Source organism: Thunnus maccoyii, chromosome 7 (assembly GCF_910596095.1).
Source record: "Thunnus maccoyii chromosome 7, fThuMac1.1, whole genome shotgun sequence".
In the NCBI taxonomy this organism is placed as follows: domain Eukaryota; kingdom Metazoa; phylum Chordata; class Actinopteri; order Scombriformes; family Scombridae; genus Thunnus; species Thunnus maccoyii.
Genome location: NC_056539.1, coordinates 22739830 through 22811116, shown reverse-complemented (window position 1 = coordinate 22811116; position 71287 = coordinate 22739830). Strand labels below are relative to the sequence as shown.

Below are 71287 nucleotides of genomic sequence, written 5' to 3'. Positions count from 1 at the left end.
ATCAGTGATAACCTGCATACCCTACAGAAATAAAATTCAATGGTTAAAATGGTTAAACTTGAAAAATACTGTATATACTTAATTACTTTACTCTTTGTTAAGTCATGATATATGTTTTCAAAACCCTAACGTGCTGTCAGATAAACATGTGTGCATGTATACTTTTAAAACATGTTTCACCATGATTTTATATCCATCAGCAAAACAATACAGTAAAATTAGGTGGTTAAAGCTGTTTGACAGTTCTGGTGATTTTATACACACACATTTTATAACTTTCCATCTTTGGTAGCTCAAATATGCAAATATTATATTAAATATAGTTAAATAGTAAATTAAATAGTACAAAAATAATTCCTCTTTTGACTTCAAACATTGATTCATAAACAAAAATTTCTCACCACCATCCACTTACTAGAATGGCTTATATGGTTGTGTATGACATGTTAATGACAAGTGAGAAGAGATGCCTGTCATATTCAATTTGTGCACCAAAAGTTGCACAAAATCAATGCGCATTAAGTCAATAGGCTTGTTTGTTGGGGAACTGTAATTTCCAATTTGTCCATGTCAAAAGATGTGACTACATCAGCGTGGCAACATTTAAGCCTTATAGGCCCAAAAAAGAAACCATTTGCAAATTTTTGACTTGTCAAAGCAGGAATTAATAGCAGCAGCCAGAATTAATGACATTAATGATGGCTGCATACAGTCTATGGTATTGCGCATGCTCTCCCACTGACATTGCTAACTGGGACAATAAGCAGAATGGAGGCGTGGCATTATTTATTTATCTGTGCTTTTCCTGCTTTGACAAATCAGCCAGAGGACTAGGGCATATATATTTATAGCCTTAATTGTGCAAACACAAGTTTTGACATAGGTTTTCTGCTTAATATCACTATCACTAATATCAATTCCACAATTTTCAGCTATTTGATAGAGTAGGTCCAACAGTGACACAATTCATTTTCTCCTAAAAACACACACAAAATGTTGATTTCACATGGGTTCTTTGTAAAAACCGACTGAAGCTAAATGAACAGGTGTTAAAAGAGAGCTAACTAGTGCTTCTATCACCTGGCTGCAAACATTAATTAACGTTTTCATAGTCAAAACAAGTCAAAAGTTCGAACAGTTCAGAAGTTCAACTTGTCCTCCTTTGTTAAAGTGAACTGAGGTTTACCTGCGTAACTTTATTTTACGTGAAATATTAGCCTACCTCATTTTTTCTCCAGTTTGTTTCTGCTGTTCTCTGACAGATGTATGTAGTTTGTTAGACGTGGCGAACAAAAGCAGAACAAGTGTGGAGTAGAGGGAGGCGGTGCCTTTACGAGGAAAGTGAAACTTACTGTTGGTTGAAGTCTATGGAAGATTTTTAATGCCTAAATGAAAAAAAATTGAACGAAGAAATAAAGTGAAATACAATACATGTTGTTATTTGTATTTCCTTTTTATGTATGCATTTGATGTATCATAATGTATAATTGAATATAGTGTTTTTCAGTTTGACATAAATTTCACACATTAAAATCAAATCACAACACAATAAACAAAGAGATGTCGGCCATGGAGAGCTGAAGTCAAACTGCAACTTCCGGATTCTGCTCCAGAAGTAGGAAAACCTCATTAAAAATCCCATTGATATTTGTAACTATGACAGGCTATAGTACTATTATGATAATAACTTAAAATCCAGTTGTGGAACAGAACCTTTCTTAACAGTTTGTCATCTGGCTTGCTTCATATGTTTGGATAAGGACAGCAGTTTTCTGAAAAAAGCAATCTAGTGTCGTTGTTTATTCTATATGTTTTTAGTGACCTTGCTCGCCAGATAATACAGCCAGGAAGTTGAAAAATGACTTAAGAAGAAAGCGTTGGGGTTCATTTAAAGAGAAGTTTGAAAGGGGAATACAGAATGTGGAGACACACAGGGGCCCCTCCCACTTCACAACTCTATTCCATGTCAGTGTTGTCCAGCAGCGAACAGCATAGAGCTGCAAATAACTACAAAGCTGTCTTTAGTTTTCATGAGGAGGTGAAGGTGAGCTTCTTCTTTTTAGAGATGGATTATTCATGCCAAAATGAACAAGAAAATCAACTGTTCAATCTATTTTGAATGGATTGAGGTGTTGATGTTATTCTATGCACAATATAAAAACTAGCTGAATGTTTGGTCTCACAGAATAAATGTGATTATTGTCTGACCAAAGTCTGATGTGACGAGTCTGACTCGTCAGACGACTGTTGACTGACGTCATAGCAGGAAAAGAACAGGTGTAACTAGTAATATCAATTATGGATGAATTAATTATTGTATTGTGCATGCTTACTCACTGATGTGGCTTACTGGCACACCTAAATGCAACTGAGCATTTATCATTAATGTTATTTGTTCCACCTGTGCTTTTTCTGTAATGACAAGTAAAATTCCTACTGTGAAAAAAGTCCATTACTTTACCTACATTGTGTAAATACAGACTTGAATTACATATGGACATTTATATAAACACACACAGGCACATACTGCATGCGAATTTCTTGTTTCTATTGTTTCTACTCATTATGTCCACTAGAGGGAGCTATATTCATATATTTGAGGCTGTAGAGACCTTACCTGCTGGCTGTCAGCAGAGGTCAACCTGTGGCCACACTTCCAAAACTTCCTCCTGCAGTGAAAGAAAATGTGCCCTGACACTCAATCACTGTCGTCACTCAGTAGCTTTTAATAATTAGATAATATTTTGATATGAATGCTGATCTGTAATTGATGGTGTTGATGGTGGTGATTGCTTTTCCTTGGATAAGAAACTCACTTTGTGTACAAGTGTATGTGTGTGTGTGTGTGTGTGTGTGTGTGTGTGTGTGTGTGTGTGTGTGTGTGTGTGTGTGTGTGTGTGAGTCTGCATGCATTTTTGTTACATCTTGGGGACCTTTTCTGGTATAAATACCAACCTTGTCGGGACCAGTAGTCCTCATGGGGACCAAAGCCCGGTCCTAATGAGGCAAAACGTCATTTCTGAGGTCCTGGTTAAGGTTAGGGGTAAGGTGTGAATTGAGGTTAGGTTAAGCTAAGGGTCAGGGCTTGGGTCAGGCTGTTCACAATGAATGGAAGTCAGTGCAATGTCCTAAAAAGCAGACCTCACAGATACATGGGTATGGGAGTGTATTGCATCCTTAACCAGTTCTCTAAAGGGCAGTTTGGTGGGAGAAGTGGAAATGTTGTATAATGTTTCATGACAAAGCTTCAAGCTTGTAAGTATCCAAAAAAATGAAACTGAGGTGATAATTTTTAACTGAGGTATCAAATGAGATAAATTAGTTATTTACAAAGAGGTCTTTACAGAACATTATACCGTTTCTGAACGGTATAATGTTCTGTAAAGACCTCTTTGTAAATAACCTATAATAACCTATAATAATCCTATTTTATGCATATGCGTATTTATGCAGATTTACCATGTTTTCAGCTCCATGAGCAGTTTGGGTGTTCCCATTTTTCACTACAGCCACTGTTAATTGATTATCTCCTCTCCCCTTTGTCTTGTGTTTATTTCTAATTGACATTAAAACTGTTCTTTTCAGCTGAGTGTGATTCACCTCCAGGTTCAGTGAGCTTTTCCGGAGCCCTGCAGCAGACTATATATCCCAGCTCTTCACTTGGTAAGACAATGGCATCATGGGAGACTTTTATTTTACTATCAATAACAAATAAACATATCAATAATAGTAAGAAAAGTCACTTTTTTTCAGTTGGTCTCTTGGGATTGGAGTTTATTAAAGTGAAGTTAGTGTAGCGTGTATACTCAGCAAAATCCCTCCAAGCTAAATGAACATTTAAAAAAAAAGTTTGCAAGTTCTTTCAGGTCAGTCATCTGTCATTCAGCTTGATTTTATCTGGGCTGTTGGCTAGCAGACTGATCAGGCATAATAAAGGCCCACAACAAGGCACAGTTATGTTTATGACCTTGTGGCCGTGAATGACCTTTTGCTGTGTCAGCAGAAATAATAGATCCTCAGTTCTTATTTCTGGAGCCCCATGTAGACTGGCTGGGAGACACTGAGTCACTGCTGGGATGGAGAAATGGGGGTTAGGTTGGAAGATCCAAAACCTGGTAGGAAAATCTGTCGTACTCAATGTTCCAAAACAAAAAAAATACAACATTCAAGGAGTCTGACACACCAGTTTGTGTTATGGTCATTAAATTATCTGAGGACAACACCAAAAGCAGAAATACAACATGCTGTGGCCTTGAGGCCATGACTGGGTGTCATTAAAAGTGAGTTGATGGTTTTACAGCAAACACTATTTATAGGCACTTATCTGTGTTTGGAGGATGTTTCCTGTCAAAAACTGCAGTCCCACAAATGAAAACACAGTGACCACATGACCAGCAGGCTGGCCAAGACTGATCTGCCCTGTAACCAGAAAACAGGTGTAATGTATTTATAAATAGGTGAAGTGAACACTTAAATAAAAGATTCATATGTACACTATAATTCATTTGTTTGTGTAAATGTATCAGGGATTTTGCAAGGATTTAAGAAATGCTGAGGCCATAAATCCTGTATGTGGCTTGTATAGCTAAAAAATGTTTTTGACTAGTTTGATTAAAAATGACTAATCAATAGCTGTTCAGCTATACTATTTGATCGTTTCCAGAAATGTACTATATGTACTATAAGTGACAAAATTTCTTATTTTTATGAGTCTCATTTTTCATGTAAATGTTACAAAAATGCATCGTATACACCTATACATCCTCACATCCCACAAAATATCAAGAACCCTGGAGTGTGTTAAAGGATATTATCTCCTTAATACTTCAATATTAAGTGCTGTTAAATGCTGCTACATTTAGAAAACAATGTGGTGAGACTTGTTTATACAGTAATGAACTCAATAATATGTCAGGTGCAAACAATACCAGATATACACTCAACACAAGGGTACTTTCCAAAAACGAAGACATGTTCCATAAACACTGTCACTTCCTGTCATTAAGAGGATCGCTGCCTCTCTCCCTGGCATCACTCCATTTGTTCTGAAGTGCCAGAACAGAGATGAAGACAGCTACTGATAGCATCAAATATGCATCTAATAGAAGTGCTAATGTCAAGTATGTAAAACAATCCAGGAGGTTTCCCGCCAAATGTAACCTGCCAGCCAACAGTCGTGTAAACTTCAGTGCAGAGGCGCCTAGAGGCTGACTGTCTCATCAGCTGTCTTACTGCCCTTTATGCCTACTGGTATGTAGGTCAGCAACAAAAGATCTCCACTCCTGTCTGTTTAGGGCGAACTTTTGGATTGTACCCCAGGTCTGCTTAAGGGGTTTTCAGTTCTCACTCCACTGTTTGACACCAGGTGTCTTTGGGTCTTCCTCTCTTAGGCCTTCCTTCTGGTGTCCATTGTAGGGTAATTCTTGTGATGTCAACCTGTTCCCTTCGCATGATGTGTCCATCTCCACCGTCTTCTCATGATGATGGTGTCAGTGCTCTCTTGATTGGTCTGAGCAAGCAGTTGTCAGTTGGAGATAGTGTTAGGCTTTTTCTGAGGCTCCTTGTTTCTAACGTTGGCAGAATGTCACTCTCTGTCTTTCTCCAGCATTCTGAGCTGTACAGAAAGATATAAAGAACACAGCTCTGGTACAGTTTTAGCTTGGTGTTGATGCCATAGTGGGGGGACTTCCACACATTGTTTAGCATTCTGAAGGTGTTACTGGCCTTGCTGAGTCAGCTTTTTATGTCACTGCCTGTTCCCCCATCATATCTAACAGTGCTTCAAAGATATATACTCTTCTGTTGTGTGTAGGTTTGTTCCATCTACTTGTATCTGTGGGGGATTTTGTGCATTCAAGGTCATCACCTTCATTCTCTTAAAGCTAATTTTCAGTCCTATTTGTTGAGACGGGATGTTTTTTCTTGCATATGGTGGGTGTGGGACACTAGTGACAAGTTGTCTGTGAATTCGTGGTCTTCAAGTGTTGAAAAGGGCGTCCGTCTGATTCCTCTAGGTTGGTCTTCAGTCGTTCTTTTCAACATCCAGTCTGCGATTATACTGAAAGGCAATGCTGACATCATGCATTCTTGCCTCACTCCTGTCTTGACTTAAAAGGTGTGGTTGCTCTTTCCTACTACTGCTGATTCCTATGTAGGGCAGTAATAAAATTATTGACGATAAACACCTTCACAGCAGTCCCTCCTCATCATCTGGGGCTTTGAATCCAGGAAGTTCAGACAGTTTCAGCTCTGACTCAGCAGCTCCAGCTCATATCTGGAGTGGAGTGCCGCAGGTGGGAGGATGAGGGTGAGCCGTCTAAACAGGGAGCTATGCTGACTATGTAGCCGTGTGACACAGCAGTCTGTTTCACAGGCAACACCCCCACCCCGACCCCGACCAACCTCCCCTAACGCCCTATCCATCCACACTTGGTGACACACATGCACTCTGTCTCTCTGCTGGTAAGTTTGCCAGTAGCCTTGTTAACCAAAAGTGCAGTAAGCACATGTTGAAATGAAAGCGCTGCATTGATCCAGAAGAGGCTGGCCGGAATAGAAAAGAGGGCAAATTAAAATAGCAACTTAATAACACATTGGCTGTGCTTTTGAAATGTGGTTTATTATCATAGTCAGTGTGAAAGTTAGACAAAATGGATAATTAAGCATTTGACAAATGTATCTGCGTCAAGATCAAGAGCACATTAGTAAAGGGATAATATATCATTTGAAATCTACAGAAATGTCTATTGAACGTTTGTTTAGTTTAGTTTTATTGCCCATGTTTTCATCTGATAAAAACAACTGAAACATGGCTTCCCCCTTCAAATGACGCAGGCATCCCTCAGGCCAATTAGGAGCAAGATGGACAGGTGGTGTAGGAGTTATGGCCTCTAAAAGTTTGAGTTATTGAATAATAGATGCCTCATGCCAAGTAGTATAATGTTTTAAATGGCAGAATGCAATGCAAAAACATTAAATGCATAGGCTCTTCACAAGTTGTGTCAAAATCAGAGCAGCGTTGCCTTTAATGCCATGCTTGAGTTTAAAATGTTGAATAGTACAGGATAGTAGTCCAGTAAAATGAGGACTGATTTTTTTTTAAAGGAATAGCTGGATATGGGTGACAAATTGTGTGCCAGTTTATATTTCTTTCGTATAAATTTTGTCTTATAATTATACAAGACAGACTAATCGATGTTTTTTTTATGCTAAAAACACACCAGAGCGCACATCTATATCCAAATTTGGTTAAAGTAACAAGTTATGACCTTTAATTACAGAGCCTCCATTTGAACAATTAGTGTATTTTTATTTATTTATTTTTTATTCTAACATTAAAGTTATATCTTCTCTCAGAGATCAAAATCCTCCTGGATTTCATTGTATGGACCACAATTAAGTCAGTCTTATTTTTTTGCATCAGGTATACATGAATCAGGCAGACAATATGAAAAACGTGGAATTGATTGTTTGTAAATAAGAGTTTTTTCACTCTAGCTGAACTCCTCTACTGTACTTCTATGGAGGTGATGAAGTGGCTTTTAGGTTTTGACAGATATAGGACGTGATGTTCTGGCACCGACAGCCTCTGATCATATTCACAGTGTCACGTGCAGACAGCAGTCGGGTATGGGTAATCACTATACCTTAGCTAAGTGTAAAGTGGGGCTTCTAATTTATTCATTTTTATGAAGACCTTACAGATGAATTACAAGGATTCATGTCGAAGTCAGTTTGAGGTTTTTGGTTTGAGGTTGTAAGGTTGGAAGTTATGGTGGCTATAAGAACAGTTTGATGTGAGTCAAGAAAGCAGAGCAAGCAGCTCATGTCTTCTTCCACCGCAAAAACTACCACAGCAGCCTTGTGCACAGCTTTCCATAGAATTTGAAATTACACTTTTTAAATTGTTGGTGATCCTCTCAGTAAGGTTACATGAGAGGATAAAAAGAGGCAGGAAATCCAGACATCATCTTAAAATTATTAGTCAAACTTTGTGAGATTAAAGTCTGAAAAATAAGCAGTACTTATCAGAGCATTTTTGACTCACAATTCTCACCAATGACCTCAAGGTAACTAGTTTATGTTATAACAAACTGCCATTCTGCAACATAATGCCTATTAAAAAGCTGCCTTCATTTCCTGTTAATATGAGGCACTTCTTGTGAATTGAGTTTGGTTTCTGTTTCTTCAAAGTCCTGTTTTCCTATGTCTAAGGATTAAAGACTGAAAGGAAAAGTCTCCTCTGAGTGCCGCTGCAGGTACCAGCATGACTGTGTGTTTTCCTTGCTGCATGTTTTACTGCAGCCTCTTGCTGCTGTGTGACTTTATGTCTGGAGGGAACTATTTGCAAAACTTATATTTTGGGGGATGGAAAATGCTGACACAGGAATCTTAATTGTGCATTTATAGAACTTTATTTGTTCTAGTACAACCTGTTCTGCTGAAGTGATAGTTGTACTTTCAGGGTGTTTTGATGACTTCTACTGTATGTATACTGCTGCAGATCATTACATGGCTCTGCCTGGATGATCAGTTTAAAACAAATGTGTGACAGTAATTGAATCCTTCTCAGTACGTGGCAGATTGCCATGCAACTGAAAGGTCTAAGGTTCAATTCTTCACAAAGTGTCCTTTAGCAAAACATTGAAACTTCTCCCTGTGTATTTACTGTATATAGCTCTGAGTAAAAGCATCAGTTTAATGCACTCTGACCCTTCTTCCCTCCCAGTGTGGATTATGGCTAAACTTGACTCTGCTGTTTTCCCTGCAGGCTACAGGGAGTCTGTCTCCTCACACGGGAGAGTGTGACTTTCCATAGCCAGTCCCAAGATATACACAGCCAGGTAGGTTAAGATTTAGATGTTGCTTGTAGATTTAACATATTTAAAGGAAAAATCTCCCCTTAGATCATCTTCCACTGTTGTTTATTTTTCTTCAACTCACCTCATTTTCTTGGTCTTCTTCAGATTGCAATTTTCCAGATTACACTTCCACAACGAGCCAGAACAAATGCCTAATTTTGTAATCAGTTAAGGCCATTTACACACAGTAATCTGCTGAGCTCACTTTATTATAGGTAGTTGTTTGATGACATGTTGTTTACATGTTTTGTTTCTGTCTTATTTTACATGTTTCATCTGAAGAAATTGTTACACAAATATAACTATTATTATAAGTGACTGTTCTCAATCTGTTTATGGGTGGAGAATTTAAATTGTCAGGTGTGATGAGACAGTTAATTATGTTTATTTGTTTTGATAGCCAGCGCATGATGATGTCACTTGACTGTGGTCTCTGTCTCAGACAGGTGCCCATGACTCACCTTGAAAAACAGAAAATTGTTTCGCATTTTATCCTTCAGTGTGTCATCACAGTTGATATCTGGCGTTAGCTACAGAATATTTTTAACTCCTATCGTGGTTAGACAAATATTTAAAATTACAGATGGCCATGGCAAAGAACAAGGTCAGCGTCTGTCTAGTAAACATGTAGCTGCAGAGTGCTAGTTGTCCTGCACTGCCAAGATTTAGAGGTTCAGTTTCTACTAGTGCAACACATAGACTGTATGTGTAGTATTACAAAACAAGAGACGACTTCCATGTGTACTATAAAATGTCTGCAACTTTTGGAGTGTTCACTTAACTTTGTCACTTACCATATCTGTTCTGTTTATTTTTTGTAAAACAACAAGATAAGTAATTTTGCCTGTGATTTTGTCTGGTGGTGATCCAGACAATGTTCACCATCATTTTTGTTTTTTGGATGCATGCATTATGGTCCATTCAAATCATTAAAGTCCGACATAAGATACTGAACAACTTGGAAGTCTTGAAAAGATGCATTTACTGTGGCAGCTTACAATAGTTCAGGCAATGGTATATACCGTCCAATCATACATGAGTATGTCCTGTCTCAAATAAGTCCATATAAACACATTTTGCACATATTCTAATGCTTAGCACTGCTTTCTCGCTGCTACACTGATGCTTCCCAATAAATTGAACTCCCTCAACCTTCCAACCTGCCTCCTGAACTAGTGTGTACACTTTTTACATTTATCCAATCTTTATTTAAATGTTGTTTATCTCAGGCAGTCAGTCTGTTTCAAACTTACTCAGCTTTGTTTCTGGACCATCACAGGAGCACACCCTAAACTGCAAGGTTGCAATAAATAGTTAAAACCTTAAAGCATGTATATATTTTGTTGAAAGATCAAACCTGGAAAAGAAATGTAAATATTCAACTGCTGTTACAGGTGCTAAGCTTTGTAAAGCAGAAAACTATTGTTTGCATATTTTACATTTTTCAACATTTTACATTTTCCTAACACCCAGAGATACTAAGAATGACTGCAATGGCATGAAAAGGCACCATCTTCAACCAGTCTTGTAGAGGTTAATGCCAGAGTCCGTGCCAGAGTGCATGGGAATGTATTCCTGTGCCAGAAAGGAAAGGTTGCATGAAAAACATTAAAATACGGAAACAGAAAGAACTGACATGACATTATAAGAAGACCTGGTGCTTTAATGAGTGATAGACATCAATGGAATGATCAGACGCAGTGCTTACTGGTACCAACATGCTCAGCAAGTCTGCCCACTACCTCACACAGACTGTAAACAAGCCTTAATTAGAAAGTCAAGCTATCGAATGTCTCCCTGTTACCAGAGCTGCTTGTTTGTGCACAGGACTTGGGCACGGGATCCCACAAATAACTTTCATAAACATCTTTTGGATTGAACGTGTTTTCAGAGAGCTGTTAAGCACATGAGAAGAGCCAAAGATAACTGGGCAAGAAAGGTTTTGGGGTCAAATGGACAACCAACTGCTCCAATCTCTCTGGATCAAAACATGGCACAAAACCCTGACTGAACAATGTCTGTGCCAGAACATTTTAAGTAGTAATCTAAAAGTTTTTCTATCCTTTTTTGGTGCACGTTGCTACTGTATTTCTGCAACATCTATTAATAAATAGGAAAACTGGATAGAATATAGAATCAAACTTTATTCTTTTAGTGCAGTGTAACTACAGTGTTTGAACATACTGTACTTACAACAGAACATGCAGTTCATCTTTGGTTCAAGAATCTTCCATCAGTCTTTCATCTCAGCTCGCTGAGCTGTTGCTTTGTGTCACCGCTGACAGTCTCTAATCCGTCTGGCCGGCAGCTTGGAGGAGGAAACATTGTTCAGCATCACAGTGTTTACATCTCCAGCCTCCTCCGGGTGAACAAACCCTGCAGCTTGGTGAAGAAAGGAGGAGTCTGCAGTTTTGCTGAGGAATACCAAAGCTCATCCATCTCTGTTTAGAATATCAACAGCCAGCAGTACAAATCAGACCCACCTTCCAGTGTTTTAACCCTCAACACTGTTTCATTCCTGTTGCTCGTTCCTCTGATTTAAGTTACTTTTCTCAAACTACGAGTGAAAAACATACATTTTAGATGTTTAGACCTGGCTGTTATTTGGTAAATGTAAGCCTTAGATGATTTTATCAGGGTGTTATGCAACAAAGAATACATTGTGACATTTTTTAAAGAATATGTTGCATTCAGAACAGAGTATATACATACTTTGTGGGAGTAATATTTATCTTTCGGTCTTCCTATCTTTTTTCCTATCTCATGCATACACTTCACATCACTTTTATATTCTCTCTGGTTTTACTTCTCCCATTCAGCACACACAACCAAACATCTGTGAAGGGAAATAAGAGGAAATGAAGGAATAAAAGTGGTGAATAGAAGACATGAGAAAAGAGGAAAGAAGAGGAAGAAGTTAGGCAGAAAAATATAACTGGATCGAAATAGGAGAGGAAGAAAAAACAGGAGAGGCAATGAGATGAAGAGAGGAAACTAGAGGGAAGGAGGAGGAGAAGAGGCAAGATAGGAGAAGGGGAAGGGGGCAGGAACCGGTCTGAACCAGCGTAGGCTGACTCTTGGAGTTGTATACCCCTCCTCACTTCCCTCCTCCTCCTCCCCTCTTCTCTTTCCTCTGACTCAGACTGGCTGAACTTTTTCTTTTACCGCTCCGTCATGCGCTGCTTGTCACCAGGAACAATTTGGATACACATTCCGCAGAAGTGTAAGAGGATCCACGGCAGCGTGAGGGCAGGGGTGGTGATGTAGGGATGATCCAGGGCATTAAGTGGTGGGCAGGTGTTCCCCACACATTACATAAGGAATCAGGAGGTGTGCTGGAAGAGTCGAATTGGGTGTATTGATTATCAAGCAGACATGCTTGACATTAGTGAACATCCACGCATAACTCTGGTGGGACAGTTTGTTCCTGTACTACAGTGGCTGTAATCATCCAGGACCTATTTGTGGCTGTGCATTGTGGATCTATATGTAGATACTATAAAAATGGAATAGAGTGGTGATCTTCTTTCAGCCTTACTGCATATGAGGAGTGATTTATGCCTTGTTTATTTGGTTGGATTTTTTTATATAGAGATCTGTTTTACCCCAGTTGGGATATTCATTAATAGAATATACTTTTAGACAAAAAGAAACAAGCAAGTGTTACAGTTACATTATATACTAGTCATGGGAATAAGGAAAGTTATTAAGAGAAGGCAGAAAGTTTTTAAAGCATTATACAAACACAAATCTTTACAGATAATCTGGTTATAGCATAAAAATGAAATATGTCATTAATCCATATGATGAAATTTCTTACAGTAGAACTGAAAAAGACAATAAAATGAAATGTAAAATATGGAAAAACATCAATGGTAGAAACAATTATCCCCTCAAACCAGCTAAATTGTTTTATTTTGCAAGGTATTGTGTAGATACAGAGTTCATTTGGGTTGTTTGTATAAGGGGGACTTGATTTCAACCCTTTCTCGCCTTGTGGATCACAGGTTATCTAGATCACAGGTTATCAGTCTTATTCTATTCTGGGCTGCCTTCTCCATTTCTTTCCAGTGGTAACCAGCTCCTTCAGCTGATTCTGGCCTTCTCCAGAAAAGGTGGATTTAGTAGGAAATTTCAAACAGGGCTAAAAATTGAGTAGATCTGCAATAATTAACTTATTAATCAATTAGTTGTTTAACAGAAAAGTTTATTATATATTTTATTGATAATTGATTAATCACTTAAGTAACATTTCAAGCAAAAATCCTAAACATTTGATGGTTTCAGGTTCTCAAATGTGAGAATTAATTGCTTTTCTCAGTCTTAAGTTACAGTAAATTGAATATTTCAGGGGAGTTTTTTAACTCTTAGCTGGACAAAACAATAATTTGATGACATTACAGGCTCCAAGATATTGTGACGGGTATTTTTCACTGTTTCTGATGACTCAGCAATAATTTGATAAAAAAAAGAAAATAAGCTGCAGATTAATCAATAATGAAAATAAAAGTTCATTGCAGGACTTGCAGTAGAGACCAAAAAGGGTAGTTTTTTACATACCTTATTAATTTGTAACATGGTGTGATTCAGTGTTTCAGAGAGAAGTAGGCTAACTGATGATGATGATGTGTTGATAGATGATGTGATGAAGAAGGATAAAGGATGTGATAAAGGATGTATATATTAGGCAGCAATGTTATGACTGTCGTCTCAAACATGTTAGTTAAGTGATTCTGGAAGAACCACAGAGAAAGAAGGAAAAGTTTGGATTAGTTTGGACTGAATCATGGGAAGAATGTAGAGTAAACACTACTCTGTAAAAACACTACGAAGAAATAATAAATGTGTGTCTGAGGGGAGCTGCAGCCTCCTGACTGAACTGCCATTTGCTCTTGTTTTTTAGTAGGTGAAAGCTTGATAACAGAGGGGCAACGAGGTCAGAGGCAGCGGTGTCTCCGTCTCTGGGACAAGCTCAGCCTGATGTTACCTAGCTGTCTGTCACACAGCTCATGAGAACTGACACTATTCCTGGTCTCAGCCAGCTGGCAAGTCCTAGACTTACTTTCCTGGACCAGCGAATGCAGCCTGCTGTCTTCACTGTCGGATCAGACACAATCTATTAATATACATTACAGTCACAGTAATCTTCACTCATCAGAGCAAACATGGAATCACAGCATACTGCAGCTAAGTGGCAGTTTTACTTAGTTTCCATTTGAGGGGTTTGGTAAAATTTTACATAAATATTAGCCATATATTTTATATTAATATATCTTACATATAAACATATTGTTCATTACTTTTTCATGTCACTCTCTTCATTCATGTTGAAAAAAATCTGCTATGTAATGGAATTCCTCATTCAGTGGCAGAAAAAATAAGTTAGTGTCGCAGTGTTGCAGCACACAGGGACCAACTGCATTTCTTTTTGCAAGTTCCAGTGGGCAAGGGCACTGACAGGAGTATTAACCCTAACATACATGTCTTTGATGGTGGGAAGAAACCGGAGCACCCGGCGTACACTCATGTAAACATGTGGAGAACATGCAAACTCCAAACATTAAGGACCTGAGACGGCTGGGGTTCAAACCCAGGACGTTCTTGCTGTGAGGTAACAGTGCTAACCACCATCAGCCACTGAGCCACCGTGCCTCCGTAACAATATAATAATAATTAGTGCATATTGATAATACACGTTGACTATCTGCAAATAACAAACAAAAAAAACACTTAATTAGTTCAACTATGCTGGATGCCGTCACACTTACCTGATAGGAATTAAGAAAAGGAAATATGTATCACACACATCACACACCAGGTCAGAAACTTTTTTACATGCTATATCATGAATTATTATTGTGTCACAGCAATAGACAGTAAAGTGCAGCAATATTGATGGAAAAAAATGATTATTACTTGTATTAGTTGTTATTAGGCCTGGGTGACGGTCTGATTAGCAGAGGAATATACACTGCACATTATCTCCTATGTCTTGTTTGTGGATCTCCAGCACTGTGGGGTAAACTCACTCATTGGATGTCTGAAACAGGGGAGGAGGCCCTGCCAGAGGTCAGACTCCTGACCTCTGACCTCACCCCATAACTCTGCCAGGAGCCTTTCTGCATGCAGAGTGGTTATCAATCCGCCACAGTGTGAGATAGTAGCTGCTCTGTGCTGACTCACAGGTTTTATAATGCATGACCAAAGGCAGTTGAACACTGCTGGAGTAGCCCAGAGCTGCTGTCCTAAATGCAATAAGATCATCTTTGTTATTTTCACTAGCAGCACCACTTCTTCCTTTCTGCTTCTGGTAAACTAAGTCCAGTGTGTCCAGTATGCCTCCTTCACAGCACCAGGAGGAAATCATAAAGGTATTATATACAGAGTTTGAAACAATACACTAATCAAATTATTAGAGATACCTTTTTTAATTACCACAAAGAAATAAGACCATGATGCAATGAACCAGTTACCTCACACCATTAGTATTGCTAGCACTAGTGTTTTGCAAGATTAGGACTATTTTTCCATAAGGCCCGTTCATCCCTTAAGAGGATACTTTGGAAGTTATATTACCATCATCCTATTGCTCCTTCCACTCTTTGCAAAACACTTGAAATGATGTAAGCTTAAGCAGTATCTGCTCCAGAGATAGAGTGCCTTCTTTCCATGGATATATCAACAGAGCTGGATGTTTCATTTAAAGTTTCTCATGCTTCTTTCTCTACCTGAACTTGCTGACTTCCTACTAACTCTCTGCATACATGAATGATGATGATGGGAAGAAAGTAATTTACTGATTCAGGTCTTTGGGATTTTACATATTTATTTGACCTAATGAAGCAAATTGTAATATACAAAGAATAATTTCAGACTGTTACAGCACTTCCTCCAAATTCTACCTGGAGGCTGGAGAGTTTAGGCCACATGAGGCTGTTAAATTTCTCAGTGATGGCCTCGTTGGTTTATGGAAATGCTGCTGTTGTTTCAAAATGGATGTGGTTAAAATTAAAGTTAAAATATGTCACAAAGCACTTTTAATGTTTTTAATTAAAGCATTAAACTTAGCTGATAAGCTTGAGAAGCAAGTATGTAAAACTTGTTGGTTCAAAACCCCAGCGAGGCTTATGATGGTGAAAACTGAAATCAAAATTCTCTCACATCGCTCAACAATGACCTTCACGGTGCCCTTCATTAAGTAAGTTGTCGTGAAGCTCCTCAGTTTCCAACAGTCAAAAACTTCCAGATTTAAATGTATGAAAGCATATGGATATGCAGGGCGTTGTCAGAAAACAGCTCAGTGGATAAATAGTTGTTAAAAAAAGTATAAAAGCACAAATCCCGAATGACTGTCTCTTCTCCAAATCCAAATCCTCACCACCTCATTGATTGGAAAAACATGCGTTATAGTCCAAGTCAAGCATACTTGGGCAAAATCTCTCCATCAGCCACAACTGAAAATCAGTTCCACCTGGACCGAGGCGAGGCGGGACCACTTAGTTTTTCCATTGCATAACTCTCTAGCTGCATTTTATTTATTCCTCTGGAGGGTTAAAACCTTGCTGAAGGCATGGCCCTTCCCTTTACAATGAATGGTTATACAGATGTATCCATTAAAAGTGCATGCTGTATTTTGGCTCCCTCTGCAAGAGGAAATGTTTGGAAAAAATAGGTTCTCTCTATTTTCAGCTGCCAGACCTTAAAAGGAACCTTCTAGTAATAGTTGGTCAAAACACTGTGTTTCTTTAGATGGACTCTGTTTCTCCACATAGCGTTTAAGGAAAGCTACAGGAAGCGGTCCTGCAGAATATGTAAATACACTGTAGAGTCATTCACAGGTGACTTTTCCTCTCAGAGGTGCAGGCAAAACATTCAGTTTAAGTAAAAATCTTACCAACAGAAAGAGTCAAAGGTAAATAACATCTGCCTGAGAGGACCACTAACAATCAGATCAATTATTACAGATGCTCTATTTATATTTAAACAGAGCCTTAACGTGCGACACCACCTGCACTTGATTTTTGGCAGTCAGCAAAACAGTGCAAATCTCTGCTGCATTTATGTTTTTGGCTTGTTTAAGCTGCTATTACAAGTGAACCAGAGCTTGTAAACTAAAGCCTCAAGAACTCACAAGCAGCCTGTTAGTTGGACAGAAAACTAACTGTCCTGCCAAGACAGAGACAGAAATTTAGGCAGGAAAATTGAGTCAAAACAAGGTTCTGTAATTCCTGTTCCTGTAACTTTAACTAAGAACAATGGACAGTCTAAGGTTTTCCTTTCCGGTGATCAGATTTAGTGAAGGAAACTTATAGAAATAGGCTGATATGAGTGTGAGTCCCTAATGACATTTTCAGGCACCTCGGTGCAGTTATGGGGTTCAGATGTCCTTGTTCTCTCTTGCCCTGTGTTCTTAAAGCTCAGCTGCTTGTTTCCTTTAAAAGTGACTAGACACAGCAGTAACTCTGCTGCTGCTGCTGCTGCTGCTGCTGTCTGAGCTGAACAGCTGTGCAAGTGCCCCGCACAGTCGTTTCAGCTCACTGCAACAAGTGCACGTGCTCACATGAAACATAGAGATTGTTTATGTTGGTGGTGCAGATCTTCTAGGGGAACTTTCTGTAAATACTCACTTATTTCACCGATTATCGCTTGTTTACTGTACGTATATTACATGCAGTACATTGAAATGATCTATGACAGAGTAGGTTGGGTAATTCCAAAGTTCCAAAAACAAGGAAGATCATAGTGTCTTATCTTTGCTGCATCTGTTGATTGATTTGTTAAAAGATTTTTTTCAATTTCATCAGAGTTCTGATCTGATCATCAAAAGTCACAATCATTTAACTTTCTGTTCTGCTGCTTCTGTTTTGTGTAAATTTACGAAAAGGTGGAAATCCATTAAAAATTACTACATGGTGACAATAACCGTGCAGGGCATGTGCATGCACATGAGGACAGTCTTTATATGCCTCTGCTACATCTGTGTACACGTGTACATCTAAAGTGTGATGCATTAACCAGTTTCCATACGACACACTTGAATATCTTAGACTTGATTCTTCACAGGGGAGGGGTGATGGCTTCTGCTTGCATTCTCTACATGCAGATACCTATCATGTCACGAGTGCCCCTGCCAAGGCTCTCAGTGCTGCAAAGGGCAGTTGAGCCCACCCCCCCACCCCTCTCTAACCCACCCCAAATCCATTCGCCCCTCCGCTAACCTCGCAACCTCGCTGCAGGGATGGGCCAGTGAGAAGCAGCGCAAACCGGCGTGAGCCAGTGCTGGGAGCTACATCACCCCCGCCTCCTCCTTCCTCCTACTTCTTCCTCCCATATGTGCATACACAGACACACACACACACATTAGGATTAGTGTTCTTATGAGGGCTGCTATTGTCTGTATTTACTCTGCAGTTAAACATCCGTCTCTGATTTGAGATGGATTACTTGAGTGGTAAAAGAGCATTCAAGTTTTTGATTAGAAGTTTGATTTAATTTCATTGTAGTAGCTTTGACTGGTGATATTTTAATCCTTGTTGTAAATGAGTAAAACTGTCAACATGATATAAACAGCTTTTTAAAAAGGATACCAAGCCTTAATCAAACTCTAACCTCTAGCAATGTCTAGCCAAAAGTCCTGATCTGAATCAAATCCTAATTCTAATCCTTTAATCTATGTGTAATCTCTTTCAATCAGACTATGAGTCTCCCTTCTATGTATATGTAAGGTCTGTCAAAAACAACCTCAGAACATTTAAATTGTTCTTGCTCTGGAGGTCTAAAACTCAAACTGGCACTCACAAAGAGAGAAAAGCAAGAAGATGCACACACACACACTTCCTCCTCTGTCCTCCAGACATGCTCTGAACTCCGACTATCTTTAGCTGCATATATTCAGTGGCAGAACATAGGATAACTCTTTGTGACGAAGCTTTTGGAACCGGGCAAAATAAAATCTGATTCACATGGTTTCAGTGTGGTTGGAGTAAAATGAGATTCTCCTTGCAAACAGTTCAACACTTTCAATCTTCCACACATACAGGATTTTGTTTTCTTTCTCATTAATGAAGCATCTTCAGTGGGATTGGTTGTTGCCATGTCAGGGACAGACTTCAGACTATCTCTTAATTACAGTCGTAATAATTTTAACCACAGTGTTAGAATTTGTTTCTCTGGCAGCAAACATAAAGTTTAGCCAGAGCGGTCCAAGTTTACAAGGCCTTTTCCTGTTGTTGGGGAGCTGTTAGGGGTTTTGGTGTGCCAACTTCCCATTACTTTCCCACTCATTCAAGGACGCTTTTTTAGCTTGACTCTTTTTCTGGAGTTTGAAGGGGAAAATGTGACAGAGCGTCCTCGAATTAGCACAAATGATCTCTCACTATAAAAATACATGCAGTGTTTATTCCCTAGACTTTTTAGGTATTTCCACAAACTGCACTCCTTTCCTGAAAAGTGAATGTTTTTAATGTAGACTGTTTTGTTGACTTACAGCAAGCTTTTGACACTTGAGCATGCAGAAGGTGAAGTTCAACAACATTTTACAACTGTGGCATGATAAAAAAAAAATATTTCCAAATACCTTTTTACAAACTCCTCTGCCCCAAATTGGCCCCAAATTAATTAAAGATTGTTTTATGAATTATGATGGATCACTATAGATGTCATTTCAATTTATTTTGGCCTCACATTAACAAGGAAGTTACAAGAAGGTGCCGACTGTCACATCAGTATCTATTCAACTGTTCATATGCTGTATACATACTGTATGTCTACTAGTAAGAAAAGACCATTTTAAGACATTTTCCATCATTGTAGAGGTTTAAAGTTACACTATGCCAGTTATATGCCAGTGCAGCTAGATTATTTAACAAATAAAAGCTTGATATTGCCATTAACAATCAACATCACTCTCTAAGTTTGACGAGTCATATGTGCAGTGAGTGGAGAGACCCAGTGTTACTGTTCATGCAGAAGGCTAATATGGAGAGTTGCACATTTTGCTGCAGTCGTCAATCAACAATTACAAATAAGTTTCAGTGGAGTTTGTATAAATATCTGTTCTCTTCCTGCATGTGTAATATTAGCATCCATCAATCCATAGTAAAGCTGCATTTGCCTCACTGCTGTTTTAGTCTTACACGCACACACACACATCAAAACATTTACATCCGTATCACACAGAGAAGCAGTCTGTCTCATACAACACATACAGCGAGCAAATACTTTCTTCACAGGGATGAGTAATGCATAAAATAACAGAGAAAAAATAGTGTTTTATATACAGCAGCAGTCTATATAGTGTAGAAACAGCTGGGGAGGGGATATGGGGGGTGTCCAGTCACACACACTTGCTGATCAGTCACATGCTCAGAGCCGCAGAACATAGGAAACACTTTTCTCCTCTCACCATGCGCGACGTGAGTCACAGCACATCTCTCTGTTATGGAGTGTGTGTGTGTGCCTGCCAGCAGCATGGGGGCGTGTGCAGCTGATTTTATCTCCACCTGCACAAAACACAGGCAGCGAGTAGGTGTGTGTGTCAGAGAGTACAATCGTCTGACATGAAACTGTTATTGGCTGTTGTTATAGAACTTGCAATGCAAACTGTACACACCATCAAATCAGTGTTCAAACTGACAATGACCATTTATTTAAATGAACACTCACTCATCTGGGTTAATTAACACTTTCGGATGGTTTTAAACAGAGCCATGGAAACCTTCACATCTCTGCTGTCAACACTTTTCAACTCTGAATAACTGTCACTGAAAGATCAACACTTAATGACATTGAAAAATTTACTGTGTAGTGTTCGCCAGTCTTGAAAATCATCCAAAGTGTGACTGTAAGTAGAGAAAGATTCATGCTGTGAAAGACATTTAGATCCAGATTTCACCTAGTGGTGCTATGGAAAGGGCAGATACTACATTATATGATAACACACACATGACTGTCATGATTATAATGAGTTCAAAAGCTTAATTTGTTGGCACCACTCCAAATCAAAGACAATCGCCTCTTCTCAATTACATTTTTTTAAAAACATTTTTGGTATTTTCAATAGTGAATAGACAAACAGGAAAGAAGGGGAAAGAGGTATGACATGCAACAAAAGTCCCCTGTTGAATTGAACCAGGAACATTGTAATTATGTGGCATGCGTAGTAACCATTTGGCTACTGTTGAACTCCATTGAATGTTGATTTTAATCAGTTTAACTTTAAATTGAGATGTCCTGGAACTGTGCTGTAAGCAGGAAAAAACAATCATGAAATACACTATTGTTATGATGAATTCCAGGTATCTGCTCTTTTTCCAGAATGGATATATATAGCATTTCGGAACAGAAACCCTTCAGACAAATACAGGAGACAGAGTCAGTCCTGCTGGTCAGTCACCCACTTGGCTGTGACTTCTCACCCAGTGGTTGCAAGTCCCCAAAGAGTTTCCCCTCTGCAAGGCCATAAACAAACCATCTGCCCCTTCACCTGGATTCCCCTCTCACAAGCACGTTTTGTGTGAAACATTGTCTTGACGCAGACAAACACAAACATCTGTTTGATCTGTTTACAGTACCTCATCATAAGGGCTTTCATTATTGTCTGTTAGCGCTGTCACTGTGTAAATCAAATCCTGGCTCCACTCTTTTCAGTGCAAAGGTTACATGCTCTCCTCCTGTTTACTGGATGTTTCTACATGTTGGGTATTTGGGACCTTCCTGCTGTTGCCTTTGAAGTAACTGGCCTCAAAACTGAAGATGGTCCTTGGTGTTGTGCTGTGACTGCCTGTTAGGATTGTTCAAATGAAGAGGATAATTTCCAACCCGGGCATTAAAAGAGTAAATGTGTTTTTCTTATTTTGAATTAACAGAAAAGTAAGAAAACTCACAATACCAACTCATTGTTGTATGCCTCCGCCTACCAGTTAGGTTGTAGTTTATAGACTCATATAATATTTGTAATGAAGACTTTAAAGGAATTTAATAAAAGGTATTAAGTACATTTTCTGGCAAAATGGAAGTCATCACTATATTGACATGTATGATTCCAGTGAATAATTTCCAGTAAGAATCATGTCTTCACTTAGAGGCTATTTGGATATAAAATGTCATCACTTCATCATTTTATCCTATTAGACATTTTGTGAGGTCACAGTGACCTTTCACCTTTAACCACCAAATTCTAATCAGTTCATCCTTAAGTCCAAGTGGATGTTTGTGCCAAATTTGAAGAAATTCCCATGAGGTGTTCTTGAGATATCGCGTTCATGAGAATTAGACGGACGGACGGTCAGTTAACCTAAAAACATAATAATAAAAAGGTGCTGCTCCAAAGGTTCCAAACACTTTTGACATTTTTTATGAGCAAAAGGAGACAGCACAACTTCTTCATTGCACTCTTATTGTAAATCAAAACGAAACCACCTTTAAAATGGTTAAATAGAAGTTACAGCGAAATCACAGCCGCTACTCACCAGGTATAATAAACACACAAATTTGTCTAATTTGCCTCATGAATATATTAACAATTTAAAGGAATGTAAGCATAATGACATTCAGGGTGCAGAGATAACAACACTTAATATCTAGTGAAAAAGTGGGAATGCTACACCTGGGGCTCATGCATTATGCCAAAGAAGATAGCTATTTATTGTGTCAGAGCAGTTTCTGAACTGGGGGGATCAAAATCTGGTACACCAGGACGGTTTTGACCAAAACACAATAATCATCAAAGCCTTTACACAATAAGTACAGTACAAACAAACATGAAGAATCATTAATAAGTGTATTTAACAACTGGCAAACATACTATACATTGCAAGCTTCCTTAAGAAATACATAGATTTAAAAAGATATTCAGAATAAAACAATGCATTGTGGTCAGAAGTGCAACAAGTTGTAATTGTCATAATCCTTCCTGTAAGTAGGCCAACTGTCAGTCAGCCTGCAAACACATACACACATACAAGTCTGAAACTTTTGTGGTGTTTGTTTTTGAGGTGTGTTCTGTCTCATCAGGCCATTTAAAATGTGCTTTACTCTTTAAAGGCCCATGTGATGTCACCACAGATAAGGTGCTGTGGCATGTTAGGGGAAATTCTGAGGCTGTCCTTCCTGATTGGCTGAAGAGTTGTTTTCTTATTAAATGCGCTTGACGACAGCGGAGCCAATGAGAGCAGAGCAGTGGGCGGGGCCCGATGTTCCCAGCTGTCCGTGTCCTTAGACACACACACCCACACACACACATGCACAGAGTTTTTAGTTTCACTTCCCCTTTTGTTGTTGAGACTGATGTTGAGAGTAAGTTTGTCTGGTGCTTTGCAAAGTTCATCAGCTCTGTGCTTTGTGCTTCATAACAGTCTTGTGAACACATGTCAAAAACTTTGTCATATGTTTACATAACCAAAACGGAATTTCCACAAAGATCAGGAAAAGCATGATATAACTAATTATGATACATAATAAGATAAATAAAACAGGAAGACTAATTATTAAAAACAGAGCCATCATTTTACTAATTTATGCTGAATACAAACTGTAAAATAGATTTTGAATGTGCAAAAACAGCAGTAACAATACAAACATTTGCAAAAAACAATATGAGCTGCAGTGGTGAGTGAAAGTGAGAGCATATCTGAGAGCGGCACGCCTCATATGTGAAACTGTGGCTTTTTAAATGACGCAAATTGTGCATCCAATTCACATCTGTGCATCTGTGAGGCATTTAAACAGGAAGTTTTACAGTTTAAATGTCTTGATCGTAATTATTACAGGTACAGACAGCTGCTCTTTTGTTGCTGACTGATGCAGGCACGCGTGGCTATAAAGCAACTTTGGTTTGAGAATTTCTGCAGGGAAGGTTTGCAGAGCTCTGCACAATCAACACCTACACAGCCTGGAAAAACACCTTTGCTATACTTAACATGCTTCCATGTTTATGCTGTTTACAATTTGTGCTCTACTCATATTATAATAGTAAATCATTCTTAATTATTTTGTTTTCTTTTCTGTTGTATGCATTTGATAATGTTCATACAGCCACAGGATTCACACACACACACACACACACACACACACACACACACACCAGTCCAAACATGCAGAAAGGCCACCCACACAAAAGACACACACACATAGTAGCACACAGTTAGGCACGCACATCCTCCATATGTTATTACACTTAAATGTCTGGAACCTCAGCACAGCTGGTGCTGCACAGAGGAAGCCTGTGTGTGTATCTGTGTGTGTGTGTGTGTGTGTGTGTGTGTGTGTGTGTGTGTGTGTGTGTGTGTGTGTGTGTGTGTGTGTGTGTGCAGGCTTATACAGTACATGCCTAGTATTTGAAAAGCAGTTGACACTCTGTCTGCTGTGTGTTCTACTGTGCACGTGTTGGTGTATTATTTGTTAATTTGGTGCCTGTTCTGTTCATGCATACATGTTTGCATTGAACATTTTTGCACATGCATTCAAGTGTTTGTGTGTCAGTGTGTTTGCATGTTTGTAAATTAGTATGCTATATGTTCACATTTCTGTTTACATCTGCTTTGCTTTGCTAATATTTATTCATGCACAGATAGCATTTGAAGCTCAATGAAGTGACTTACAGGAGGGACTCGGTCCAGGAGGCTTCACCTGTTTCTATTTCATCTGATGTCTGTGCCTAATAGTATAATCATTGTCACACCACATTAGACTCGAACGTGTCATCTTTGTGTGCATGGTTGGTAGTAACAGTTTACATGTAATCAGGATTACGTAATCAGATTACAAAAAATAAATAACTATAATCAACCCAGATTACATTTGAGAAAATGTGTAATTAGATTATAGTCAAAGATTACTTGATTACATTTTTGATTACGTCTTCAAAATATGGCAGTTTTAAAATAACAAAACTTCTTTTCATGATAACCAATATTCTATTAATTCATGAAAAGCGCATCTGAAATATGGGGTTTCTCAGACAAGTTCTCCACTGTGGCGACCCCGGCGGGAGAAAAAAGAACAGTGTTGAGTCAAGAGGGAAGGTTCAAGCAGCAGCAGTCCCTCCAAAACAGCCTTCCATTCCTGGCAATATCACCATCACTTCAACTTTAAAAATGTGCAACACAAAAATGTCTATGGCCAGTGCAATTCATGCAAGCCAAAAGTAAAGTTGCTGTCATCCGCAGGGACCTCAACTTCAAATCTGAGGAAACACTTTATTTCCTTCTCAGTTAGTCTAGCATAGCTAATTTTAGCTAACATTGCAGAAAAATGTAGAGGATGAGTTTAGCTTGGGGGTATAGAATTTAGTTACAACCATTTTAGCCGCAGAGCTCATCAGGTCATTTGCGTCTGCCACAGTAGTATGGTTGTTTATGGCAGCAATGGCTTAGCTCATTAGCTAATGTACAATCCCGAGCAAATGATGGATATTGGATCTCAAAAATATGGATCTTGCTATGCATAATGTTACCCAATTGGATTTTATGGAGTCGGAGCACTCCTGTTGCTAGCTGTAGTCTGCTGTAATAAAATGTTGAAGGGGAGTTTATGATCACTCATTTCCACTGTAGTTTGCTAGCTAACTAGCTAGCTAAACTGACCATATGACAAGTTGATTTTAGAAAGTGATGACACTGGAGTTTATACAGTATGCTGTGAAGATCACCCACACCAACTTAGCAAGTCAGTCTGTCAGTGCAACGCTTTAGGGGGAAGAAACACACTCAATACTGGGAGTAGAAACACAATTCTTGTATCTATAGAAAGGAATTTTTTGTCCTTTATCAAACTCCTGCAACTAAAAATGCGTAGATAATCCATATTTCTCCTTGATTTTTGAGAAAATCAAATTTAGAGAAAGCTCATTTTCACTTGTTACTTTTGCTAGTCTAATTCCCCTTTTTAGCATGGTATACTTTTAGGTAAATCTGGCATTACATATTTGAATATATTCATATTCATATAATTTTTAGGAAGTTAGATAAGTTTGAACTCAGTTTTATACTACTGTTGACAGGCCTATGACATTATCAATATTATTATACATTTTTTCCATCCATGTATGTATTTCAGAGAAAACATGCTGGGAAATTTACGAAGAGCACACAGAGGGCTGACACAGGACCTAGCAATGCAGATCAGCAGACTCATGGAGAGCCACAAGCAAACCAAGCAAGGCTTGAACAATTTGTGGATAATATTTCCAAAACCAGACTAAATACCCTTGTCTTCAGTTTCATTATGAATGCTGACCAGTCATTCTCTTTATAGGAACAGCATGCATTCAGGAAACTAATTGAGGGCATAAGCAGGGGAAAGACTGTAATGACCCAAAAGACACTGATGTCTAGGCTTGATAAGGCATACACGCACATGAGAGAGGAACTTCAAGCAAAGCTAGGCAAAGTGCATTCAGTGTCCACAACAGCTGATATTTGAACAGCTTCCAATAGGAGCTTTTTTGGGATGACTTGCCATTGGATCAAGGGAGAGGAAATCAAGGATTCAAGCAAGGATTCAAAGCAGACACATATGACATTGTTGCTGCCAAGATACATGAGATTCACGTGGCTTACAACATTGAAAACAAAGTCTAAGCTGCTGTCACAGATAATGGTAGCAATTTTGTAAAAGCTTTCGAAGAGTTTTAAACAGCAAGTGATGACCACAATGAGGCAGATGACCAAGGTGAATTCCAGGATGTGGATGCTATTCTTTCTGAAGAGACAGATGAAGACCTGCATCTCTTTCTACCACCCCACCAGAGATGTGCATCACATGCAATGAATCTGATAGCCTCCAAGGATCTTGTGAAAACTTTGATGCAGGGGCCAACGCATTTACTTGCGTTGGAACTCAGGATATAATGCAGTGCAAAAAGTTGTGTCTTTCAGTGAGGCACAATTGGGAGAGGTTTGTGACCGCCTGGAGATTGCCAGGATGCTTTCTCATGTGATCGCCTTCTTGAAAGAATGTGCTGAAGCCACTCACCGTCACTCTTGACCTTCTGCAAGGAGAAAAGAATTGCTTCTTTGGACTGTTGAAACCCAAACTACTTACTCTGAAGGAGAAGCTATGCAAGAAGAGAGCTGCAACATGCTTTTTCTCTGATGTCATTGGCACCATCCTGGCAGCACAGTTTGCACAGTTGTTTAACAGTCAGGATGCAAAAATTGCAACAGCAACTATGTCACAGTTCTGTTTTTGGTGGCTCGCAGGAGCTGAAAGAGAGGAAATGTGTGAAATATTTGTGTCAGAGTTAACCCGCCTAGATCCAGGTGATGATGCTGAGTCCAACAACAGCAGTGTGAATTCTACATGGTCAGATGAGGGTTTCTACCGTTATGGACCTTGAAACGCCAGTGTCAAAAGGTGGTATTGCTGATGAAGTCTGGAAGTATCTAGAGGGGACAAGTAAGACTCTGGACTGCCTTAATGACTTTCTGAAGGTGAAGAGGCTCTTTCTTAGATCCAACACGAATGGCTCTTCAGCCATGGTGGCAACATCCTTACGCCCCAGAGGAACCACTTGACAGATGAACATTTTGAACAATTGCTCCTCTGGCTTTACAATAGCAAACTCCTCCCTGTGGCCTTTGATTAAAAAACATCAGCAACAAAAGGGTAATTTGATTTGACCAATTTTAAATGCCGAATATGTTCTACTGTATATCAAAGTTACTCCTCTCAAGTTTCCAGGTTGTCAGTTTTGTTAATGGTGACTTAAACTAATATTTGTTTTTTAATGATGATTCATGGATAATGGAGTTTTTATTCCTTTTTATTTACATTTAAATTGGAAGATGAACATTTTGAGTAAGTGCTCCATGTGGCCTTTGATTAAAAAACAGCAGCAACAAAAACTTACACAAAAGAAACAGCATCCCACATGTTGTAGAATACACACAATACACCTGTAGTTTGTGACCAGTACTTTTTTGTAAGGATAATTTGATTTGACCAACTGTAAATGCTGAATATGCAAAATTCATTTTGTTTGCATTGAAAATGTTTTGAGATTTTTGAAAAAGAAAAAAGAATATTTGTGGAACTCAAATTTTTCTGTCTGTGTCCATTTTTTTAGTGTAAGGTGCAATATTTTAAATGTTTGATTTTGAAGCAATTCAAAAATATTCAAATTAGATTACATGTTTTTGTAATCCAGTGGATTATGTTACTAATTACAAAAATTGTCATGTAATTTGTATTCAGTGACTGACTACATTTTAAACTAATTTGACCCAACCCTGTTTGTGTGTGACTTCCTCATATATGTGAACAAACTATGCAGATTGTTTGTTGCACCTGGCTCCCTCTGAGATCTGATCACAAAACATCCAGTGAGTGTTGACAATGTTATTGACGTTTGTTCATCCAGCTAGATACACAATTTTATAGCATGGCAACAGGAAATACTGGTTTCTGATTGGCTGATTAAAACACATCATAGCTTTGTTTTCTGAATTCAGTGCCAATGGTTTAAATGCCATGATACACTCCATGGTGTCTTGATATGGAAAATCTATGACTCAGGCAACCTCATGATGCATTATTACTTAAATCAATTACATTTTTAAGAGGGATCTTGTATATGGTAAAATTGGAACCACAATTCATGGAAACAAAACTGAGATTTGAAAGGTTTAAAGGAAATCTTCAAAGTTTATAGGGTGTTCTGAAAAGTAAAAATCTTATGTGAAAGGTTTAAACTGGTATTCTTAAGTCTGTCATAACTGCTTCGTACTCTGAGAGGCACTGTATTAATTAGCAAAAGATCAGAAAAGGCAGCTCAAAATGATTCATACCAGCCTACCTGTCAAACAATTCCAGATGAATATAGTGGAATGTCACATTAATCAATACAGACATTCAAATTCAATATAGCAGGTGTGGAGAAAGAGGACCAACTGGAGTAAAACAGTTTGAAGGGACATAAAATGCACATTTCCAGGTCTATATGTATATGCGGCATTTTTGCTACGTTTACGCCTAGCGTCCACACTACTCCGGCATTTTTGAACCCCTAAAACAGAGACTTTCTTGAACTGCCACATCAACATGTCTGCCTTTTACCAACCACAGAGTAGACGATCTGCTTCCTGTTTACACCAGCACATGCATGCCCAATATGTACGTGAATGGCCATGTGATATGCATTTTCAGGCGTGTTAGTATGGATGGAGATTATTTCTGAAATGGTGCTAAAATGCTGGTGTGGACAGATTTAGGACAGTGTTAGTGTGGACGTAGGCTAAGGCCCCCCCTCCTGATGAGCCCACTCAGTTCTGATTGGTTAGCTCCCAGAAGTTGCTCCTCAGCCGACTTCCGGCAGCTTGAGAGGCTACGTAAGCAAACAGTAATAGAAGGATTTTTCTTATTTTTTGTGTTCTTTACTCAAAATGGAAATGTCTCAAATACATCTGTGAATGTTCAAGCCCAAATCTGATGCGAAATATGCAAGTGGACAATGCAAAGAAACAGTGTAACAACCTTAGCAACAACCTTAGCAACAAAAGCTACGGAACAGACGGCCATTTGTGGGCATGTGCGGACAATCTGATGTCATCATGAGGAGGAAGTAGAGGTAACGAAGGTCACCTCAAGTTTTGGACCTTTAACCATGTTTAACATAGACATCCGACATCATAACAGAAAATCACACAAAGCATGATATGTTCCCTTTAAATATGCAAATACTTACCTCCAATCTTTCTAATCTTACACTTGATTTCATGGATTCTGATATTGATTTCACCTCATAGCCTTGCTGTTCATGTTGATTTTTAATAAAGCCAAATGCGACTGCAGCAGCTAACGTGGAGGGTTTGTTTACAGGATGTTCTCTCAGCTTATCCACCTGTCAGAGCTGGGCAGCCGGGTACAGTGTGTTCTCACTGCAGGTCACCAAGTTTGTCTGTTTGTCTTCATTCCTCTATCCATCCAAGAGGGAGCCAGTCTTTTGATTTGGTTGCCGGTTTTGCTGATTTCAGACCAGATATGACGCACAATAGGGCTTCTGTGTCAGAGGCATTCCTGCGCGTCGCTGGTCTCAGCTACAGGGAGTCCTCTTTGAGCTTCAGTCCCACGCATGGCATCATCTACCCAGTCCTGCTTTCATCACAACACACATACTCAAACAGATGGAGAAACATGATGAAGACAGCAAGGAACACAAAACAAACTCTGCTCTCTTTATCTTATGTAGTTTTTTAATCTTTCATCTCATATTTTCTTTTCATTACTTAACGTCATTTTTATAATATTTAATCCATGTCTTATTTAGTTTACATGCCCCACTCTCTGTCAATTTCTTTGTCTGTAATTCTTTCTTTCCACTTCTCTCCAATCTTCTCTCAGTCGTCCCTCCTACTATCTCTCCACCATCATTTCTGTCTTGAGTTATAGTGTTGCGTGACCAGACTTCTTGCGTAATCCCTTGTAGTTGTTTTCCAAAGTTTTATGCACTGTACATGTTTCTTTGCATTTGACAGACAAGAAAATGAGTGAGGTGTGGTCAGAGTATAATGTAGGACAGATGTAAAGCTGCAAAAACACCACACTCACCCTGCAGGTTGACTGCAGCTTTAGGGAGGAGTGATGTTTAAAAAGGAAAGCTACAGCCAATAACAAGGTAATAATACAATAACAATAGAGAAAAACATAAAAACATATATAGAAATTAATGTGATTTTAGTAATTTTGGTGATTGGAGATGCAATGAATGAAAATAGTGTTGTGGCTTTCTTTTTTTGACCATGGACTTTGTAGTGGTACAACAAGAGAGGCCTGTGGTTTCAATAAAAACCTCTCTGATGTCTCAATAAAAATGGTTCAAATGCTCAAATTTGTGAACTTCACTGTCATCTATGAATCTGTTGTGTCTGTGATTCCTGCTTCGGGATTAAAACAACATTTTTCTTGCAAAAAATGATTAAATTCTGCTTCATAACAATCTTGAGAACATGCGTCAACATCTACAGTATTGGTCCTTTTCCCAGTGTTGTACATTTATGTGACCTGGACCAGGGATTAAATCAGCTGAGTGACCTTATGACTCCCCAGCTGGGCTTTTGGCTGTGGGAGCAGAGAGGACGAGAAGGAGGCACTGCGGCTTCCCATGGGGATCTGGTGGATGGGCGTCAGGGGGTACATCAAGGGTTGAATCTGTTTTCCCAGTTCTGTTTCCCCAAAAGACTCCCCACTGAGTTTTTTCTTTCCAGAGGGAAAGATCCTGACTGTCAAGGACACAGACCTACTGTGACAGTTTGTACCAGATGCTTAGAGACCTCAACTAAAACAGTCCAATGTGTTTGTGGTTTGTGTTATTCTAAAATACTCACACTAAATAAAATGCTAACAATAGTTATTTTTTATTTACAGACTACAGTTATTAATAAGGAAAACACACCACACCAACACCCTTAATTCATCTATGCAGTCACTATGGTGCAACATGCAGCTGAAATTAAAGGGGAACTCAAATTTACACATTGTGCCTCAACAGTGACATCATCCAGGTATTTAGATGAAAAATTGGTTCCTGATATGTTTGGGAAACCTTTTCTGACCTGCTTCTGTAATGCTGATCGAAAATTAGTGCTGAGTGTTTTAGATTAGTCACACTCTTTAACGTCTCTTTTAATTTTAACAAAAGTCCACTCAAGTGTTTGGGAAAAATGTTAAAGACAGTAATCACATACGGGGTTAAAACAAAAAGGAAGGGAAAAAACCTGATAATATAACTTGTTTGTCAAGTCAGCACCAAGAACTACAGGAAAAGCCTCCATTTCATCTAAAGACAATAAAGAAAATAGATATGTTATAGAGAAAACTTGTTAACATCTGAAAACATTTGAGCTTAAATTAGGAGAATAACATTCCCCTTTAATGATACAGCAAAAGGAGACAATTATTACCTGTGAAGTAAGGTGAGAAATCATGCTGGCTCTTTTAAAGTAGCAGCAATAGTTTTGTTTTCGGCCTTTTTTGGGGAGGCTGCTAAATGCTCCACTATGTTCACCAACTAATTGCAAACTTTGTCTGCCATTTGTTGGTGGATAGATAATGTATGTGGACATTGGTTTGGTGAGAGCATTAAGAATGAACCATAAGGGTACAACTGCAGGCTGTAAAACCAAAATGGAAGGTGTCCTAGTCTTGAGGAAAAAAGTTCACAGTCATGAGCAGAGTGTGAAAAACAAACTGCTGTTCCTTTTTGGTACAAATTAAGTCAGCAAAGAAGAATTTGTTGTTGTCTGTCTGGCAGCTGACAGACTGTCAGACCGGTTTGAAAGACAAAAACATCCAAAGATGACAGACGTCAAAATCCAGCCGTGTCAGCCTTCTCTTCCCTCCTCCCCCATTACCCAGCAATCTACCTCATGTTTTTCTGAAAGATGACTCCCTGTTCACCAACACCTGGGCTTTGAAAGCAGGCACTTGGCCAGGAGAGGGAAAAAAACAAACCTGACAGGTTTCAGATATCCTTTGAATGAAAAACAAACAGGGGAGGGGAATGAACAGAGACGGCAGGACGGAGGAGAGACAGAGAAAGATGTGGATGAAGACGGGGGGCCGGGGGGCTTTAGATTCATCCCTGCACACTCACCAGCTGAGGGAAGAGCCTGTTTTGTTGCCCTTCGACATAGGATCAGCAGGACTTCCTCTGAAGTAGCAGTTTGCTGTGAGCCTGTGGGTAGGTGGGGTGGTGGTGGGGTGGAGGGTTGGAAATGGGAAGAAGGTGATGGTGGTGGAGCTCAAGAGGGTTGTGGTCATAAAGGAGGAGGGAGGCTGTCCTCTGTTTAACCCCATCTTTCGTTAGAAAACAGCCCATAATTCCGCAAAATCACATCCACCCGTCAAAAGTCTGAGGTTATGTTAGTCGAGGGAATCGGCACCTCAGCACGTGTCCATAGAAAAAACACTGAGGAAAAAATAATATTTATGATAAAACCTATAGAAAAAAATAACAAATAAAACTCTGGGAATGTGTACAAATGTTATGATGATGATGATTATGATGATTATTATTATTATTATTATTATTATTAATTAATTATTATTATTACCAGTTACTGAAGATATTATTAAAATGACTACAATATCAAAATACTGGAATAAAATCATGACAATCACAGAAATTAAATGTTTTATATTGTTTTGAGAGCAGATTTTATTATTCATGATAACTTATTTGATATCATTATTATTATTTGTATTAATAATAATCTTAGCTATTTAGTTAAGATGTGTTTGCCCATTATGGCTGAGTTCATGAGGAGGATTTTGTATTTATCTTCATTCTATCATTGTCATATGTGCTTCATCACAACTTTTTATCCACCATGTGTCTCTCATTCTTTCACTGTTCTCAGGTCTCTCTGATTGCTTTAATACTTGTTTTTGTCCCCAAATAAAATACAGCCTGTGCTCTCACATCCATCTGCAAGACAGAGATTTGAAACAGAGACAGACAGATTTTTTTTAAAATAAAAACATCATGTACTGTTTCCCAGTCTGAAGTTGCTGCACTGGTTCTTCAAAAACAACCCGTACTCGCCTGTACAAACCTCTGACACTGGAACCTCTCCGGGGAAGAGTTGAAAACACGAAAACACCACACTCCTCTGATCATGACATCACGACCAGTTTTTGTTATTCTCCTCTCAACACTGAGGCTTCATGTGGATGAAGAGACATAAGTTAAAGAAGGGCAGTGATGAAATTAGTAGTAAGAATACAATATACAGCAGTAAAAGCAAGGGGGCTGCGTTGGTTCAGGTACCTTGAAAGATGAAATATGATCCATGATGTCACATTTGAGTACAGATCCAGGAATTTGAAGGCTTATTAGACACCAAAATACTGCACAGAAGTTCATGATACTCAGAGACAAGATTTTATACACCTGGAAAGTTACCACCACTGCAATTATTTCATCTTTTCACCACAATTATAAACAGTAGAAATACGGCGTAGATGTTACAAAGCAATCTACCATGAATGTAGGCTTGCATAGCACCTTGCCTGATGATATCATGTTGCGACAAAAAAGTTGGACCTAGCTCAAAGTTTTTGCTGGACGACCCTTTGTGGCCTAAGAGTCTAAAGCCATGATAGGAGCTCTTTAAAGGTTTAGTGTACAGGATTTAGTGGTATCTAGCCAACTGAATATCCCTCACCTTTCTACTACTGTAGAAACATGGCAGTGCAACATGACGGCCTCCGTGGAAGAGAACCCGTTCCCTATGTAGATATAAAGGGCTCATTCTAAAAGACGAAAACACAATGATTCTTATTTTCAGGTGATTAAACACTAATGAAAACATACTTATGAATGTTATATTTAATTTCTGCCTAGTCTGTTCTGCTAGATGCCACTAAATTCTACACACTGTACCTTTAAGGCTGTACTTTGGCATAACATAAATAATATTTACCATGACCACCATTTTAAGTTAGCATACTAGCATGCTAATATTTGCTAATTAGCACTAAACACAAAGGGCTGAGGCTGATGAGAATAGCATTAGTTTTGCAAGTATTTGGTCATAAACCAAATTAACTAAAGTCATTAGAATACATCATCTGGGAACCATGAATGTCTGCACAAAATTTTGTGTCAATCCATTTAGTAGATGTTGATATATTCGTGCAGATTCATCATCTGGGGACAATGAATTTGTTTACAAAATGTCATGGCAATCCATCTATTAGATGTTGACAGACATTGACATGATTCATATCATTATAGCAGTGCCACCATCATGGCTAAAATCAATGGTTCTCTGAGTTATTTGGATAACTTTGCAAAGTAAATCCCAAACCTAGTCAAATACTGACCATTAGACAAGTGTTAAAAAAGATCAGTTTTACTCATGCCATGTAGATAATTCAGTAAACCTGTTTCTTGGAATGGCCTCAGGACCCTTCTTAAATCTACTGTAACAGCTCAATAGTTGGAGCTAGGAAGAAACACATATTAGCCACATTAACTGTGTTGAAGAGCTGCCTTTGAACCATCACTCTTAAACAAACAATCTGGCCTGTACAGTATGTTCTTACATATGATAAGGATCAAGGGTGATGTTGGCACCAGTGCAGAGGAGCATTTTACAGCTGCATGTTTACAGCAGCAGCCCTAAACCATGGAGAGACACTGCAGGTTTTCATACTCACCAGTCACTACAGCAATTTCCCCTTCCATTGATTTATCTCACTGGTTTAAAGTCAGACAACTCCACTCCTGTAATACAAACTCAGAGTCCCAGTGCAATGCTCAGTGGCAGATGATAAAAATCTGTTTTTCTCTTGCAGTGAAATGAAGACATGGACAAAGAATTCTTCATCCATTTGTCTGTCTTTCTGTAATTTCAAATATGGAACAAATGTCTATGGAGACATTCATATGCTTATGAAATGTACTGACTACCTGTAGCTGTCTGCTGTGTTGGTGATGTGGAACTAGAAGTTTTGTTTACCTTTGCATTTTGGATCAAAGCATCATAAATACCTGAGATGAAAATGAAGTAACATCAGTCCACATTTGAGGTGCTATAATGAGCTGTCACTTAAAACAAAGCTGTGTTTACACTCACATTAGTAAGGCAAACTTTGCAATAGCAACTCTTATCTTAGTCAGAGGTGAGCTGATAACCTGTGTAAATATGTCCCCTATGGCACAACAACACTTTTAGAAGTTCAAATTGAGATTTTTAGTAGATCTATCGACAGTTTCTTTTAGAGCTGGATATTCATCTCAACTATACAGTCTATCAGCAGCATCTTCAGTTTACGACGCATTGAAACATACAGTTTATCTCAACCACACACCCCTCCACGGCACTGCAAGAACCTGCTGACCACAGATTATCTTATCTCTACGTTACCAGCATTGGGAACAGTAAATACTTTTAGTTTCACTTTTCACAAGGAAGTGTGATGTAGAACCATCTGACCCAGAGTAAGGACTCTAAACATAGATGTTTGCTTCAGTTACATGAAGTATCTGAAATTAAAGTGAGTCCCCAAAGCAGTCAGTACTGATAACTGTCCAATCATTAACTTGTTTAACTGCACACAAGTATGAAAGCTCCACTAAAGTGCATCACTATAATCTTTATGATGGTTTTGAAAAACAACAACAAGTCTGATTTCCCCTTGAATGAAGAAGATATGGCTGAACATTTGTAAGATTCTCGTGTTGTTCTCTTGTTTTCTGTTAAAAATGAAGCTTGATCTGTCTGGCTTTCCGTTTGCCGTTTTCCCTTACTGCTAAATGTAAGCAGACATGTCACATATGTTCCATGTTGAAGACTCACAGGATAGTTCTGCTATGTATAGAATCATCTGGGATCTATTTAGAGCTTGTGTTTTCCATGGGAAGAGCCTACTAAATCTCAAGAGTGGGTACACGTAACACGACAGCCATGTCTTTGGCCTCCTCCATCTCCTCTCGCCAAACACTTTGATGAATAAAGAGCCACACGTTTGGTTTCCCATGTGGACTGAGGTGCTGTAAATGTGAGGTAAACACACCAACAATTCACCAACTATCTCTGTACATTTAATGCAGCTAATGTTGCGGTTGTCAATGGTCAGAGGTTACTAATGAGATTTCAAAATGAAACCTCAGCTATTACAAAATATGACACTCACTTTTTCATATTGACTGATTGCATTTAATACTTATATCATTTGGTTAGTATTAAAGCAGTAGCAGTTAACAAAACATTGACATATTATCACCTTTAAATCTGACATGGCAAATGTGTTTGCAAACCAACAAGTTCTTTTTAAATTAAACCACAACATATGTTGTTGGTCCATGCACTCCAGAACGACACATACAAGCTTTTACTGATCTGATGCCCAAAGGGCAGGGCAACATCATTTGTCTGTAATTTCCAAAACCATTACAAATTACTGTTGAATTATAAATATGTTTCATGATGTGATAACACTATGGTTAAGGTCTGGTTAGTTTTAGGAAAAGATTATGGTTTGGGTTAAAATAAGTACTTTTTTAAGGTTAGGGAAACATAATGATATGAGTAAGAATGACTGCTTCCTTAAGGGTTAATGGGATATTGGAAACTCGCAGTTGGAAAGGGGAAACGAACAGTTATCTCCATGTTAAAGTCTGATGTTTTGTTAACCCATCTATCTACCCCGACCTCCTCCCTACACAGAGTTTGTAGGTCATCTGATTTGCTCCCGTTATAATTACAGCCACAAGGGGGCTTCTGTCACTTGAATATAAATATATGACGTTTAAGGGCAATTGCATAAACGTCTGTTTCTGACGTTTTTCTTCAGAGGGCAGTCTCCAGCAAACAGTTGCCTATTTACACATCCAGCAGACATGGTGCAAAATTAGTATTCATTTTGAGTTGTGTTTCTGGTCACCTGATGAACTGAAGTCCAATATTCAAGCTTATTTTAGCTCTGTTTTGGTCTCCACCAACTTCCGAGGGAAATATCTGGCTCTTTAGCTGCTAGATGCTCCATGATGATCACCAGCTAGTTTTGTTTGCCATTTGGTGCTGGGTAGGTAGTGTACAGTGGCTTTGTTAGAGCTTTCTTGCTGAAAACAGCTGCCTTCTACAACCGGAAACAAATTTCCAATCAAAGTTCTAAAAACGGATGTTTTTTACTTGTAAATACTACATGATGAATTTTGGGTGGTAATGTTTTTTGACATTTAAAGCTATGGAATTTAAAACCCCTTAAATGTCTCTGTGACTCTCAATTGGTAATATAATTGCTCTATGAAAAGAAATGAAAGATAATGGTTGATAAGGTACGCATCCAAATCCTCCCTGTCATGTCATTTCAGCGGACGTGGTGAAGTTGGTAAAGCGTGTGTTTACTTCCTCTTGTCGAGAGAAGCTGTGGTTACAGAACAGAACAAAATGTACAGCTAACAAAGCTTTTATCCCTCTAAACTCACATGTTGAAGCTGCCAATGAAAGTCAGAGTCAGGTCACAGCGAATATGTTCTCTGTTAACCCAGAGACTAAAAATAGTCTGTGGTTTGTAAATGATAAAAAACACAGGACATATTTGACTTCAGGGCATGAACAGTGATATCAAGACCATTTAAATCCTCTGCTTTCTCTTTCTTTATCTCACTGTCTGCTTATCCTCCCTCTATGGGCTGTTTGAATTTCATACACCAGTCAACTTTATAGCTCTGCACAACTAAGTTTATAACCTGCATGCCTCCCACAAGGAGGAAAACACCTAAGATAGTGGATAAAAACCAAGGTCAGTGATTCTAGGTACTGTACAGTAATACAATTACATAGCAATTACATTACATGTAGCTAAGCTAAAAGAGATGCAAAGGTCAGGGCAAAATGACCATAAAAGGCCTTTTATTACTGCAATATTGAACTCCAGTACAACTTTTAAATGATGCAGACGTAGCCGTGATCTTTATATCCACAAAAAGGTGAGGATTTAAAACACATCTACCACTGTGCTATGTGATCGGTTGTATTTGGACTCAAAATAAACAATTACAGAGAGAGTCAAAGATGACAGAAGTGAGATTACCCTAAAAACCAAGCTGAGCAGCTCATTTATCAAGAGGGTCCTATTTTGTACTGTTAAACTTGCCCAAAGCCTTCAGATAAACAGGGTGCAAGAATAAGTTGGCATATGTGTTACAGCCCTAAGAGGGTTTATCTCTATTAGATGAGTGTAATTGCTTTTTCTCTCGGCCTTGTCTTCCTTTCCTTGTAAATTGTGGAGTGCCCCTGGGGTGCATCCTGGTACCAATTTTATTCTTATTGTGTAACGTCAACCTTGTCTCCTAGAAATTATGTTTATATGCTTCCAATGGTTTTTTTTGTTGTTTTTTTTTTGCCAAAAACGTTCACTAGTTTGTTCAGTGGCAATGGAAGCAGAACATGTTTGCTGTTGCTTATTATTAATATATAAACATAGCCTCTAGGAGACTGGGTTGCCTTCTTGGCACATTCATACATATACATGGAATTCAATTTTGTTGTTATGCTAATTGCTGTAGCTTAACATTGGATTACATTCAAGTATGCAACATCAGCACCCTGGGGTGAATTTAGAGACTAGACTTTAGAATTAAAATATGGTCTCTTTAAAAGGGTTGGGGGAAAAAGCTATAATCCAATGTGCAGATATTCACTTTTGAACCACCTTTCATGAGGGTTTCCTCTGGATACTGGCTTGAACAGAGGTTGGATATCACCTGTTTATCAAAAAAGCACCATAAACAATATGTCTCTGTGCAGATTTTTGCTGTTCACCCAGACCTGAGTCACATGGCATTAAAACAAACAGGGAATTCTAGGAAAACTTTCAGCTAAAGTGTGAACAAATCCCTAATAACACACCTTGTGTTAGCAGTGTGAACCTGGCGGCATATCTACATACTGAACCTCTTAATGCTTCTCTGCAGAACTTCACAGTGACACTGTAAAGTTGGCTGGACTGACATTCACACAGGGGCCCATGCAAGCCAGTGCACAGCTCCACATGCACCCATAAATACTGAGTCATGAGTCAGAGATGCTACCACCCTCCCCCACCACCTCATCCCGCACGAGCCAATGGCAGAGGCAAAAACACCTTTGTGCTCAGGTCTCCTGGAGCTCCACATACCAAGACTGCCTGTGGTCAGAAAACAAACACACACACTGCAAAAATATATATCTTTTACCAATGAAATACTTAAATAAGAGTAAAGTATCACCTTCAGTCATTCAATATAAGGAAAAAGCCAGCTATTTTCTGGAAAATAAAGATTTTTCCTTAAATTACTATATAATCACCAGTATGAATGTAGTTAATCAAAAGTTAATTAAACTGAACTCACTCCATTACATAAATGGAAAATTTGAATTAAACTGAAATTAAGCACAACTTCATGTGATGTGCTACTGCTCTTAAAGTCAGTGGGAGATTTTTTTTTCACTTGTATGGAAACTTCCTCAAATCTAGTGTAATTTCTTGATAGTATAGAAAGACAGACATCACACAGGACTTGGCAGACATATGGTGCTTGTTAGAGGACTTCCGCAGGTTTATGAGGATACAGCAGCTGTCATATTTTGTTGTTGTAAGATTTCTTCACTTGCTTTTTCTCTGATTTACCAAAGATGTTGTTGTTCTGCCTTTACTATCACAACTGCATTTACTTTTGTTGTAAGTACACGGTGGCATTTAGTAACATGTCAGCCATTGTGTCACACAGACATTTCTGTTAGTTACATCACAGAAAGTCACTTTTGAACTTTTGCTTTGAGACAAGTAAACCAACTGTGAGACTGGAAGTCAATACCTCTCAGTTTGAGAAAATTGGAAGGCAAAAGTTATGGGGCAGAAATAATGGGGTTCAAGCTCTCATTAAATGCACCTTTAGGAAAAAACTACAATGGGGGACAATATTTAAGGTCACACTGTTTATCAAAGTCAAACAAATTGTGTGGAAAATGTGGGATCACATAGACCAAGTGGACCAAGATGATTCTACCTTAACATAACTAAATGAATAAACAAACATAAATGGCCTAATGGTGAAGAGGGTACACTTTTACTTACTTTTTTACTGTGTATTTTTTACTTTGCTGCCATCTCTCTTGTTTGCATTGGTAAGTCAGGATAGAGAACCTTTCTGTGAACCTCTTCATGTTCGTACAAGAGACAAAAAAGCCCCAAAGGCACAAAGAGACCCAATTAATATCAAAATACACGTCATCCTTTTTAACTTCACAGACTGACGATGACAGCCCTCTATAGAGACTGCCCTGCTTCATACACCAACAGAAAGCCCAGGTTAAGACCAGAATCAGGAACAGGGTTAAATGGCTTGCTCAAAGACACTAAAGACTGAGAGTGTTGATCATTTATTTTGCTTACACAGATTCCCAAGAAGTCTGGAATTTCAACCAACAACCTGCTTCTCTGAGTTGTAGGTCACTGCTGCTGTAAATAGGTTCACTGTGGGAAAGGACACACTAAAGAGACACAGGGGAGGGACAGTAGTGTGAGCTGGGACTAAAACTACAGTGAAAAATACAGGGATAAAATCACACTTGAGGCCAATACATTTGTTTACACTTTTTGTTCATACAGGTGTTGAGACGTGTATCTCATTTATATAAAAACGTAACTTGTTTCACTTATCTATGAATGTTACCTTGTAGTTTCTCTGGTACAATCAGCCGATAATCTTCAAGTTACATTTTTTATCTGACTTGACTTTTTATGTAGTGTGTTAACTGGAAAATGTGAGTACTAAAACATCTTAACCCACAGGAAGCATGAACACAGGAAAGGAGTCACTGTATCCTTGAACTATTGTGTTTTTTACATTTCAGTTCATTTCCACTCTTTCGTTTTTGACCACAAACAACATTACTGTATCATCCTTAGACTACTGCTGCTTATGTTCTAAATATTAGACAACTGACGTTGATGTTTACAACCAGAACAGCACGAGCTCCTAAAATTTTCTAAAGTTAGCACAATTTCTTAACATGCATGCAAGGTCCTCAGTGGATTTAACCAAGATAGGATCATGCGGATGAGACATGACTGGAAGAAAGAGCTGACATAACAGTAGACATGGTGAGTTACAGTAACGAGTGTGCAGAGTAGAGACACTTATCTTCAACTAAATCGTCTCAGTCATCAGACCTTTCTGCTTGGTCCTTAGAGTTATCATCTGTCATGGAATTTCTGTAATAAAAATGGATTTCACAAAGTGCGAGCTATCTTTCAGAGTTTTTATTCCAACTTCATATGCATATGGGAATCACCGTCTGGGTTATACGGTGAGACAAAGAGCAAAGTCAAACACTCAGATTTTATAGTTGTAGCCACGCCCATCACAGAGTGTTATAGAATAAAGAAAGTTGCTCTTCAATCTATGCGTTGATTTAACTTTTAAGGTGGTGAATGTGATGGGTTCAATTTATGGTGTCATGTGTCACATTTCCAGTTCCAGTTTTTACATAATCCTAATGTTTTTGTCTCAGGTTAGACCCACAGTTTGTGCAAAAACTGACAAATAAATTGGGAACATTTTGAATAAAAGTAAGTGGTATCCACAAGCAACTGCAGTGTGAGTTCTCTTGAGCAAAGTAGTTCATTCAGCACTTTAGTGCACAAAGCTAAAGGCAGATTATGCTCTGATTTTACAATTGTTTTTTGTTGTTGCTCTAGGTGGTCAATTGGATCACGACTAGGTGCAGTGTGTAGAATTTAGTGGCATCTAGCCGAACGAACTTGGCAGAAATGGAATATAATATTCATAAGTATGTTTTAATCAGTGTATAATCCCATGAAATAGAATCACTGGGTTTATGCTACTTTAGAATGAGCCCTTTATATCTACATAGGAAATGGGTCCTCTTCCACGGAGCCCGCCATGTTGCACCATTGTGTTTCTACAGTAGCCCAGAACAGACAAACCAAACACTGGCTCTAGAGTGGGCCTTTCAAGTTTTTTGCAAGATTCACATCCATCGCAGGTCCTCCTACACGCTTGAAAGGGAGGGATGAGGGCGGGGGGGTTGAAATCTGCAACCTCACTGCTAGATGCCACTAAATTTTACACACTAGTCCTTAAATGATAAGACATGAACTATCACTTGAAATTCAGATTGTCATCATATCATGTCAAATATTTGGAATCATTACACTTAAGCATGACTTTATTCATGCATTTGTAATAAGTGGAAGTAGAATCCATTTTTCATGGGAAAAAGAAAAAATACAAAACCAAGTCTCATGCTACTCTCTCCCATTCTGTTTTCTCAAATGTCCAAACTTGACCTTAGCCCATGTTTTTCTCTCCATCTAAATCTTGTTGACATTGACAACAGTTCTGTTTACATGTTGGCTCTTCCCTCGATTAGTCTTTGTTTACTTACCCATAAAGTCTGACGTCAGAACCCAGGACAGCCCTTCCTCCCAAGGGAAAACCATAAGAGGAAGAGCTCTGAGAGGTGAAGATAATTAAAAACCCACAGAGAGATAGTGTCTGTGTTCACTTTGTTGGATGTGTTATATAACCTATAGAATTTGACATGATAAGAAAAGAAAATTGACCACATATTGACCCTGTGGGACATCATATTGAACAGGATTATCTGATAGTCAAGAAATAAGATCTGGAATCAACACTTAGAGTGAGAAAAATGTTGTAACAGAGAAATGGGGCTTTGCAGCAGTTTTCTTTGCTTATAACCTGATCTCCACTGTTTGAACATACATTTCTAAGCAATGCCTTAAAAGTGACTGTTCTCCAGCACATACAGTATACTATACATAAAGTAGGAGCCAGTACCAAATTTACTCAATTTACCATTAAGGTCACAAAAATAGACATGAAAAGGCCAGGAGCTCAGTCTGTCTCCTCTTATAGTAAATCAAACCATCAAACCATAGAAAAACAGAACTGTGGTTCATTGATTGTGTCATGCACAGACCAAAAAGAAAACATTCTTTTTTCAATAAGCTGAAAAGGCTTGAAAGTCCCTGACAACTAATGAACAAAGCATGGAGAATCTGGAATCTTAAGTCGGAGATGAGTGTATTTCTCCAAGGAAAGTCAACTGAGCTTCAGATCTACAGCTGCACAAATTTACACAGATAGATGGGTTGCTGTTTTTGTCTTGATGCTTAAAACTGTACATTATGTGCAGAGTGGTAAATGTATAATACATATATTTGATCATAGGACAGTTAATTGAAGTCAGAAGTCAGGTCAATTTGTGGTTAAATGTGTCTTTAGCCATAATATGAACCTATTTCAGAGGTTTTATAATTTTCTTATGTAATCTACAATCTACAAGTCACTGGTGCAGGGAAGACACCGACCTCTTTGACTCTATTTAAAATCGTTCACTGTACTGACCTATTAACACATGACCACAATAACCCCTACGTCTCCCCAATGCAAACATTTGAACCAGTAAACATAAGCAATATTGTTTTTACCACATACACACTGCAAAATAACTGATTTGTTTTACTGTGTGCAGGCAGGCAGGGCAGCTTAACATCAACCCCATGTCTCAACCAACCACAGTCCATCGTCTTTCCCTGCGGGGAGTTACACCTCCCCTCAGCAGATCAGATCACTCCAAACAAGGAGCCTCTTATGGCGGGGCAACAACAAGCCCTAGACAGGCTGAATCAAATTACACTCACAATAACATTTACATTTTAGGCATTTAGCTGACACCATTATCCAGTGCTACTGGCAGTGTGTGCAGGAGTAGAGTAGGCTTTGATTCCTACAGTAAGTCAACAGGAAGCTAGTAGTACAGAGGTCAAAAGTCAAAAAGATAGTAACCTGGCAAAGATGATGTGAGAGAAAAGATGCAAGACGAGAGCAGAGGAAAGAGAGTGGAAGTACAGATTTCTATGGTGATTAAAGTGAAAAGGAGATGTCAGCTGACATGTTTTCAGCCTACAAGAAAGATAAAAATATCATAAAGATAAATATATAAAGTTATCAAGTGCTTTACATAAGACATTAAAAGGAACAAATCATGTGAAATGACTAAAATGGCAGACTGAAAGCAAAAAAAAAGGAAAAGCTCGGCTAAATAAAACTGCACAAGGAGTGAAACAATAAAATTTATAGTGCATATCTAAAAACTGAACACAATTTCCATCATCAGAACAGTGTACAGACAAGGCAGCAGATGTGAAGTCAGATTGGTGCTCATAAAAAACAGGAAAAGGAATATTACCATCATTATCATGATTCTGCTTGTACACATTATGGGCGGTTAGAACTTGCTCATCTGCTGCTGGTGTAGATTTTAATAAGGATTGAACAGGACATTGTTCTGTACACTGATACTGCAGCGTCTGTCATTATGAGAGCAACGTCAGCACAAAAGGTTTACATTGATCCTTCACACTGATAGCAAATGACTTTTAACACAATGTTTCTTCACACACAAATGACTTTTAGTGCATGTTCCAGCACTAAGTGCAAGTTCGCGTCATCCAAGGATCGTCTTAGCAGAAGAATATTTTAACCACCTGTTTTGTCCCTCTGCTCTCATTGCTTTGCGCGCATCTGCCACCCCACTGCCACCAGTGCCAAGAATGTGTATAATGCTTGCTAGGGGGTTTTCTGGGGAGCGTTTTTTGGCTGCTATTTAAAATACTAATAATACATTTTATTTATAGAGCGCTTTTTCAAGATACTCAAAGAGGCTTTACAGAAACTTCAAAAAAGGTAAAAACACACTAAAGTGAGTTCCAAAAAAAGGCGAGTTTCAAGTAACTTCTTGAATTTAGACGGATTAAAGCTGTCATAACTGTGTTTGTGGAGAAAGTTCCAGAGGTAGGGGGCAGCTATGGACTGTTGATCCAGGTTTGGTGCTTAGTCCTGGATGGTGGAAACAGGAGGTTGGCATCTAGAGGAACGGAGGTTGGGGGAATGAGTGTGGTGGTGGAGAAGGTGGGTGAGGTAGGAGGGGGTCTGGTCATTTAGGACTTTGAATTGAATCTGTTGTGGGACAGAGAGCCAGTGGAGGTTCTTTAGGACAGGGGTGAGGTGGTCACAAAAGTGGGAATGAGTGAGCAGGCGAGCAGCAGAGTTCTGGATGTATTTAAGTATATTAAGGACTTGGACTAAGGAACTACTGTTTTAACTGATATATTTACACATCAGGTACATCAAACAGGTGTTATATCACAGGGTGTACTTGGATACCAGTAAAATTAGCTCTTCTATTGTTTCCACTTGTGTGGATCTAGTAGTTGCCACTACAACACTGAGCAGTGAACTAGAAAGTGAAATAGCCATCAGATTAGGTTGATATGATAAATAGTTATGTGACCACACATGAGGCTGTTTTACTTCTACTTTTACAAACGAACTGTTTTACTTTCTGTTGTATTTGAGTACTGAAGTTTATTTTCTGTTTAGTTTGACAGCTGGCCAAATGATTTCCGTTTACCTTTTTATTTTTAAAGACATGTCAATTTTAGTTCCTGTTTTAGTTTATGTATAGTTTTGGCTCATTGCCCCTAGGTCATAGTTCTCTTTTCATATACTCTGATCATATTGGTATAATCACAGCAACTTTATGGGAGCGAAGGATGATAAGTCCTTCAGAAAGAAAAAAGTAAACATAAACCTTGTCATTTGTCATTTTTCTTTGCAAAGCTTTAACATATGAAACAAAAAGCATACAGTCAGTGATGACGATTAAATGTGGTTCTCTCACTTCTGAGTAGAAAGTGTCAAGAGGAGGGAAAACTCGAACAAGCTCATACAGGTACCGCTGAGTACATCATTTTGTTGATCTCAGAAGCTCAGTTTGAAACACTGCCAACAACACTTGAAGTCCACATTCAAAAGAACCAGACAAATCACAACAACCCAGAACAGCAGCTAGCAGTTTGCTGGCTGTGAATAAAAACAGAAACAAACAGACTGAATAGGCTGATTACAGCTAATAATCATTTCCTTCCATGCAACTGACATTACACTTGCACTGCATGGTGTGTAAAAACAAACATCCCCCCTAGAATAGAGAGGCTGGCTTGATACAGCAGTGTAAATTTGATTAAATGCTCTGTTGAGTGTTTCAGTTGCTGTTTATATTTGACACTTAACTTGGATGGGACTACTGCATTAGAGTTAGTTATGCTGTCCAGCTAATAGGGTTTATCCATAAATCGCCTGCTAAGTTTCTCTCACCCAAATGAAATTTTAAATTGAATATGTGTAGCATAAAGTCACTGTGAAACGTGTATGAGCATCTCTAGTTTTGCTGGCAGAGGAGAAACTGCCGAAGGCCTGAGTTTATCTCAAGTCTCCTCCTTCTATACATTTCAACATTATCCAGGATATCTGACACTGAGCTCTACCACACCTCCTTTTTCTGCTTTAAGAGTATTTACATCTGACTTATTTTGCCTTCATGGGACATTGTGTTCTTTTGGCCTTGGAAAGCAAGATGATTGTGCAATACGTTCAAGTCAAAACGTCTCATCAGCTTACCCCTGCTATTGTTTTCCTGCTCTGCAGCCATGAGAGAGCTATGTGCTAATCTTGCTCTCTTTCCAAGAAAAATACATTCCTCAGTGCTGCTTTCATGTTTGTCACATTATGGAGGAGAAAGTTTCTCCCTGCATACTTGGCAGGCAGCCAGCACTCTCAACAAAACAACCCGGCCACGTGCACCGTCGCATAGGAGGGGAAAATAACATGCATACAGTATGCCTTCTACGCATATAACACAGAGGGAATACATTTGCACTATCCGACCAACTCTGTTTGTGTTTGAACAGGTAGCCACAGCCTGAACTGACTGACTTTACACTTGGTTCATTGATGCCTCTAAGACGTGCCACACAAGAAGAAGTTTTAAATTTATATCATGATCATTTTAAAGTCCAATTAATTAATAAAACATACATTTCCAAATATGGTCATTTTGATTTTTTCAGACGAACTCAATGATTAAATGTTCCCTTGTGGGTTTAGAAGATTCTCCTACTTCTTAAGCAAAATAAACCATCTAAAAACCCACCCACTGGATTATCTGAAAAATGCTTGGCCTGAGAGCTGAAAACAGACAAGTTTTTCAATTTAGACATACATGGTAAATCATGATAAAACAGTAATGTTCAACTTGATGACACCAATGTTCAGTGTATGTCTCTAAATTAAGCCTGAATAGGTCTGAATCTCAGTCCAAATTTGAATTGCTCACAAGAAAAAAAAAAAATTCACTCAGTGTTTCCCCTCATAGTCGGATGAGCAGTGCTACAGTAATTCACTGTCAAAAACAGTCCAGACAGTGTCTAAAATAAGTCTGGGTCATTTGCCAAAGGCTGATACACTAAGAAATGATGCCTGCTCCAAATGTCAGTGTTTGGTGCCCAGCAGGTGTTGATATAAACAATGTGGGGTTTTGAGATCTTCAATTTTTATTTTTATCTCATAACACTGGCTTGTGGTGATGGCACCTCAAGATATACTGACGATTGATTTAATTGTTAAAATCCATCGCCTCTGACGTCATGTATTTTGGGCTCTGTGTGGAGCTTCCATTGTACTGAGGAAGATTCACAAACAAAGAGCGTCGCAGAGCTCTGAAACAAAGGGAGACAGATCATAAGCAGCACAAAGCAACAAGTTGATTTTGTGAGACCCTGAATCACAAGCAGGGGCGGGGCAGACATAGACAAGGCTACTCTTTTTTTTCATGTTGTTCGGGGATGTTGTTTGTTCTACATGGTATTTTTCCCCTTCCAGAATATTCTGGGGAGCAGTTTGGCGTACAGCTCTCTGCTGTAGCGGGAGGCTCGTCTGCTCTGTGACCCCTCTGAAGTTACACTGATTTCCATGATGTCTTGAAATGGGAGGGGAGCTGCAAGCTGATCCCCCTCTCTCTTTAGAGTCAACAAGGCGTTGATCTGACGTCCTGACGTCACATCGCCTGCGTCTAGACAGGACAGAGCAGCATGTGGGCGTCATATGGTCTATAGAGACATTTCATTGGTCAGATCATCAGCTTGGCCTCCACATCAAAGGATTAATTAACGACACACAATTCAGTAAGTTATGAATACCCCACACACACACACACACACAGAGCAGAGAGACTCCAGAGAGTTTTAATTCAATGTGAACAAAATGCCTGTTCTGAGTTTGTATTTTTAATTCAAGGAAACAGTAAACAGCTTATGAGATTAAAATCATACAAATACGACCATTCAGATTCTGCTGTCTTAAAAAACAACTAGCGTGTAATCAAATAAGTTTTTTTCAATCACTCTCTCATTCATTCAGTTTGTTACTGTGTGCAAACAACCTACGTTTATTTTAGGAGCCGTTGGGGTGGATGAGAGTGGAAGTTTCAGTTGTGATTTTGATTTGTGTTTAGGGTGTACAAAAAGATTTTTGAAAAGAAATCAGTTTTTCTGCTGTGTCATCTGGTAAAACATGTTTGCAAAAGTTTACACACATGACTACTTGATTGACTGACTCATTCCAGTGTTATGATATCAATATGTCCAGCTCATTTTTGTTGCACACCCAAACATCATTTTTCAGCATGCAACTCTGCTGTTTAGCAACACAGTATTCCCAAATTCTGAAACGTTGCTGATGTTTTTATTGTTCTTATTCTTCCATAGAGCATCAACAACATTGGATCGAAACAAAAAATATGTTGGTGATCATCAGCATGCAACTGCAGAGGAGACATTTTGAAACCTTTCATTGGCCTTAAATTAGTTGGCTTGCTAACTTTTAACAGCCCAAACCAACTTTGTTCTCACAGTGTTGTATAAAACTCTGACCAATGCAAGGAAAAACTTCAAGAGATGCAAAGACAGGAAAGAGACTGAAGTCAAAGGACACAATATTTTTGGCCATGGGCGAATCTGCACTCTCAAACACCCGACAGACTCCCTGCATTCTCCATCCAACACAGCACATAACAAAGTCTTATGATGTCTTCCAAAACAACTCCTTGATATGTCCTCCCATTCAGACGCCTCAGCGCAGGAGGAAAAGCAACTGTTGCTTGTTTTGGTTTGTCTGCCGCCGTTCCCTCCAGTCCTGTTGTGATTTGTTTGGAATGTAGGCCGATACTGATTATAAACGTAAGAAGAAAAAAAAAGTCAGGACTGACTTCCTCCCGGCAACCTTGACCGGCCATCTCTGCTCAGACGCATCCTGATTGGGTACATTTTGTATTCAGTCTTATCTAAAGAAAAAAATGGTAACAATGAAGCCAAATGTATCCTGATAAACTCACTGATGCTACTCTGAAACATCAGAGACGTGAGTAATTACACATCTAGACAGCTTAGTTACGAGAATGCTGAAAGAGGAAGTTTGGTATCAAGAGTCCCTGCTGACTGTTTCCCAACAACAGTGTTTCAGAACAATTGTGATTATACAGCAAATTATTATAATGTTACGCCAAGTGCATTACAGACATGGTAAATAATAATACCTAATAGTACCTAATAATCGATTTTTAAAAAAACATCTAGGGTCAAGTTTAAAAAGCATATAAATGTAAAAAAACAGACAAAGGAATATACAGTAAAAGCAGGAGTAAAAATGTGTGTGAAAAAGCATAAAAAATCCTCTTCAGTCTTCACCTGGCCCCATTTAGAGCAACGCTCACTCGTTTCCATAACGCATTATTAGGGCCTCATAACAAATGTAAGACCTTATGTGTGATTGGCTATATTAAAATAGTAATATTTTGCAGCATTTTATAGAACACATGTTGTTAACACAAGTGTAGTACAAATTTTAAAATGATAATTGTTCCCACATCCGTGTCAGTGAACATTAAATTCGAGGATTTTCAAGGTTTGTTCGTTTATTGAAACTCAATATTTGGCATATTTTGGGACAATTTATGACTGCTGTCTGAAAGAGACCTCTTGTTTTACTTTTTCTTGTCAGGAAGTCTTCTGCTGAAAATTATTTTAAGATTCTCAGTCAATGGATTTTCTTAAGAAGTACTGCTTGTAAAATGAAGAGTTAGATGATACATTTTGTAATATTTGAATCTCTGTGAAATCCACACATTTATTTTCAAAGACTGCTAAAGGTATATTTCATTTTTATCAGCACACTTATCATGTGACTTTTTCTAGCATTGAACATTTCCGGTATATTTTTGTCCTCACAATCAAAAAAAAACTGACCCCTTACTGGCAGGTTTACGTCACAATAACACAGACTGCTGACTATATCAGTTCTTAATTTTCAAGAAGTAACTGTGGTTGTTTCGCACTTTTTAGTGAGGACAGCTCAGTCAAACTAAGTCATTGCTGATCTTGCGTTTCCTTTCGGGATGACAACATCTAGGATACAGCCTGATGTACAACACAGCTACAGCATAGTATGGAGATTCAGCAAAGCCCTGACTAGATCTTTGATAGCGCTGACTGAAGAGACTGATACTGATGTAAAGAAGTGTGTGTGTTGAAATAAAACTGTGAGAATTTCAGTAGGTCTGTAGTTTTGCAGAGGTTGCTTGGAAACAAGTTACAAACAGGAACATACTTTGACGTCTTTGGCATTAACAAAGAAGACAGCCTGCCGTGTAATATCCAGAAACTTCTTCATTTATGTGAACAACACATCAGCTGTGTGCATGAGTCACTTGATTGCATCCTCATCAGCAATTTTTGTTATATTATTATTGGTAAGAAACAACTTATCTCTAAAATTAAACTTTCATCTTCACCAGCAAAATATTTTAGCTGCTGAGTCTCTCTGACTTGTGTTTATGTGATCCTGTTAGTCTTGTATTGTGAGTGACAGTGTCTGAAACTCGATATGATGTTATTATGTCTTAAACTCTCTCAGCTTCAATGTGCTCTACAATCAATGAAGTTCAATGAAGATCCAGTCATTGGCCCACACAAGTGAGGTGAGTTAATATGTGCAAATGGGTTGGTTAGTGCCGCTAGCTCTGGTGCAGTGTGATTGGTTGTGATTGAGAGGGCGGGGTAAAAAGTGACCATATCAGGCCCTGTGTGTGTGTGTGTGTGTGTGTGTGTGTGTGTGTGTGTGTGTGTGTGTCTTTGGTGGTGTGATCAGCCAAGGCGTTCGGCAGCCGGTCAACAATGTCTAGACAACAATTCTGGTAGCTCATAATGACTCATACACACACACACACACACACACACACACACACACACACACACACACAGAGTTTATACAAGTTAAGTTTATTTATAAAGCTTAAAATCACTGTTGTCTCTGAGGGCTTACAGTGTATAACGTAACATCACCCTCTATCCTTAGATCCACAGTTTGGATAAGGAAAAACTCAGGAAGGCCAATAATGGAGGAATCCCTCATCCAGACATGACTATCTACAATTTTGTGATCCTGCATTTCTGTAATTTTGCTATCCGGTCTGTTCTGTGCACAGCTCTACACACAACATCTGTCTGTCCTGGAAGAGGGATCCTTCCTTAGTTGCTCTTGAGGTCTCAGAGGTTCCTTCCATATTTTCCCCATTAAAGCATTTTTTAAGGGGAGTTTTTCCTCATCCGAATTGAGGGTCTAAGCATAGAGGATGTTGTGTAGCTATACAGATTGTAAAGCCCCCTGAGGCAAATTTGTGATCTGTGATGTTGAGCTATACAAATAAAATTGACTTGACATACAATAGTTGCTGCACGTATTTTAATTTGATTTGATTTATTTAACATATCAATGCCATACACTGCAACAAATACATATTCATTTAAGATGTCGAGGATAACATTTATTTCCATTGTGGTCCTCTTTCGAGGCAGACGAAGATAGTAAGACAAGTCACAGATAACTAAAGTACCCTGTAACATCACATAGGCTACAATAAAAAACAATACATCCTTATAAATACCTTGTAAATACATGCATCATTAATAACATACCTACACACATTCCCACCTATTTACATCCATATATATATATATATATATATATATATATATACACACACATACACCCAGCTGCCACTTACTCAGGAACCCCCACACACCCAACAGTGTCCTCCGAGTGTACATAACTACATACATACCGTACATGCACACATACTTACACACATAGCCTGCATACAGTACATACACCCAAACACATTTCTAAGTTATTCTTTCATTTTGGTCGAATAACATTCCCCACATGCACATTTAAATCTATGACAAGCCTGACTTGCTTTCATCTCTGCTTGAACTCTAACGCTGCCATGTACAAAAAGGTGTTTTTCCTAGAACAGGTTTTAAATCTACACTGCACAAAGCCTGTGGCCCTGCTTCTAACAGCTACTGTCTGCTGAGTAAAGATCTAGGTCACAGTATGTAATTTTACAGTGATACCTGTCTGATTTCAGGACAGGATTCTTGTGAAGAGGCTCTTGGTAAACAACGTCTTCAAAATTAAGATGTCACACAGCTCTTCTTCACTACTTTATTCACCAAACATTTGTGGCTGTAAACTCTGACCCCAGCACTGCTTTGCTATCAGCTTTACCCCTTCCCCAAACAACTAACTTTATCATCTTTTATGTGAACGAATATCAGTTTTTCTGTTTTCCATTATCCATGAAATAACCCAATATCAAAATTCACGTTTGATAGCTTTTGAGGCACTATCTCATATCAACCAGGTTTGAGGTTGGAGTTAACATCTTTTACAGAATTGTCTGCAAGTTAAAGAAGCGACATTTTGTGAAATATGCTTGTTTGTTGTCCTACTCAGAGTCAGGATTGTTTTCATGTATGCGTCTCCATTACAGAAGTAGCGGACATGTGTGTTGAGCCTGGCTTAGATCAACGACTGGAAGCAGGGGGAAACAGTTAGCCAATGTGTGTCAAAAGTCATAGATGTCATAGATTCCTCATCTTTTTGTGTTTAACACAATGGTTATAAAAATAGAAAACAAAACATTATTAGTTTATGTTGGAAATATTTCTCAGCACTTCTCATAATTAAGCTGGCATTTTACACACTTGAATACAACCCAGATGACTAGAGAATCTATTGGTTGTAAAACAAAATGTCTTTTCTGCTTTGCCTAAGGACACTTTGGCAGGACATATATACTGTTGATGGAAATCAACAACCTTGACTATAGTCTTTATATTTCCTCAGGCAAGTTGTTCCCAAATATTTCTATGGCACACTGGATACACACATACAAACATGTCTGTTTACAATTCGTGTCATGCAACCACCTTGTTCTGTAATTCATTGCTCCTCAGAAATGTAATTATTGATTTGGGGATGTACAGCCACGGCACTAGTTACAACATGTCCAAAATGTTCCATAAAGGAAAAGCTTTGTCTCTATTTAACTCGTGATTATGTTAACTCAATTTAGCACTGAACAAAAACTTCAGAAGAAAGATCACTAGTGGTCAAAGGCGGTTTTTGTCAAGTTGAGGTTTGTCTGCATGTCTGCGAGGGGGAGAAACAAACAGGATGTACAGATTTCTTGGGACACATTACTGACTAAATTATCCTTCAAACTTTCCCAGATGTGGTTGAAACAACCAAAGAGTGATAATAATTGCATGTGTAGATTTTTAAAAACATTGGCACACACATCATATTTGTTGTCTTTCTATTTGTCCTTTTGAATGTTCTCCTTTTTCTGAATGTGAAAACAGCAGGTTATGACTCTAGTTATCTCTTTCTCTTGAGTCAACTTTAGAGTTTTAGCTCAGATGCAATCTTTCACTTAATCAGGTCAGGAAAACAGATGTGCTAAAAGACCTGTTGTCTGTGTCCACCTTGAATCTGGGCCACAAAACACCCAGAGGCAAGACTGGAGGTATGCAGGTTACAATACAGGGAGAGTTTCATTCCAAAATAACACTTCAACCACCTGAAAAGTTGAATGTTCAAAGTGTTTTGTAAATGTGGTGGGTAACTGATCCCACTAACTAACACTTAAACTGACTAGATCTTCATCATTCTTCAACAGTTCAGAGATTATAATTACATGAATATATTAAATGACACCAAATTATCCTCATGCGGGAACAACAGTGACACAAGATGCACAAACAAACGATGCACAATTAATGTCCTTTCTTACAAGAATAGATACGTGGGCCCAGTTTTTGATTTTAAATTAGAACTGTTTAATTGGCCCGTTTACGTGGAGTTTGTGGGATACTTTTGTGGTTCACATTAATTCAACAAAATGTGAGCAGATAGAGAACCTTAGATTAGAAATGAGTCTAAAACTGAGGTCTATAAAACCATGTAGGACTCAGCCTCTTCTCTATTTAGTCTGTGTGTCTTGTTAGAACCTGACTGTTCTGATATGTATTTACAGAAGTAATTAATAGCAGAAATAAACAGCACTATTTAGATGAATATAACACTTAAGACATAATTCACACATCAAACCAGATGGGCAGGTTTGACAAAGGTAAAACCAAAGTTACAAAACATCCAAAAGGTTAAATGACTCATTGCATCTAACTCGGAAAATTAATTAAAAAGGATTGCGGGAAGATGTGGGATGTTGCAGAAGGCAAAGTCATGAAATGTCTTGTTCACTTCTGTCATAACTCATCACTGATCCCGCTGTGGAAATCTCCCATCATGAAAACACACAAGTTCACCGTAAAGTCACTGCGGTGGAAACCAAGAAGACCGCAGGGTGTCAGAGACCTGGATGTTAGCTTTCACTTCTGTCACATGCATATACAGAAAGGATGTTTGTAAGTTACATTCACCAGGGAATAAAATCCCTGGATTTGACTGTGTATTTAAAAACTACTTATACTTCATAGAGTGTATTAAAATGATGCTAAAATAACTCTGAAGGGTAAAACAATCCTTAAAAGACCAAAATAAAGATTTAAATGTTGCTTATGATTCTCTGTCTTTCCTTGCAATACTGATTGAGGGGTTTAACTTAACTTTTACTTTAATTTAAGGTTTGTTGAAAGGAGCCTGTCCACAAAGGCAGAAAAAAGGAAATTAAAGGTATAAAATGTAGAAATTTAAAGAACTCCTGTTCATATAAAGGGATGCGATCTTGTTTGGAATTTGTTTACCTCCAAAAAACAGCTCCACGATATTTTTCCCCGCACAAATTTAGCTTTAATTCTGGTTTTTAGTTTTCGATCTTCTTTACTTTCTTTTTAAATGCCTGAAAACATGTCTGATGTTGGTATTAACTACATTTTGGCAGTTCTTTTATAATTCTTGTCAAATGACAATAATGTTTGTGGGACAAATGTCCCCACTTCAAGTCGGACCAGGAAGCTTTGTTACATGGCATTCTCCTTCTCGACCCCCTCATTTCCTGTCATCTCTCTACTCTCTACAGAATGTCTGATACAGGTATGAAATGTGTGAAAATATGCATATGTAAATAACAAAACAATAGCTTTGTTTCTAGCTGGGAATATTCTGCACTTGGTTGCTGATTTTGAAACTATTAAGTATTGATAAAAGCAGATCTAACATATTATTGATAATGATAAATGTGAATATTCCAGTTCCTTTTAGTCCTTTGACATTTGTAAGAGTGTAGTTTTCTTTTATATCATGCCCTCTGTAATTTCTGTTGTTAAGAGACCTCAAAATCCAAATCAAGTCAGTGAAAAGAATCGAAAGACTACAAACATTGACTACACCAAACCTCTGCATATGGTCCTCTGTCTGACCTCTGAGTGGCCTGTTGTAGAAGAGGAAAAATATTTTCTTTCTGGAATCAATTAGGTATATTTTTTTTATCATTTTTTATGAGCATTTCTTTGATTAATTGTTGAAAACAACTGCCAAAGGTATTCTGTTTACAATGATATAAAACAGAGATAAACAGCAAATCCTCATATTAAAACAGCTGGAATTACAGTATTTTGGGTATTTTAGCTTGATAAATTGTTTTTAAAAGGTTATTAAAATGGTTGCTGATAAATTACGTAACTAATCATTTAAGCACCGATTAGGACTGACAAAAGCTTTTCACTGATGGTCTTGTCTGGCTCAACACTGTACTGAAAATCTCTCCAGTGAAGTTCTTTTACTTTAAGACGGTGTGCTGAATAAACCCCAGAGAATTTCTTTATCTTGGCCTTCAGTCATGTTTATAGTTTTGTGTAACATTGTGTATAATTCACTGAGCTGCTTGTTTGTTCCTATGTGTTACGTGTTTACATGGTAAAAATAACTGGGATCCTTGTTGAATATTCATGTAAACAAAGTACAAACTGTACGAGAGGACACTAGATGAGATCCATATATCAGCTGAACTCAGTGTGACAGATAATTCAGGGGTGAGATGAAGCAATAATTTTTGACTCCTCCAGTTGTCTAAGGAGCATGAAAGGCACCCAGAAAAACTAGATTGTGCAAGTGCACAATATTAGAGCAGTCATGGACACAACTTCAGCCTGTAATTATTGTTTTGATCCACTAAGTGTAGCCTCTTTCTTCAGTGAACCCTGCCCTTGGCAATAATATAGTTTTGACTCACACTGTTGAACATGATGTACCAATTCACTGGCACGCAACACGCTGTGTGCAGCTTCCATATCAGTGAAGATTTTAAGGAAACACTGACAACGGACATCCATTTAATCTTTTTTATTAGAAAAAACAATTACAAAACTTTGGCGAGATTGTGAATCAACAATTGCATTTGTATAAAAATACATTCGGTTTTTCAGTGCGTGCCACCAAAGTCGCACAGCTGACCCTGAAGACTTTTTTCATTACTCCTAACAGTTTTTTCTTTTTTTTTTTGGAAGTTGAGGAGAAAACACAATCCCCGAGTCAGTTTTTGGAATGTTTTTTTGTCCATACATTTCAGTGGCATCTCCAGCTTAAGGCTCGACTTTAACGCTGAGCAGTGTGTTCTGGTTGAGCTTCACAAAGCACCCCGCAGCACCGAGGCATCTGGCTCCCATCAAAAGCTTCAGACCACATGGCTCAGAGGTCTCCGTCTCCTCCTCCTCCTTTTGTTTAGCAGCTGGGAGAGCTAATCTATGAGCCTCGTGAAGCTTTATACACCAACTGCTCATCCTATTTTATCACTGTGCTAAAATCAACAACCGCAGCTATCTGACACTTAAGTGCCTTAAGCTTTGCGTTAACACAAAACCAACGGAATTCATCCACATACAATCCAACCGATTTTGTTCTGTTTTCTTTCAGAATACAATCAACTCTATGAGAGAACGACTCCCTGAAACTCTCATGCAATCTTCAACGGCAGATAATTAAGGCATATGTACTTTTCCCTTTTACACATTGTTTACGAGCATGCATAAAATACATCTACATATCTGCTTGTTTGACTTGTCTGCTCCACCATCACACCTTCAGATACAGTATGTGCTTGAGTAACAGTAGAAATCATCATAGGCACACTTCTGTTCAGTCACACAATGCATTGATAGCAATGTTGGCTGTTAAAATCTACTGTGTTGCCTGGTAAGAGGGAGTTGGAAACAAAAATTGCACATATCTCTTTACGCCACTCAAAGATGACACTGTGGTCCTAAACATGTGTCAACTTATCAAGAGCGCTTCTTTTCAAAACATCTGAAACACCAGGTGCAACTCCAACTCTCCACCTCACAAATATCAAGTGATCTCCCCCCCAATATGTCCCAAACTCCTTAAATCTCAAAATTCATTTCAGATGAGGGTAACGTTGATTGGGAGGTATTTGTAGCTCGCTTCGTCAGGAGCCAAAAATCACTTGGGGAGGACAGGAACTGATGTAGAGAAGCTGCTTTCCTCTTAGCAGAACAGGAAAGCGTCCACTTTACTTTATGGACCGGAAACAAGTGCGGGCTCCTCCACTGACATTCAGTTCCCGTGAGCTCCGTCTCCTCTCCTGACCTCTCCGTGGCGCTCCAGTCCCTCTCCACAACACTGGGTGGGACCAGGTGCCATTTACCAGAGAGAAGTAATCCAGGAGAAGACAAATCTCTTGATTCGTTTCATTAATTTAAGTTGCTCGACGCTCAGGCAGGGCTCATGGTTCAACACGTCATGCAGCGAGGTCTCATGTTTAAGGGCTGAGGGTTGGGGTCAATCTGTAGGCAGGAAATGGAAATAAAAGACACATAAGATTCAACAAAACACAAAAAAAATCTTTCATGTGTGCCAATCAAACTGAGTGAACAGTTGGTGTAGCTGAGTGTCGTATGATGACTCACCTCGCTGTACACCGGCGGAGGTCGGAAGCGAAATTCCTGGACAAAGGCCATGAGGGGGCGCTCCAAGATCCCACTCAGGTCTTCAGCCGGGTGCAGGACCACCGCGTTGTTGCACTGCTCAGCCTCCTCCTCAGTCACCACAGAGCTGTAATCTGGAGGAGCTGCAGGGAAAGAGGTTTAGATTAGTCCACTGGTCTGACTCAGAGCAGTACAGGTCCAAACACTAAGCTGCTGAGTCATCACTGCTGTTAAAACTCTTAAAAACCCCACATAACATTTACTGCCCTTTTCACCAACAAACGCTGATTTAATCCAACATGAATCTCAGCTGAATTGAAACCTTTGTTTGTTTATGCATGTTGGCATCGGAGCCAGTGGTACTTTGGCATTCAACTGTCATAAAAATAAATGAGGGAACAAGCCCACAAACTGACTGAGGTTAGAGAGTCTGTTTGGATGTAACGATGTAGCAATTTATCACTGACTGTCCAATGTTTAACCTGAACTGCCTCAGGAACCTGTTAATCAATTGTTTGGCCATTTTGTTGGTCCTATGAATCAAGTTCATTGGCAAGATTTGGGTCAAGATTGCAAACATCCCTGAACACTGGCCACAGATCTTAAAAATGGTGAAAAAGACATTAATGAGTATGTAGTGTTTTGCACCACAAACACCAAAAGTTAAAAAATATTCAACTGCTTGTCATTAACTGCAGTATTAAAAGGACACTTACGCTCAGGCTGCTCGGGGATGGCCATGCGCAGCCACTCCAGGTTGACGCTGTACTGGCTGCTGACACTGGAGGTGCGGCTGCCGAATGGATGGAGAGGGATGGTGCCTATGACCAGTGGCAGCTCCAGACACAGCTTGGATGTCCCAGGAACATCAACACACACCTGGTGGCAGGAAACAGGAGAAACTTTTAGTGACATCTGTGCAAAGTGCAGATCCAAAAACAGCAAGAGCTTGCACGGAAAGAGGGAATCAGAATTGAGACTGAACTCACCTTGAGCATGTACTCCACTTTGATGATGCGGCACTGCAGGATCGAGGGACCTACAGGTGGGATCTTTATTGCGCGACCGTGCCAGGTCTCCCTGCGTCTGTGGCCGACAATGTCGCCGCACAGCGTGGCCACCACCGAGTGCTTCTGCTTCATGGTGCCGCGGGCGATGAACGTCTGTGTCTGAGTGATGTAGGCTTTGGGCACAATTGATCGGGAGGTAGAATTGTCAAATTCTGCAAAGACAGGTATCACCTCACCTGTGGAGAGAGAGAGAGAGCATGTTAGGAATTGCAGACAATTCTAAAGTGACCAACAAGATCTGTGTTTATAGAAGATGTTGTTTAAGGTGTTAAGACTCTCACCTGGTGTGTAGCCTTTGCGGTCAATTTTTGCAGTTACAGACACCTGTCCAAAGTTGCGGTACCACGCCCGTGCCATCTTATCTTTTGTTCCAGCCTGTGGCGCCTGGGAATGATGAAACCAAATGAGGAACTGCCACCCAGAAAATCATGGAGTGTGTGATGACAATTCATAAACTGTGAGGGCTGAAATGCTCACCAGGAAGGCTGGTGTGTTGATGTCAATGGGCTCGATGACTGTAAACTCCTTCTTGATCTTCTTCACGGTGGCCCAAGGCCTGTGTAGCTTAACTTTGACCCAGTAGCGGATGCTGCCGTGTTTCCCCTCAAAGGAGGTGACCAGCGTCTCCTCTGGCAGCTGGAAGCTGAATGGAAATTCATGTCTGCCGGCAGGAAGGACGGTCACCTCGCCATTATCTGAGGGAGGGAGGAAGAAAAAGAAAAACAAATTTAAGTTATGTTAATTCACTTGTTGTTTTGGTTCAGTTTTGATCCATTTTGATTTTCAAGGTGTGTAAAGGCATTTAGCTGAGATTCAGTGGGTGTAACTTTATTTCCCAGATGATCAGTTTCTTCCTGTTGATGTGATGATGAGGTGATCATCGGGAACATGTGCATTAATTTATCTCTAAGGTAATTCATTAACCACAAGAACGAATGCCAGCCAAAGGCTTCTTCTGAAAAAGGGAAGGAAGTGCTGATGTGACTGTGCTGAACAATCACAACTGGTGCAAACTTTTAAAAAAAAACCAGCAGTATTCTTTAAAAATCCACATTAATAAAGTTAACTAGACTAGAGAGTGAGAGCAGAACTTTTTAAGCATGACTGCTGCTGAAATAGAAATCTCTCTGTCTTTCTCTGCAATCACATGGCCTGTGCTTGCTCAGAGGGGCGGTTCCTGCTCCATTGTGCTGACTGAGAGCATGTTTTCCTCAAGCTGCATTATACAGCCCGTCTCAACTGCTCTGTGTTTTTTTTTTTTTTCACTCCCTTTCTGCACAGGTCCAGGAACACGTGTTTGCGTTTAACAGACTCGATGTGTTTTGTGTGCCTTTGTTGGCTGGAAGCTCGTATTTGATTTCCATAACAATACTGTCAGTGTCAAATCCTCTTAACGGGTCAAGTGGGTTGTAATGAGCGTATATTTTCATGCACACCTGCAAAAAACTTAACATGAGCCAACAAACTCTTAAATGTTATATAATGTGTTTTTATATTGCCGCTTCGTAAAAAAGACCAAGTCAAGCGGAGAAACTGAACACTGCAGAAAAACAACATAAAAATCGACGAAGCCCTGGCTGCGAATTTCCTGTCTGCACTTTAAACAAACATCTCTGTGCCCTAATGAATGAAGACAGAAACCTGAGGGACTCGAGGAGGAAAACAACCCAGGACATTCTCGAACAAGAAAAAGTCCGATGCCAGCACAGTTTCTTTCAACAGATGTTTTCTCGATGAGAAATTAGTATTTAGACAGCTGCTGCAGCATGTATTGCTCTCTTCGTACACGGTGGTTGGTTTCATCCTTGTATAATCGATAAGAGCAACAACAAAACTTTTCAGATGGCAAATAACTTACAGTTCCATGAAAATACGTTAGTCAATGAATGACTGTATATTTGAATCGTTTTATGCACTTTCTGAAGTTGTGAGATGTTCAGTTTTACTTCAAGGAAGTACCCAACAACAACAAAGAAAACATCTCTTGAAAAGCACCTTATGAAATCACCATAATTCCAGTTTGACTTTTGTTTCGTTCACTGAGTATTATCAGGAGAGAAATCACGCTTAGATTGTCCAGTCAGCTTTACATCTACAGTAGTTTACGGTGTGGGGAAAACAACAAATCACTTACTGAAAGAAGTGAGAGTTAAATTTGACTTTACTGGACATTTACACAACCAGAGTTTAGACTAGTTCTTATCAAACATTTAACTCTCACACTGTGTACTCTCACACCATTCCCCGTTTAGAGACAAACAACTGGCCCACTATCACCAGACAAATGCACCACTTTCACTATTGTTTCATTAGCTTGGCATTTGCTCAATGAGAAGAAGACTTATTTTCTAGTTTACAGCAGAGTTATTGTATTTTTCATTAGTTTTTAATGTTTGTTCTCAATTCAATTTAGTTTCAGTTAGTTTGCAGAGTGGTTTTGCTCGTTTCAGTTTAGTTTTAACAGTTCAAAAAAGTGTTTAGCTTAGTTTTTATTAGTTTTTGTTTTTTAATGTAATATGGGGGGGTACTTGTCAGGGGAGAGATTGAATAAGTTCAGAATAGGCATCACAATACAAACACATGAAGGCAGGTGACTGTCAGTCATATAGACATCCCAGTCTCAATAAACATGCACCAATGCCTCCTCAAGCTTGTTGTGTTGAAAAAAAATTGACCAAATTGACAAAGACTAAAACTAAAAACATTTTCTGTATATTATTATTATATTTTAGATGGTTGTGTCAGCACACAATATTCTTTCAGTAAGTTTTCAACTTTTCTAAAGTCAAGTTCTGATGTTTATTTCAGTTAACTAAAGTTTAAGTTTTTAGTTTAGTTTTAGTTAACTATAATAAGCTTGGTTTACAGACGGGATGCACCCTCTGTGGTCTTCCCCCATCACCGTGCCTGCAGAGCTGACTGACCTGCCTGCAGCAACACCTCTCTCCGGTTCAGGTACTCCACTTCGTCGCTGTAGTTCTGGGTGTATGCGGTGCTGGAGCCGGCGGACCGGGACTCGGTCCAGTGTACTTTGGCGAAGCCCTCGGCGTGGAGCTTCAGGGAGTCCACCTTGCTCTCCCCGGAAAGCTCCAGCACCACCCGGCCGGACACGACGTCCCCGCTGCTGAACACAGGAGGACAGTCCACCTCCGGGGAGTCAAAGACGATGTCAAACTTGTTCACTTTGTCGAAAATCATTTTTTGCAAGTTGTGCAAGTCCTCTCAAAACGCAAAAAAGTGAGTATTTCCTTTCTCCGCAAAGTGTTAAAATGTGCTGAAGTGGATCTTCAGATTGCGGCTCTCTTTCTTCCGCTAGTTTAAAGCTCAAACTGTTGATCAGTTTGAGAGGGCAGCCCTATTTGCAGACTTAGACGGTGGGCGGTTCTCTCTGAATTTATTATGTAAGGCGTCAGGAGAGAGTTGTGGGCTGGGCGGTGGGTGCGTTCAGGCACTCCTCCTTGGCACGGACATTCCAGAACTATAGTTGTAAATACGACCTGTGGCTGCATTTGACTGCTTTATTCGGTCAAGATTACTAATAAAATGTATCGTGGAGGTTTCAAACGATGAGTAAAAGAGGGTTTGGAGTTTGAAGGTTTACAACAAAAAAGTGCAGCAGCTGTCTCCAATAATAAACACACTTTCACACACACATCAAAACTTTGATTTCAACTGTGAAATCAGAAAATCAGAAAACTCACATCTCACAGATTGAGACCATTGTTGTCAGGTTTTAGGGAGTTATTGTTTTGTTTTACACATCATTATGCAAAGAGGATTTTTTTCACCATTGTGCTTTCATTCATTTCTTTATCAACCTTCACTTATCACCGCTTTTTCTGCACATTTACAGGTTGTCATCTTGTTATAAGAGAAGACTACAGCTCCAACAATCAAACATGTCTGGGCAAAGACCAGAATCACCCTGTGATGTCAGTCTTTACAAGAAATGAAAGCCACAGAGAAAACAAAACTAAAAGCACCTACATTTTCTGTCACAAAACTGTCACAACTTTCAGGACAGCAAACTCACATGAGTGTCACTATTGACTATTTGGATATCATGTACAATTCCCATTTCCTCAATCCTGTTTACCACTTTGGTGGGTTAGTTGTGTGCGGCTCTTTTCGTAACACCCATATTTCCAGACCGAACCTGAAGGCAACATAATAAACATGCAGACTGGGTGTGGAGGCAGCAGAGAGGAAAACAGGGCCTGGTGATGATTGATGGTTACAGGTTCTTGGAAGAAAACAGGCTTACTGAGCATGCCCCCGAACAGCTCAGAGGAAAATAGTTTCACTCTGGACCAAAGCTGTTTACTCCACTTCTTCTATGTCACTTTGAACACACTGTTACCCTGCCAGGCCACTACGCACATGGAAAACACACAGCTTCGCACAAACGCATGCAACTTATGCTCTTGCTGTAGTTGTCTGAAAAACAAGTACTGTAACTTTATTGTCAGTTGCTAAACAGATACTTCACTTATATCAAAGGAAAACTACAAGTCTCTGCATAAAGAAAACTGCAGAGACTGTCACTCAAATGAATCATGGCATCCATGCTGCCTTCTCTGAACACTTCAAATGCACTTACATTTGCAAACAAAGCCAGTTCTAATCAGAATCAATTTGTCTTCCAAACTCCTTGGCAATCAAACTAATCAAGCACTGCTTCGTTTCTTTATTAATTTCAAAATCCTACGGACAAAGATTAAGTTTGATCTGAGAAAAACAAAGTTGTTTACTGCTTTGTTCCCTGAGAGAGAGACCTAGCTCTCCAGTGCCACCATCTGACGATCTGGAGACAGCTGCATGACTACCAAGGATGCTTTTACATAGTTTGCATTCTGCTGGAGATGTGTGTGAATCCAGGGAAAACTTTTGGTAGATGATGCTTGCTTACTGAATGTGAAAAAAGCACAATGCAGCACCTCAGTTGAGGAATATGTCATTTTACTCCCTACAGGTTAGAAAAATGGCACAAAGTAAAAGGAGGTTTAAGTACATTTTACTTCCAGTATAAATTATTTTGTGAAAAGTCCTTACTAGCAACAAAATAATGTCATATTTGAGAGCTCAGTGGTCCAGTTTGCATCAATTTGGAAGTTTCTGCTTTATAAACATGCAGGAGTCCTGGCCAGAGGGTAAAATAAAGCTCTACACGCCACCTGCCGGTGACCAGGAGCAACAGCTCGGCTCAGTCAGGGCTTCCTGCCTCAGTCCTGATAAGACGAACATGTGGACGTCTGCACAGAACGATCGGCCTGATAAACGTTCCTATTGTGCAGATGACTCTGTGCGATCAGTCTAATCGTGGCTGAAAACGCTTTTTACCACTGCTGCAGACTAAAGTAAACACATTTATCCTTCAAGCATTTCTCTTTGTTTACTCTGAGCTGCTGAGTACACAACATTGTAAAACAAATGTTAACAGAAGCCCTTTCTACTTTAGAGCAAAGAAGTATTTTTTAAAAAGTGTAATTTGTGGCGTGTGCAAGAAAAACAAGTTTTTATAAAAGGGTTACAACAACTCCTAAAAGTGGAGCAACTCCTAAACACATCAAAATTCTCCACTCAAGCTCCAAGATCAATTTCTGCCTTCAAAAAGATGTCAAGTGATTCACAGAAAAATTTGTTTTTGAAGAACAAATAATAGATAAACGAGTTGAAATTGACAACATCACACAGTTTTGTCGAATGAATGGAAAGCAGCAGCTGGCTGTGTGGTGGAGGAGGGCGGGGCCGAGGGGGCCACGTGTTGTTTTCCTTGTCGTCATGGCGACACGGGTTGCATTTTTTAAACTTCCCCCACCCCTTCCTTCCTCCTTGCCTTCTCCTCTCTCTTTCACTTTCTCCACGTGTCTTGCTGTTCTTGTCAGAAAAAAAAAAAAAAAAAAAAAAAAAACAGAACCTGACACAACGTCCTTATTTCTACTTTTGAACATTTGTATTTACAACAGTCGAACAACTTACTGAATGTAGGTCAATAACACAGATTCTGTCCCCGACAGGTTTTTGGGGAGCATGTGAGAAGCTTTGCAAAAACAATTAATGCTGTTATTTCCTGATCTCTAGATTGCAGATTCTGCAGATAACGCTGGTCTGTACAGAAAGTGGGGCTGATACATTTAACAGTTCAGCCCACCCATGTGCCGACAGCAGCTCAGCTTCTCATTGTTCTCACTGTTCACAGTCTAGCAAACAAAATTACATATTTTCACAACAGAGTAAGGCACATGTGTATGTTGGTCATATGGATTTAGCAGGTGACGGAAGAAGAGGCACAAAAACTACTGGTGCTTTATAACCTCTGTAACATGATTCTACTTTTTCACACCAATGTAAGCATATTTTTGTAGCATTCGTTTGGTTTTTTCATGTGTGTGTCATTTTTTTTACTCACTACATTTTGCTCTATTTTTGACGATCGTTGAAACAATAGTTCATCAGAATAATAGTTTGCAGAGTTGTGGCCATTTTCGGTGAAGATATGGAATTCTTTGGAAAATCTCTCTAATTAAAGCGCAGAGAGGCGACCCAGTTGTGATGCGTTATATCAAGAACATTAGCGATGCAACACACCTGGACTAATCCGGGTCTCTCCAGATGGAGCGCTCCCTCTCTTCTGTTTAGGAAACAATTTGGATGTCACACTACATTTTTATTTTAGTTTTGTTTTGATTTCCAGTCACTTCCAGTTAACCAGAGGCGCCAGATGGTTAGTTACACAGAACCATCTGAGAAGTCGTCCCTGGAAACTGTTTGGAAAAGGGCAGGCACTTTCAAAAAGTACTCGGCAGATGATTGAATGAACCATCTGGCTATCACTGTCTTACCTTGTGAGACAGTTGGATTAGCGAGATCACACAAGAATCCTCCTAAGACATGATTGATCCAAACCACCACTGGTTCGGACACAAGTGCATAACTTGAAGCCTGACAAGATGGATTCTCGTGTGATCTTGCAAATCCAGTTGCTTCGCAGGGTAAACTTCCACCGCTGTCATCATAAAATTGATCATAATATTTACAATTTGTTTATTGAATTGTAACGTCTCAAGTTAAAATACCAAAAACATTTTGCTTTTCATATCATTGTAATATAAATGATTTATTTGTTTGCAGCTGGTCTCACTAAGTTAGTACTTTAACAACATAAATTTTGGCTCTGGTACCTGGAAAATGACATTTTAAATATATTATACAGCATCTCAGTTAATGGGTGATGTGTTACACGTAGCCTCAGGTTATGATAAAGGCTGAAATGTAAGCTGGATATTAACGTACAAAACCTGCCTAGTGCACCTTTAACCACAGTGTATACATGATGCAGCTGCTGCAGATCTCATCAGCAAATGACTTGGAAATGAGACGCTAGATTCAACTACTTTGCAACTTGTTTGGGTTTTATGGTTGAATACTGTTTGCCAAAGCACCAAAAACACTTACTTCTGTTTTTATCTGAGAACCATCTGCATTTGGCGTACAATCCTATTTACCTGTCCAAGCAGAATGGGGAGTCAAACCAAATAAACTGTTTACAGAGAAGCTAATGAAACATTAACCGCTGTCTACAGTTTATTTACTCAGCTACTATGGTCTATATTCTCTCACTGCCTGGTGCCTTCCACACCGGGGGAATTTCACACTTACGTCCAGTGCAACACAGCACTCAGTAAACCAGTTGTGTTTATTTGGACTCGGGACTGATGGATTTGTGTTTAATGTTAAGATTATGTTATCTGGCAGATGTATCTGAACAGCACAATGTCAACCTCTCTCCCGGGTTTCCATGCAACACAGCTGGCACAAGTGGCTTCATTTTGCAATCTGCAGCGACTACAAGACACAGCAGCTACCAGCTGGCACATGACAGCTCACATCAGCAGTTTTACACAACATTATTCAGAACAGAGAGAGACCTTTTTCATCTACCAGCTGCAATATATGCTGAAATGCATTTAATATGTATAGCTACAAACTGTGGATTATGTCTTAAAAGAATATTATACTGATACAGTAGGGGACAAAAGGAAAGTACTACAAGGTCAGCACAAATCATACTAATGCCCCCCCTTTAAATTAAGTTGCTCTTTATACTACAGGCGTTGCTGGAGTTTTGACTTCTTCAGACTCTTTTCTTTCTCCATGCACCTTGAAAGTAGCTTAAATTGTGCCAGAAATCCCATTCGCATCCCATAATCCCATACTTTATTTCTGGTCACCTTTGGACTACCATAATTCCAGTCAGTGCATCACAACTGAACTTGTTGACCGGGCACATTTGGCTCTCTGCCCTGAATAAGTACTAAAATGCATTTATTTTTGCTAAATTATAACTGGGTCATTGTTGAAAAATTAACTTCTGCAAAACATTATGAGGACATGTTATGATCCAGGATCAAAACAAAACCTTGAAAACAAAGCAACGTGATGGGTTTTTCTTGTAGTCATTCCCCAGCCAGTCAATAAGCCAGTTAAAAAACACAGTATAACTGTACCTGAATATTAACCAGCCAGGACGACTAAACCATCTGCAGCTTTTAATACTGACCTCGGATCAGATGCTGTCTCTTCCTGAAGTAAGTGATCTTGGATGTGTAGTCATTATAGACTGAGTTCATGCCGCGGTTCTCCAGCCAATGTGCCGTGGCTACACCTCTTCCCTGCACCTTCATGGAGTGCACTCTGGTGTCTCTCCGCAGCTCCAGGACCACCTGGCCGGACACCACCTCTCCTCCAGTGAACGCTGCGTCAGCTGGGCCATCCAGCTCCAGCTTGAAAGACTTTATGGAGCTCAACGTCATTTCTATGTGTGATGACAAAAATACAATGCATGAAAAGATGAAATCTGACAAAGCAGATGGATTACTGTGTCAGAAGTGTGTGTAAAACGCATTTTCTGAAACATTTTCAGGCGCTGAAAAAAAAAAAATACTGCAAATAGCCAGAGCCAACCCAAGGCCATTTAGGCTCCTGCACACATGTTGGGGCCCCACATACAAATTATACACAGGAACCTTAATACATTTTTAAAATAATATGATGCAATGCTTTTGAACCACTTTTAAATGTACACTTTCCAATACCAGGAAACTGCACTGACCTCTTAAATTATGCTATTTTCTTTCAGGGATGTTATTTTTTGGGTGGGGTTGGGTGTTACTACTTAAAGCCCCAGAAATGCCAGGACCACCCCTGCAGATATAGCCACTGTTAGTGCAGCCTGTTTTGTTGTTGTTGTTGTTTTTACACACATGTTTCAGAATAGTTTAATAACATTTAACACAAATAACACAAATGATATCATTATTATAGTTTAATGATTCTTTAATACAAATTTGGTATGAGTGGTAATATAAAAGAGAAAATAACTGAAATAGTACTTTCAAAAACATTGTGTAAATAAAACTGTAATAACAACTTACTGTTATGATTCCTCCGCCGGGACAAATAGTTCTGCTACAGCAATGCACGGAGCTTATTTTCAGTAACTCTATTAATATTTATATTTTCCGTTATGTGGCCGATGTGTGTTTAGGCGTCAGTGACATTTATAAACTGCTGAGAGCAGCTCTCAGCCAATCAGGAATGAGAAACGGGCCTACGTTTCATAAAAACGGCTGTGAACGTTGCTTATGTTAAAAAAAAAAAAGTCTCCAACTCACCGGCGAGACAGGAGCAACGTTGTGGTCTTCTTCTCAAAGGCGAGGGTGTCAGCAAGTGAAGCCAAACTGTGTGTTCACGCTGACTGGACGTTCAATGGAAGCCCGGCCTTTATAAACGGTGGCAGCTCACTGTTTTACACCAATGACAATGAGCACATGTGAGTCACGCCCGCCCACTTTAACACGGACGAGGAGGACGGTCGTGTCTATGGTAACCCCATACCCGCGAAAGATCTCGCGAGAGTGATCATTTCAACCTAAAACATGATCTTCCCTCACCCTAACCAAGTGTTTATTGTGTCTAATCATAGCCAGACCTTAACTACATTGGTGTCACACAATAAAACATTTCGTACAACGCGCACAATGAAGGAACAATACGTACAAATCTCGCGAGAGTTTCGCAAATCTAGGGTAACCATCTGAGGTCAGCGTGGATAGCCTGTTAAGTGACGCACAATAACAAGATAATTTCCGGTTAGACCTTTCAAATGTAAGCTTTATTTCACCCATTCATTTTTACTCCATTAATAGATCAGTGTAAGAGAAGACAATAAAGCTATTGAGGTCACGTAAAAGGGCGCACTAACCAATTATTGTAAAATATAGACTGCTAACTTGATTTGTTGTTTACGTGGCGGCAGTATGCTTTTATTTTGAAGGCACAGTCAATTAATTTGTGACAGCTTGTCTTTTCTAGTTAAAACTAATATTTGTTGCGGGTTTTTTCTTTTTTTTTGCAAAAACAAAAATGACAATGGCATGCAAAAGGTACAGAGTAAGTGAAGAGTTCATTTGCAAAAACATATAAGAGCCATTCTTAAAATGAATCAACAAACACCTGTTTGATTGATACTCCATGGAGTACAAACACACAGAGACACACACACACACACACACACAGAGAGAGAGAGAGAGAGAGAGAGAGAGACATAAACAACAAGTGCATTTATTATCCTTTTTTGCAAATGAAATCTTCAAGTATGATGAGACATCGCTTGCATTATGTAGAAACAGTATTTCACAACATTATTAAAGTCCAGAGACATTTTAAAATGATTTTTTTTTAAATAGAGTGGAGGGGGAAAAGATATAAAAAGCCACAATGTATTCAATGTATTCCATAAAATGAGAGTCAGCTCAGTAAAACATGGTTTCTCTGTTTGGGGTTTTTTGGTCATATGCCTCAGGAGAAGTGTCCTTCACATGATCACCCTGTCACATAGAGTCTATGGTCACATGCTGGATGAAAGTTAAATTTGTGACATGATCACATGTGGTTGCAGTTGGTTTTCCTTATTAATGATTAAATATTCCATGATGAATAAAACTCCAGTCCCTGCATTGAGTATACATGGAATTCAGTTCAAGCTTACTTTGCTTTTTGGCATTTCTTATCAGTAGATTTATCACTATAATATCACTACATTGCCGTCATAGTTACAACTTTGCTGAGATATTTGCACGTATCCTTCAAATTTGCAAGGTCATAGATTTGATCCAGCAGCTTGTCCTTGAGGAGAACCTGCTACCTGTTCATTAATGTATTCCTTGCTCATATGCTGACCAGATCTACAAAACAAAACAAAACAGGTGTTTTGTCAATTTTACACATTTTTCATACATTCCATGGTCTTAAATGAAAATATCTTGCTGAAAAAATTATAAGTCTATAATTGGCATGTGTCTTGGTGCAAATGAAATAAACAAGAGCTGTCTAGTCTAGTCTGGCATTTAATCTGGTATCACACTATGTTCTTGCAGCTGTACCCCTTGGACCTGAACCTGGACTTGTTGGCCAGCTAACATTCCAGCCCATACCTGGACTGCTGCTGTTTCACCAGGTTGATGAACTCCAGATTCAGTTTATTTACATCTGCTTGCCTGCCAACTTTTTTATCAGCAGAGCCTGCATCTCAGGTTCAAGGCTGTGTTATTGCAACAACATAGATTGTTTTTACAGCGTTTTGTGGTCAATCATGCTTGAAGGAGT

General features: G+C 39.0%; 2 protein-coding genes across 7 annotated transcripts in view; both read right to left on the bottom strand.

Annotated features, from left to right (window-relative positions):
• Positions 1 to 1330, bottom strand: part of ifi44g (interferon induced protein 44g) — a 6775-nt gene extending 5445 nt beyond the window's left edge. The window contains exon 1 of one of the 4 annotated variants that reach the window (XM_042415607.1): positions 1223 to 1330. In XM_042415607.1, the coding sequence (XP_042271541.1) occupies positions 1223 to 1227 (5 nt within the window). In that variant the 5' untranslated portion in view covers positions 1228 to 1330. The remainder of the gene's footprint in view (positions 1 to 1222) is intronic. The other 3 variants (XM_042415606.1, XM_042415605.1, XM_042415604.1) reach the window with 3 other exon arrangements.
• Positions 1331 to 56934: 55604 nt separating this feature from the next.
• Positions 56935 to 69461, bottom strand: arrdc2 (arrestin domain containing 2). Of its 3 annotated transcripts, none has more exons than XM_042417273.1 (8): positions 69295 to 69461; positions 68181 to 68435; positions 60098 to 60315; positions 59902 to 60004; positions 59540 to 59796; positions 59267 to 59429; positions 58533 to 58693; positions 56935 to 58409 (listed from the first exon to the last, which is right to left on the bottom strand). In XM_042417273.1, exons 2-8 carry the CDS (start codon positions 68431 to 68433, stop codon positions 58356 to 58358), a joined length of 1209 nt encoding a protein of 402 aa, XP_042273207.1. In that variant the 5' UTR covers positions 68434 to 68435; positions 69295 to 69461; the 3' UTR covers positions 56935 to 58355. The 3 variants fall into 3 exon arrangements, with proteins under 3 accessions (XP_042273207.1, XP_042273208.1, XP_042273206.1); XM_042417274.1 differs by lacking the exon at positions 69295 to 69461 and adding an exon at positions 69055 to 69074; XM_042417272.1 differs by lacking the exons at positions 68181 to 68435; positions 69295 to 69461 and adding an exon at positions 62545 to 62996.
• Between the last annotated feature and the right edge of the window lie 1826 nt (positions 69462 to 71287).

Coding starts and splice junctions, on each gene's coding strand:
- arrdc2 (XM_042417272.1), bottom strand. CDS start 62,818: ATGATTTTCGACAAAGTGAACAAGTTTGACATCGTCTTTGACTCCCCG. Junction 60,005..60,097: donor TCAACACACCAGCCTTCCTG/GTGAGCATTTCA, acceptor CATCATTCCCAG/GCGCCACAGGCTGGAACAAA. Junction 58,694..59,266: donor CATCCCCGAGCAGCCTGAGC/GTAAGTGTCCTT, acceptor CTTTCCCTGCAG/CTCCTCCAGATTACAGCTCT.